This window comes from Sus scrofa, chromosome 4, assembly GCF_054392235.1.
Source record: "Sus scrofa isolate SSC_HxYL_T2T_F1_AM1 chromosome 4, Sscrofa_HxYL_maternal_Yorkshire_Landrace_v2.0, whole genome shotgun sequence".
NCBI classification, from domain to species: domain Eukaryota; kingdom Metazoa; phylum Chordata; class Mammalia; order Artiodactyla; family Suidae; genus Sus; species Sus scrofa.
Genome location: NC_139386.1, coordinates 100,008,705 through 100,059,854, shown reverse-complemented (window position 1 = coordinate 100,059,854; position 51,150 = coordinate 100,008,705). Strand labels below are relative to the sequence as shown.

General features: G+C 50.5%; 2 protein-coding genes and 1 pseudogene across 8 annotated transcripts; all 3 read left to right on the top strand.

The window, feature by feature from the left end:
• The first annotated feature begins 9,032 nt into the window (after nt 1-9,032).
• Nucleotides 9,033-12,366, top strand: AQP10 (aquaporin 10). 4 transcript variants are annotated; one of them, XM_013997036.3, is made up of 7 exons: nt 9,033-9,160; nt 9,272-9,452; nt 10,106-10,232; nt 10,780-10,917; nt 11,023-11,141; nt 11,388-11,605; nt 12,069-12,366. In XM_013997036.3, the coding sequence occupies exons 2-7, from the start codon at nt 9,348-9,350 to the stop codon at nt 12,265-12,267; spliced, it is 906 nt and encodes a 301-aa protein (XP_013852490.1). In that variant the 5' UTR covers nt 9,033-9,160; nt 9,272-9,347; the 3' UTR covers nt 12,268-12,366. The 4 variants fall into 4 exon arrangements, with proteins under 4 accessions (XP_013852490.1, XP_084876335.1, XP_084876336.1 ...); XM_085020210.1 differs by lacking the exon at nt 9,033-9,160 and having other exon boundaries at nt 10,494-10,917; NM_001128454.1 differs by lacking the exon at nt 9,033-9,160 and having other exon boundaries at nt 9,348-9,452; nt 12,069-12,267.
• A 962-nt stretch (nt 12,367-13,328) lies between these two features.
• ATP8B2 (ATPase phospholipid transporting 8B2) lies at nt 13,329-35,960 on the top strand. Of its 4 annotated transcripts, XM_085022868.1 has the most exons (29): nt 13,782-13,865; nt 14,380-14,472; nt 15,944-16,011; nt 18,197-18,255; nt 18,636-18,749; nt 18,881-18,979; nt 19,246-19,307; nt 19,411-19,483; nt 19,757-19,827; nt 20,077-20,156; nt 21,367-21,525; nt 21,753-21,841; nt 23,406-23,602; nt 27,090-27,298; nt 28,174-28,217; nt 28,454-28,619; nt 28,767-28,955; nt 29,105-29,220; nt 29,304-29,468; nt 29,552-29,663; nt 29,812-29,917; nt 30,040-30,184; nt 30,340-30,523; nt 30,669-30,892; nt 31,163-31,246; nt 31,591-31,836; nt 31,989-32,127; nt 33,259-33,389; nt 33,854-35,960. In XM_085022868.1, the coding sequence occupies exons 3-29, from the start codon at nt 15,981-15,983 to the stop codon at nt 34,130-34,132; spliced, it is 3,573 nt and encodes a 1,190-aa protein (XP_084878994.1). In that variant the 5' UTR covers nt 13,782-13,865; nt 14,380-14,472; nt 15,944-15,980; the 3' UTR covers nt 34,133-35,960. The 4 variants fall into 4 exon arrangements, with proteins under 4 accessions (XP_020945416.1, XP_084878994.1, XP_020945417.1 ...); XM_021089757.2 differs by lacking the exons at nt 13,782-13,865; nt 14,380-14,472 and adding an exon at nt 13,329-13,510; XM_021089758.2 differs by lacking the exon at nt 14,380-14,472.
• LOC100737036 (uncharacterized) lies at nt 34,771-50,770 on the top strand (annotated as a pseudogene).
• The last annotated feature ends 380 nt before the right edge of the window (nt 50,771-51,150 follow it).

Genomic DNA, 51,150 nt, shown 5'->3' with positions numbered 1-51,150 from the left:
AAAAATAAAATAAAATAAACAACGAGGACCTACAGTATAGAATAGGGCACTATATTCAATATCTTTCAATAACCTATAATAGAATATAATCTGAAAAAGAATATATATGTATATGTATAACTGAATCAATTTGCTGTACATTTGAAACTAACACAACATTGTAAATTAACTATACTTCAGTTAAAGAAAAGAATGCAATTTCTTTTTCTTTTTTTTTTAGGTCTGCACCTTTGGCATATGGAAGTTCTCAGGCTAGGGGTCAAATCAGAGGTGCAGCTGCAGGCCTTTGCCACAGCCACAGCCACATCAATGTCAGATCCAAGCCGTTTCTGTGAACTACACCACAGCTCATGGCAATGCCGGACACTTTAACCTTCTGAGTGAGGCCAGGGATCAAACCCTCATCCTCACGGATACTCCTACCATGATTCTTTTTTATTTTTGTCTTTTTAGGGTGCACCCTCTTGGCATATGGAAGTTCCCAGGCTAGGGGTCGAATCAGAGCTGTAGCTGCCAGCCTACACCACAGCCGCAGTCACATCAGATCTGAGCCTTGACTGTGGCCTACACCACAGCTCATGGCAATGCCAGATCCTTAACCCACTGAGCAAGGCCAGGGATTGAACCCGCATCCTCATGGATACTAGTCAGGTTTGTTACCACTGAGCCACAATGAGAACTCCCCTTACCATGACTTTTTATGTAGTATAAAAAAGTCCTAAGAAACCAACAACAAAAAATTACTAACAGTAATAAGTGAGTATAGCAGAGTTTCAGAATACAGCAAGATCATTATACTCTCCAAAATGTATTTCTATATATTGGCAGCAATCTGAAAATAAAATTAAATCATTTTATTCATAAAAGTATAATTAATAGTAACATTTTGGGGGGCCAGAGGCATGTGGAAATTCCCAGGCTGGATCAAACCTATGCCACGGCAGCAACCCGAGCCAGATCCTTAGCCACTGAGCCACTAGGGAACTCCTAATAGTAACATATTTAAGAATTATTTCAGGGAGTTCCCGTCGTGGCGCAGTGGTTAACGAATCCGACTAGGAACAATGAGGTTGTGGGTTGGATCCCTGCCCTTGCTCAGTGGGTTAACGATCCGGCATTGCCGTGAGCTGTGGTGTAGGTTGCAGACGCGGCTTGGATCCCGCATTGCTGTGGCTCTGGCGTAGGCTGGCAGCTACAGCTCCGATTCAACCCCTAGCCTGGGAACCTCCATATGCCGTGGGAGCGGCCCAAGAAATAGCAACAACAACAAAAAAAAAGACAAAAGACAAAAAAAAAAAAAAGAATTACTTCAGGAAAGAAGTTTAAGAACTACCACTGGACCCTACAAAAATTGCTGAGATAAAAAAATCTAAATAAAAGGAAAGATATACTATGTTCATAGATTGGAACACAATATTGTTAACAGAGTGATTCTGCCCATATTTATCTATAGATTATTCAATTCCTATCAAATCTTAGTACTTGAGAATATATAAATCGATGAGTAGTTTCTCCTCAATATGGGGCCCTGTTTTGGAATGGAGACCAGGTGAAGCAGTTTTAGAAAGTCATAGGGACCTGACTGTTTTACTCCCCAATGTTGGTGGAGTGAAATCCATGTTTTCAAAGAAGTTTCAGCTTCTTTGAAATTGACCTATAGAACATTCCAGGCAATACCTGTGGGGCATTTTGGGATTCTCAGATACCTTATTGCTTTTCTCTGCTTCTTGCACAAACCCTGGTACTATACAGGTCTGATGACTGTTGTGGTTGCCCCCATCCACTTATACCGCAGGGTTGTGTAGTTTGTCACATGGGTTTTTTTTTGTTGTTGTTTGTTTGTTTGTTTGTTTGTTTTTAGAGCCATGCCTGAGGGATACAGCAGTTCTCAGGCTAGGGATCAAATTGGGGCTGTAGCTGCCAGCTTACGCCATAGCCACAGCAATGCAGGATCCGAGCCAAGTCTACAACCTACACCACAGCTCATGGCAAAGCCAGACCCATCCTTAACCCACTGAGCACTCCAGGGATTGAACCCACGTCCTCTCGGATCCTAGTTAGGTTCGTTACCACGACTAGGGAACTCCATGAAAAAAATAATTTCTTTGTCCACACCTGTGGCATGTGGAAATTCCCAGGCCAGGGATAGGACCCGCACCACAGCAGCCACCCAAGCCACTGCAGTGATAACACTGGATCCTTAACCTGCTGCACCACAAGAGAACTCCCTAATGAAACTGTTTTTAATGAGACTTTGATTTTGCTATCTATTTGTCCTATCTTTTTTTTTTTTTTTTTTTTTTGTCTTTTTGCCATTTCTTGGGCCGCTCCCTCGGCATATGGAGGTTCCCAGGCTAGGGGTCCAATCGGAGCTGTAGCCACCGGCCTACGCCAGAGCCACAGCAACGCAGGATCTGAGCCCCGTCTGCAACCTACACCACAGCTCACGGCAATGCCGGATCGTTAACCCACTGAGTGAGGCCAGGGATCGAACCCACAACCTCATTGTTCCTAGTCGGATTCGTTAACCACTGTGCCACGACGGGAACTCCTGTCCTATCTTTTTATGTGGAGATTCAATATAGTCTTAAAAACTAGGCTTTTGGGAGTTCCCGTCGTGGCGCAGTGGTTAACGAATCCGACTAGGAACCATGAGGTTGCGGGTTCGATCCCTGCCCTTGCTCAGTGGGTTAACGATCCGGCATTGCCGTGAGCTGTGGTGTAGGTTGCAGACACGGCTCGGATCCCGCACTGCTGTGGCTCTGGCGTAGGCCGGTGGCTACAGCTCCGATTGGACCCCTAGCCTGGGAACCTCCATATGCCGCGGGAGCGGCCCAAGAAATAGCAACAATAACAACAACAACAACAAAAAAGACAAAAGACAAAAAAAAAAAAAAAAAAAAAAAAAAAAACTAGGCTTTTGGAGTTCCCACCATGGCTCAGTGGAAACGAATCTGACTAGCATCCCTGAGGACGCAGGTTCAATCCTTGGCCTTGCTCAGTGGGTTAAAGGATCTGGCGTTGCCGTGAGCTGTGGCGTAGGCTGGCAGCTACAGCTCCGATTCAACCCCTTGACTGGAACCTTAATACGCTGTGGGTGCGGCCCTAAAAAGACAAAAATATAAAAATAAAAAACTAGGCTTTCATTGCTGCTGCTATCTCCCCGGGATTCCCACCATCATTACCTTTTTTACACTCAAAAATTAACACTTTATTTAGAATCCTAAAATGAAATTTGTCGATAATATAATCTGTCTATACACATAATAATTACATATATAATATATAATCAAATTTTCTATAAAGGAGAAATAAAAGAGTAGTTTATAATAAAATTGTATATGTCATGGAGTGCCCGTTGTGGCTCAATGGGAACAAATCTGACTAGTATCCAGGAGGATGCAGGTTCGATCCCTAGACTTGCTCAGTGGGCTAAGGATCTGGCATTGCCGTGAGCCATGGTGTAGGTCACAGCTGTAGCTCTGATTTGACCCCTAGCCTGGGAACTTCCATATGCCAAGAATGCGGCCACAAAAAGGAAAAAAAAAAAAAAGAAGAAGCGATTCTTTCTCCTTTAAAATGATAAGAGAAAGAGTCAGAGGGAAGGGATGTGATGACTTTGATATTCTTCAACCTGAAAGGCTCAAGGAGGGTGGCCAGCAGGAGGCACTGTAGAGTTGGGAAAACTAAGTGTCTTAGTTTGGGTGTTCCCTGGAAACAGACGCTAATCTGGACAGTTTAATGCAGGTTTATTTAGGAGTGCTCTTAGGAAATCTACCTGTAGGGCAGTGAAGAAAGCAGGATTGCACAAAGGGAGTGCTGGCACAATCTGGTTGCAGCTGAATCCTCAAGTGATCCTAGGATTTTACAGGGAGTTCTGGCAGAGAGAGAATTCTTCTGAATTGTCCCAAGTTAAAACAAAGGGGCCAGGACTTTGTATCCCTGAACCTGCCAATTGTTGACTGCAGAAAACCTGCTGAGAAAGGACAAGACAGTTCAATGTGGCTTTCCAATCAGGAGGCAGCTGTGGGCCATTGGCAACTAATAGTCCTAGCAGCTGGGAAATGGGTTCATGACCTTAGAGAGGATCTGAGTGAAGCACTGTGGTGCTACTACAGTTTACCACTTGCACTGCTCGGATCCATACTTGTTTACCCAGTTGGGGGAATGTTTCTATAGGTTTCTGATTGGTTTTATTTCTTGGAGGAAATGTAAGAGGAGGTTTAGTGGAAAAATCTACAGCCTTAACTGCTGCAATTGGTTTTGAGGCTTCAGTGGATTCTTCTGATCCACCTCTGGTACTAATTCTAGATTTTCCTCACCTTTGGTAAGTACCTCTGTTGGTCTCGGTAGCTGGAGAGTGGGAGCACCCAGGCCATCACCCCGAGAGTGCCCTTGGTTACCACACCCTGCTTAGGCTGTGGCTGCTATGCTGCTATTCTTTTCTTTTCTTGTATTTTCTTTCTTTCTTTTTAGGGCTTCACCTTTGGCATATGGAAGTTCCTAGGCTAGGGGTCCATTCAGAGCTATAGCTGCCGGCTTACACCACAGCCACAGCAATGCAGGATCCGAGCCATGTCTGCAACCTATGCCACAGCTCACAGCAACACTGGATCCTTAATCCTCTCCCACTGAGAGAGGCCAGGGATCAAACCCGCATCCTCATGGATCCTAGTTGGGTTCCTTTACCACAGAGCCATGAAGGGAACTCCCTGCTTTTTTTTTTTTTTTTTTTTTTTTTGGTCTTTTGTCTTTTTTGTTGTTGTTGTTGTTGTTGTTATTGTTGCTATTTCTTGGGCCGCTCCCGCGGCATATGGAGGTTCCCAGGCTAGGGGTCCAATCGGAGCTGTAGCCACCGGCCTACGCCAGAGCCACAGCAGTGCGGGATCCGAGCCGCGTCTGCAACCTACACCACAGCTCACGGCAATGCCGGATCGTTAACCCACTGAGCAAGGGCAGGGATCGAACACGCAACCTCATGGTTCCTAGTCGGATTCGTTAACCACTGCGCCACGACGGGAACTCCCCTGCTTTTCTATTTACTGTTGAAACTGAGCATGAAAGCAGCAAGAGTAGATGACTTGAAAGCCAAACATCCCTGCTGTCTCTCTGGTGTAGCTGCAGTCCTCCTTTCTCCATCACAGACCATTACTCCTGCCAGTATAATGACTTCTTTTCTTGCCTGCGTGTCTCTTGCTACAAAGACCCAAAGTTCAAAAGGGATTCTCACTGTGACCCCTGGGGGAAGCACTCCATCTCTGGTTTCCAGGACCTCTAGACCTCAAAATCTAATTCCCCACATGTTTCATTGTGAGTGAAGGTAAGTGGAGGATACTTGATTCCTATCCTACATCCACATAATTAATGCCCAGATCCATGTAATCTTTCTGTTGAGGACACAGAGTCATACAGTTGTCATTGATTTAGGGTACATATTACATTCTGGAGGAGAGTGCCTCATCCTCTTGGGGGTTCATCTTGAAGCCATGTCTTTAAGAGGCCACTAAACTTCTCCATCAGACTCGTGGCATCTGGGTGGAGCAGTGTAAGACCAGTGAATCTTTTGGTCATGTGCCCACTGCCACACACCCCTTTCTATAATGTTGCTCCCTTAGTCTAAAATAATGCAGTGTGGATCCAATGTCAACAGATCAACTACTCTGTAAGTCCTTGGAGAGTAACCATACTAGGGGCTGAGTGTTGGTATTTGTTGATGGCAGACTGGACATTGACAGCAGCAATAGCTAACTGAGCGGTGGAGAGTAGGAGTGCATGCTCTTGGGTCCATGCATAGCCTCTATCCTACCACCAGTTACTCTATTTAGTCAATCCATTGTCTAGAACTGGGGTGGCTGATGACAGGCAGTGGCTAAGTCATTCTGCCTACTTGGTTTTTCAGTGCCTAATCTGTGATGGGTGCTTTCTGGTGGGTGTTAACATGTGATGCAAAGATCTTACACTTCAGACCACTCCCATAGGTCCATCCACACCGCATCCTCAGATTTCTTGTCTCTGATCTTCCACTTTGATTTTTCAAGCCAGACCAGTTATGACTGTGTATATTCTCACCTTCTCTTTCTACACAATGTGCATGACCAGATATACTGTCCAAATCTCTGTCCACTGGGAGGATTTCCCCTCACCACTGTCTTTCAGGGTCACTCCTGATGGGTTGCACTGCAGCAGCAGTCAAATTTTGTCTTTAATCCACGTAACGTTGCAACTCATTGCAGAACAAAGGTTATTCCTTCTCTGAGCCCTCGTCACAAGGGATTCATGTCGTAGCATGTCCATGCCCTCCCCTCAAATTCATGTATTGAAACCTAATCACCATGGTATTTGGAGGTAGGGTCTTTGGGAAGCGCTTAAATCTGAGAGCAGAGCTCTCGTGAATCAGATTAGTACCCTTATAGAAGACACACCAGAGAGCTCCCCTGAACCTTCTGCCACATGAGGACACAGTGAAAAAACAGCTGTCTATGAACAAGGAAGTAGGCCCTTATCAGAGATTGAATCTACTGGCACCTTGATCTTGGACTTAGCAGCCTATAGAGCTGTGGGAGATCAATTTCTGTTGTTTATAAGCCACTCAGTCTATGGTATTTATTTTATTTTATTTTCTGTCTTTTTTTTTACCTTTTCTAGGGCTGCACCTGCGGCATATGGTGGTTCCTAGGCTAGGGGTCCAATCGGAGCTGTAGCTGCCAAGTCTATGCCAGAGCCACAGCAACTCAGGATCCGAGCTGCATCTGCAACCTACACCACAGCTCATGGCAACGCTGGATCCTTAACCCGCTGAGCAAGGCCAGGGATCGAACCCACAACCTCATGGTTCTTAGTCGGATTCGTTAACCACTGAGCCACGACGGGAACTCCTATGGTATTTAATTATAGCAGCCTGAATGGACTAAGACAATCCCCAATGTGGTAATGTGAGCTGAGGAAAAGATAGCTGTGCAACACTGATAAATGATACGAGAGTCTGGGCCACTTACTTTTCAGCTGACTGGTGCCCTCTGCCCCTGCTTATGCCTGAAACCAAAGCTGTCATTTCCATTTAACAATGTGTTCCTGCTGGGTCCACCCTTCCTAACAACACGGAGGATCGGACAGAGTCCACCTTGTGATAGGCAGTTCTGGCTACTTGGTCACTTGACGAATTGTAATCAAATGTTTTGGAGCCCAGTAGCACTGTAAGAGCTGCTTTTCAAATGGTATGTATTTCTCTGCTGCAGATGGCATGGCTGGGGGTCAACATTATGAGGCTCCTGTTAGAGCTTGCCAAACCACACACAGCATCTTTGCCTGCTACATATACTCTAGTCTATTGGATCTCCTGGGTCATATGGGTGCAGAGGCCTTTTCTGCTTTGATCCCACTCAAAGTTGACAACCTTCGCTGTCAGTAAATTGGTCAGCGTTGTATTCTCAAGTGTGAAATACATTGCTCTTAAATACTATGTGCAAGGTGTTCTTTGGAATTCCTGTTGTGGTGTAGTGGAAACAAATCCTTCTAGTACCATGAGGTTGCAGGTTGGATCCCTGGCCTCGCTCAGTGGGTTAAGGATGGATCTGGCATTGCCGTGAGCTGTGGTGTAGGTCACAGACATGGCTTGGATCCTGCGTTGCTGTGGCTGTGGCACAGGCCAGCAGCAGTAGCTCCGATTCGACCCCTAGCCTGGGAACTTCCATATGTCGCGGGTATGGCCCTAAAAAGAAAAGAAAAAGAAAAAAGAAACAAAAAACAAAAACCACTACCAAATTCTGCTTGGTCTTTGTATCCCAGGGTCAACTAGTCATTGATGGGGGCCCTATAGGACACATGACCTTGGCTGAGGCAGTTTCCTGCCACAGAAGGCATGGCCATGAGGGCAACAGCTGTCTGCTACCAGCATCTGATATTCCCAGAAGCTGGGGAGTGGGTGGATTGTCCCTAAAGAGGGGACCTGGGTGGGGCACTATAATATTTGCTAAACCCAGTAAAGAAGTATTACTTCATAAGGATGTGCCCAGGACTGTGTTAGAGCTCACGTAATTATTATGGCTCAGCTCTCAAGAACCTCATAATCAATATACGGTACTTTAAGGGAGTTGCTGCTGTGGCTCATTGGGTTAAGAACTTGACCAGGGAGTTCCCGTCGTGGCGCAGTGGTTAACGAATCCGACTAGGAACCATGAGGTTGGGGGTTCGGTCCCTGCCCTTGCTCAGTGGGTTAACGATCCGGCGTTGCCGTGAGCTGTGGTGTAGGTTGCAGACGTGGCTCGGATCCCGCGTTGCTGTGGCTCTGGTGTAGGCCGGTGGCTACAGCTCCGATTCGACCCCTAGCCTGGGAACCTCCATATGCCGCAGGAGCGGCCCAAGAAATAAGCAAAAAAAGACAAAAAAAAAAAAAAAAAAGAACTTGACCAGTATTCATGAGGACGTGGGTTTGATCCCTGGCCTTGATCCAGTTAAGGATCCGGTGTTGCTGCAAGCTGTGGTGTAGGTCGCAGATGAGGCTTGGATCTGGCGTTGCTGTGGCTGTGGTGTAGGCTGGCAGCTGTAGCTCCGATTGAACCCCTAGCCTGGGAACCTCCATGTGCTGTGGGTGTGGCCCTAAACACCCCTCCCCCCCTACAAAAAAAGAAGTAGGAAGTGGCTGTGTGTTAAGCAGAGTAAGAGTGGCAAGCCTCCACAGAAATGGAGGTGGAGCTCCGCATGGGCACGAAGCCCTCAGATGGAGCCATGGCAAGAGAAAGAGCATTCTTTAGTCAAGGTGAGACCACATGAAAGTACAAACCCTTGTGTAGGTTTTATTCCTGCATTCTTTGGCCCGGTCTCTCTGGACGCATGTTGCATTTTCCAAACATCCGAATGGTTTGGGGAAACTCTTCACATTCCACTTGAGAGGCACTGTGGAATCAGACAGAGAGTCAGAAGACCTGGATTTGAGTTCAGACTTAGCTATTAACTAGCTGTGTGGCCTGGGGAATTTTCAGGCTTTCTCAGGATCCTTATCTGAAGAGTGGGCACAATAGCACTCCTTTCTACAGGTCTTGTATGAAGCATGGTACTCCCTCCAGTGTGTCAGCATAGGAGAAGGCTCCTCTTGGGAGGAATGAGGATGAAAGACAGATACTGGGCAAACTCCAGGCTCTGTTTTTGTAGAGTCTGCCCACAGGTAGTCTTCCGTTATCTCTATCCTCCCCAGCTTCCACTCCTGCACAGATGTTAGTTGCTGTTGCTGAGCTAATTGGGTTTAAAGTCTTTTCCTTATCTTTTCCTCTGACAGACAGGAGCTAGCTATGTGACAGCAGTGTGCCTATGCAGACAGAGGGAGCAGCGACCAGAGGTCGGGTGTCCTCACCATGGCCTACACTCTGTCCCTGGCCAAACTCAAGGAACGGCTCCGGATCCGCAACCTCCTGGTCCGGCAGTGCCTGGCAGAGTTTCTAGGTGTGTTTGTGCTCATGGTAAGCAGGGTAACTGGGAGAAGGAAAGAGGAGAGGTGGGCAAAAGTTTTGGGCTCCTCCTGGTGTCCTTAGCCTTTCCTGTCCTGCTACAACTCTCTATCATTTCTGTTCCCCAATCCCCCAAGCCTCCCTGCTCTTGTCCCTTCTATTCCTTTCCTGATCCCTCATTTTTATTCCTGTCCCTTTCCGTCTTTCCCTTTCCACTTCTCCCATTTTCCCCTTCCCCCTTTCTTTCCTTTTCTTCCTTCCTTCCTTTCTTTCTTCTTCCTTCCTTCCTTCCTTTCTTGCTTTCTTTTTGCTTTTCAGGGTCACACCTGCAGGATATGGATGTTCCCAGGCTAGGGGTCAATTTGGAGCCACAGCCACAGCAACTTGGGATCCGAGCCACATCTGCACCCTCCACCACAGCTCACAGCAATGCCAGATCCTTAACCCAATGAGCGAGGCTGAGGATCGAACCTGCGTCCTCATGGATAATAGTCGAGTTCATTTCCTCTGTGCCACACAGGAACTACCCACCCACCCCACCCTGTCCCTGTTTCTGCTTTTTCTTGCTGATCCGGTAAGTCCTTCCATCTCTCTTGGCCACTCCCCTGTTGGTCTGCCGGGCTCCCTATTCCTTTTTCCTTCTTTATCTTTCTTCTCCCCAACAGCTCTTCACCCAGGGGTCTGTGGCCCAGGCAGTAACCAGTGGAGAAACTAAAGGCAACTTCTTCACCATGTTTCTGGCTGGCGCTCTGGGCGTTATACTAGCCATCTACGTTGGTGGTAATGTCTCAGGTGAGGAGGGTGAAGTCTGGTCATTGGATGGGGGAGGACATGCAATTGAGAGTGCTAATAGTGAAAAGGCAGATCTCATGTGACTCACAGACATTATCCTTGAATGTCCTGGCCCGAGATATGCCTTTGGCCAGGTTCAGTCCCTTCCCTATCTGTATCTCGATATCTCCCTTCCTCACATTCATTCTCCGATCACATAGGCAGAAATCTGTGCCAAGGCATCAACTGTAAGTGCTCTCCTCTTGTGTCCCTCACCCGCAGGCCCCTGAGATTTGTGTTTGCTCAGGACCTCACCTGCTCATCCTCCAGACAGACACTGCATCAAGCACTGTAGTTGAAAGAGCAGACAGACCCAGCTTCAAACTTGGCTTCACTGTGTGACCTTGACAAGTTGCTTAACCTCTTTGAGCCTCAACTTCCTAATCTATCTGATGGGAAGAGTAACATTTGTCTCAAGAATCGTGGGGAGGAGTAGCAGTGTTACCTGGTGACAGTGCTTGGCACTGACACTTAATGGATACTGGTTTTCTTTTCTTTATCCTTGAAGGGGGCCACCTGAATCCAGCCTTCTCCCTGGCCATGTGTCTCTTGGGACGCTTCCCCTGGGCCAAGTTTCCCATTTACTCCTTGGTGCAGTTGGTGTCTGCTTTCTGTGCCTCTGCAGTCACCTATGCACTCTATTACGGTAACAGAGAGAATGGGTTGGGGGCACCTGTGTGTGGGCAAGGGTGCCTCAGAGCAGTTTTGAATGAGCCAAGATGGACATCTTGGGTGTCCCCCTACCCTGCAGATGCCCTACAGAACTATACAGGTGGGAACCTGACAGTGACTGGTCCCAAGGAGACAGCCTCCATCTTTGCCACCTATCCTGCCCCTTATCTATCCTTGAGCAATGGCATCCTGGATCAGGTAGGTGTAAAGGGGTGACTTGGGAAAGTCCGAGCCTCTGACCCTGTCCCCTGGGACCCCAGCCTATTTTTCCAGCTCTGGGTGGGATGGGGGGTTGGATTTATATTTGCACCCTACCTTCACCAGCCGCCTATGTTGGACAAAGATGGAGTAACAGGGGCTGGTGGCCTGGAGTATTTAGGTGAGATGGGGCAAACGGAGCCCCTGGCAGCTGAGGGGAGCCCCTCTGCCTCTGTCGCCTCAAAGGTTCTGGGCACCTGGTTGCTGATGGTGGGGATCTCAGCTATCCTGGACACACGGAACAAGGGAGTGCCTGCAGGTCTGGAGCCTGTGGTAGTGGGGTTGCTGATCCTGGCCATTGGGCTATCCATGGGTGTCAACTGTGGGTACCCGATGAACCCTGCCCGGGACCTGGGCCCACGGCTCTTCACCTATGTGGCCGGCTGGGGTCCTGAAGTCTTCAGGTAGGAGATGGCCTCCCCTGGTGCTGTTCTTCCACTCGCATCCCTCTGCCAAGACCTCTGACCCTGGGCCCCAGTTCCCTCCTCTTAAATAGTTCTTTTGGCCTCTTATGCCTCTTCTAAGCCCCAGTTCTCCTTTTCTCTTTTGTCCCCTCTCTCCCCTTCTACCTTTTCACTGAACCAGTAAGATTTAGAGGTTGTGTTCTTGGGCACATCACATTACCGATTTGGGCATTAGTGACCCCATCAAGAAAATGTTTACATTCATATAATTCTCTAAAGAAAGAGGCTAGACCGAGCTCTCCTGGGGTCTCCTCCTCTCTAAGTGCTATGCTTTGCTGCCAAAACACCCTCTTTCTGGTGTCTATCACCCCAGGAACTGCTTTAGGGAGTTGTCCTATTACCCCCAGTCCTTTGGGGGAAGGCTAAGGGACTCACCCCTGATACCTCCCTCCTGTTCTTGCAGCGCTGGTAATGGTTGGTGGTGGGTGCCTGTGGTGTGTCCTCTGGTGGGGGCCGCTCTTGGCACAGCCACATATCAGCTGCTGGTGGCTCTGCACCATACTGAGGACTCAGAGACAGCTCAGGAAGTAAACTGTGCCCAACCTGAAGTCTCAGCCAGAGAAAGTCCTGCTGCAACTCAGATGTGGACGAGTAAGCTGTGATTCTGACATGACAGTTCTCATGGACATTGAAGATGGCTGGAGACCTCTGCCTGATGACAAGACGTTCTTTCTCTTTATTAATACACCAGGCCCTGGGAAGCTTCTCTGTTTATTCATTTAGTCATCGCTTTCTCCTAAACTGAGGAGGATCAGGTAGAGCGGGATCCCGTTTAGGACCCAGGCTTTTCATCCCCTCCTTCCCCATGCAGGTTTTCAGACCCCAGGACTTCCAGGAACGTAGTTCCTCAAAGTAGCCGCAAGAGGGTGCGCACCCTGGAAACCGGATTGGGAAGGCTGAGGGAATCTGCAGGGTGGTGGAGGCCATCCATCCAGTTCGGAGCATAACGCAGGGGACCTCCTCCAAAGCTTAGTCCCCACTGCCTGACTTTCAGTTCTCTTAACCTCAGCGCCGTCCGCCTTGATGCTCACTGGGGCACCTCGCCTAGATTCAGCCACCCCCAGACAGTAGTTAGGAGTGGGCGAACAGCCTCCACCAAGGGGGCGTGGTGGTACGGGGAGAAGGAACACAGCCGCCAGTGGAACACAGCCATTCAAGCGCCTAGAGTCTGGGGGAGCTAGGCGGAGAAAGTGAGGCACGAGCCAATGCCTAGACTTTCCAGACGGTGTCATTCAATCAACGGGTGAACTACAATGACATGAGCCAGGGCGAGGAGAGAAGGTGAAGGGACAGAGGGCTCCGAGGGAAATCAGTGTAGGGGCAAGGGACAGCTGGCGCGGAGGAAAAATCTCGTCGCTCACCGCTTCCCAACTCTCACACACCTCCTTGAAGAAGACGCTCTTTTAGCAGAGAAGCAGCGTCCTTCTATTTCCACTCTTTAAAAAGCAAAACTCAGCCCTACCTTGCCTCCAGACTTTTTTTTTTTTTTTTAATGCGGGATAAATCTGGGAGTGGGTGGGCGGGCACCGCGGCCGCGTACCGCTGAGCATGCAGGGGTTAAGACCCTCCCCCTGCCCCGCACAAAGATGGCGGCGCCCGCCTTCCCTCGCCCTCATCCCTCCCCAAAACCCCCTCCCGCCCCCCGCCCTCTCCCGCCACCTCCGTCACTTCCGCCCCGCCGTGGCCGAAACTGACACAAAGTAGCGGGCCGAGGCCCCGGGGGGAGAGGGGCTGCTGCTGGGGGGGCGGGAGCCCGCGGGGAGCTGAGCCGAGCGCCCCCCGCCCCAGCCCCCGGCATGGGCAGGACGGGGCCGCCGGGGCGGGCGCCGAGCGCTGAGCGCTGAGGTGAGGCGAGGCGAGGCGGGGGCAGCAGCCCAGGAGCGCGGGGCCGGGAGGGCAGGGGCGATGCGGCTGCGGACGCGGACTCCAGGCTGGAGGAGCCGGGGCGGAGGGTGTGGGCAGGGGAGGCCAGGGGACAGGGAGTCGGAGCTGCGGTGAGACGGAGGAGGACCGGGAGTGGATGACTGGAGAGAAGACGGTGTTGGGTGCCTGAGGGTGGGGGGAGATTCTGGAGGCCGTCCTCAGGATGGGAGGGTGGGGTGCTGAAGGGGCGCCTGGAGACGAGGAAAGGGGCACAGGAGTGCGGAGGAGAAGTTTATGGAGCAGCGGAGAGAGGAGAAGCGCCCAGAGAGTTGTGGGGGTGAGAGGAGTACCCGGGTCCGAGGGTGTGGGTTCCTGGAGAAGGGAGTTAGGGGATGTCGGCTTTGTAAGGTGACGATCTCTGTGCGTGCGGAAAACCAAGGGTGCAAACCTCTCTGGGAGCTCAGAGCTGGGAGTGAGTCCTGGGTCTGTCCTTGGCGATGGAAGGTGGCCAGGTGTGGTGTTGGTGGCAAGTGAGCTGGGGGTCTTGGATTCCATTCGCTTCTGTTCCCTGACCTGCCGATAAATCCCTGCGGGTTTTCTCTGAAAAAAAGGAGTCAGTCTTCCTGGATTTGGGTTGGAAGGGAGCAGGGGCCAGGCCTAGAGGAGGAGCCGTTTTCCTTCGTGGAGCTTTGCCTTCTTCCCAGAGCTGGCTATTTTTATCCCAAATGTGGCTGCAGAGGGGGCTGGGGCAGGGTGACGGGGCAGAGCAACGTGGCTGATGGGCCTGGGTTCAGAAAAGCCAGGCTGTATGAGACTGGGAAGGAGAAGTGAGAGAAAGTTCCTGTTCCCAGGTCTCCCACCTCCCTTTTCCTTCCCTAATACGGCCCCCCAGAGGGATGAAGTCTTCAGCCAAGCCAGCTTTCAGCCTCCCCAGGGTCTTAGAGGTAAAACAACTTTCCTGGTTGGTGTCCAGGCTCCTGACTCCTAAGAACCCATGTGTCTCCTTCATTAACTCTTTCTTTCTTAGGACTCAAACCCAGATCTTCAGGCTTAAAGCCTGATTCTTGATTGCCTCCCTTACCAGGGCGGGGCTGGCTTTGGAACTTGTGATGCCCACCCTTGCATCCTCTCTTTTAACCTCTCTCTCCTTGCCCCACCCTCCTATGACTCAGACTCTAGCCTGGGTGGAGACCCTGGCTGGGGGCCCTGGAGGAGGGCTTGGCATCTTGAAACGTGGTTGAGGTTTTTCTTCCTAAGCCAGGCACCCTTGGTTGCCAGGGTTGGGAAGGGTCAGAAAGGAAAAGGACTTCTGGCTCTGTATTGCCTGATCGGGGTTCAGGAAGGGAGTCTGGGTTAGTGCACGAAGAGATGGCGTGGGTGACAGGGCCTTGGCCAGAGTGTGTAATTATAGAGGTTGGGCAGACAGGCAATTAGTATCTCTTGGGGCTGACAGGCTGGCGGGGTGTTCCCAGGAGGCAGGAAACAGGGGCCAAGGGGGAGAAAGGCTTTCCATCCAAAGAAAGAGGAGGTGACAAGAGGAACCAGGACCTGGCTGGGAGTTTCTGGGATGAGGCTCTGTGACCCTGTCTTGTAGTCCAGGCCTTTTACCTTTTTAGGTGAAAGGAAGGACATGGGGAGATGGAAAGAAGCAGAGGCCCATCTGACTGATGCTCCCTGAACTTGCACCCAGTGCCCTACTGACTGGACTGGGCTTGGGGTGGGAGAAAGCTAGAGGGGTGGCTCCCCACTGGGGTTGAGAAGACCCCTCTGCTGGCCCAGAAGGGCAGCTGACCCAGACTGAGAGGAAGTGGTTTAGGGACTGTGTGCAGGAAGTAAAGGCCCTGCCTTTAATGTGAGCTCCCCTGGAGGAGGTGATAATGGAAGCCCCCAGTACTGGGGGGATGGGACAACTATAAGCTTTTTGAGAAGGGTGCAGCCTGCCCACCCTGTTTCCTGATGCTCTGCCAGGTGTTTCCTGGCTCATGTTCCCTCAACCCCACCCTTTGGTGGAAATTCTGCTTTTCAGTAAACACAGGAACCCACTCATTGCACCAGGAGGGCACATGGGGGCATCCATTGTCCCTGGGATGGGTACCTTGAGAGCTGTGCCCCTCCTGTCAATATCTGGCCTTTTCTCTCTGCCCACTTCCTTGCCGTGCAGATCTTGGTTTTTGCAAATCGTCAGTCCATGTTATCCAAGGTAGAGGCAGTGGGGAAGGTGGTGGGGAAGTCTCCTCTTCTTTCTCAGGGACCCATTAGGTCAGTAAGAGCAAAATGTTGATGTGGAGTTTGTGGGAAGGCTGGGGGCGGGGCAAGGTCAGAACTGGGGAAGAAAACCTTCAGGAGGAGTCTGAAAAGGGGAGTGAAGAGTTACCCTCAGCTTCCTGACCTCATGCATGTGTTACCTTCCTGCAGGGTCTCCCATGGGATTGCTGGGACCTTGCTGGGTGAGATGGCACTGTGTGCAAAAAAGCGCCCCCCAGGTAAGACAGGCAGGAGGGGGGTGGTGGAGGGGGAACCCTTGGGACCTTCAAGAGTGGGTGTTATGGCTGGAGAAGCAGAGGGAAGAGGGACAACCGGTAATGAGCTGAAGGAAGGTAGATTGCAACCCTTATCCATCCTGGGAGGAGCCTTAGGAAACCGAATTCTTCCTCTTGATCCCTAAACGGGGTTCTCCCCCAGGAGGGTGCTTAGTACCTGCCCCTCACCCCTTAACACCCAGACTCTTATCTTGGGGCACCTGGAGCTTCAGCTCTCTGGTCTGGGAGCCCGGGGTCCTGTGTTCCCATCTTCTCCCCTCTGTCCTCACACTACATCTCCCCTCATTTTTCCCTATACGCAGGTCCTCCTTGTTTTCCTGCGGGTGGGGGCAGGGGGTGGGAGGCAGCGGGATGAGAGCAGTTGCCCGGGACAACACTGGCCGGCCCCTCACCCGCATTGGCCGGGCTGAGGGAGGCGGGGCTCCGCGCTGGCTTTCGCCTACGCGGCGCTGGCAGGAGGCTGCCCCTGCAGTCGGGGGGAGCGGGTGGGGGCGGAGCCCGGGGCGTGCGCGCTGCGTCCGCGGAGGGGGGTGGCGGGGGTATCGGTGCTGCTGAGAGCCGTGTTGCCGGGTGCGGGCGGCCACGAGGATGGCCGGGGCTGCAGGTGGGGCGCGCGCCCGACGGCCGGGGCTCCCCTCTGAGCGGCCGCAGCTCTTGTGCCTTCCTGGGGGGCCGCCCCATCGGAGCCTCTGAGGCAAAAAACAGACCGACAGGCAGTCCGTCCTTCCCCGCTCAAACTGGGATCATGACGGTCCCCAAGGAGATGCCCGAGAAGTGGGCCCGGGCCGGGGCGCCCCCCACCTGGAGCCGAAAGAAGCCCTCTTGGGGGACAGGTAACGGGAGGCAGCGACTGGTAGCTCTCCGAGCCCGAAATTTTCCCCCTCCCACCCTGACATTCTCTTGTCCTGGGCCTCCCCCAGCCTTCTCCGATCCTCTCCTCTCCAGACCCAGAGATCTGGGCTCGGGAGGGTCCCGTTCCTACCTCTCCCTTTGCATGGTCTTTGGTGACTGCGCAGGCGACTCAGCCTGAGGGGGTCTCCTCTGGGGAAGTTTTGGGAGCAAAGTGACCGTGCAGGTTAGGAGCACTCTGGGTAGGCAGAGGATGCCGTGGTCTGAGGTTTTGTTAATGCGGTGTGCTCTGCAGGGGGCTTGGGAGGGAGTGTGGGAAGGCGCCTGGAATGCTGCCTTTGGCACCAGGACAGGTTTGTCATTATGTTTACTGCCTAACCAGAGCACCCCCCTTTTTGGCCTCTGGTCCTGACCACAGGAGATGGCTGGAGAAGCTTTCCTAGGACACCCCCATGTTCTGGGACCTGAACTTGTGCCTGCAGTCCCAGACGTGCCAGTGTTCAGAATAGGTGTAGCTCATTTGTTACTCAGCGACTGATGTGTCGTTGAGGGGAAATGTGTGCAGATGGCACAAGAAAGGATACAGTTTGGAGCAACTGCTTCCAGTACATCCCATTCCTCCCTCTTTCATCCCTGTCTCAGTCTGCGTGACCCATATCCACGACCCCCCCCACACACACACTTGAAGATGAGCTTTGAAATAAGATGATGTCATTGTGGGCCAGTCAGAAGCTGCTGCTGGTGACATGTGACAAGCAGAGGTTTCTGTAGAGAGGACTGCACGTGGGGCTGGGATGCTGCCGCAGAGCAGTTTCAGGGCACGGTGACCCTCTGTCTTGCCACCCAGCCCGCCCCTTAGGTTAGGAGGAGGGCAGTACCGTGGCTGGAACTGCAGGGCTTCCCAGGGGAAGGAGGCTTAGTGTCTTCAGCCGTTGTTCCACTGGAGCTTCCCAAGATGGTTAATTCCTACAGCATTAATCAAAGGGATGGGGGAGAGGAACGGAGTGCCCCCAGTGGAAGACCTTGACAGTTGTTGGGGAGGAAAGGAGAAGGCATTTTGTCCTGTCCTGTGAATGTAATGCCCGCAGAACCAAGTGGTCAGGCTGGTGGGGACTAGAGGGAAGCATTTAGTGACACCTCAGGTGTGGTGCTAACTCCTTAGGACTACTATGGAAAGAACCAAGGGCCCTCAGGAGAAACCCCACAAAGTAGGGTGGGTCTGACCAGGTGTTGGGCCAGGCCTCAGTTTGCTCCTGACTGTAGCATCATTCTGTTGCAGAAGAAGAAAGGAGGGCGCGGGCCAATGACCGAGAATACAATGAGAAATTCCAGTATGCGGTGAGTGGCTGGTGACTGCCTCTGCCCTCCTTCTGAGTCAGAAAGGGGAGAGGTGCAGGAGCATCCTAGGTTGGGATGGAGGGCCGACTGGGAGAATGCTTGCGGGGGGAGCCTCTGGGGGGGGTGTTGGGGATGGGGGGCAGCTTCCTTCCCACTCTCCATCTGCTACTAGCTGAATTTTTCATGCCTTCACCTGTCAGTGAAGCAGGATACATTGACCCCCATGAGACTCCTTTCTCTCCTCCTTCCCCCTCCCACACCTGTGGTAGGTAGTTGGCTTTTGGGGACAGAGGTTTGGAAAGGGTAGATAGGTTTGGAACCAATCTGGTTCTGGGCTGAGGCTGGAGGCTGCCTCATTATCTTCTCTCCCACTGCCACAGAGTAACTGCATCAAGACCTCCAAGTATAATATTCTCACCTTCCTGCCTGTCAACCTCTTTGAGCAGTTCCAGGAAGTTGCCAATACCTACTTCCTGTTCCTTCTCATTCTGCAGGTAAGTGACTGGTGGTAGACCCTTTGCAAGTAACTCACAAGACCAAATAAAGTCAAGGAAGAGAAAGGTGTAGAGGGAAAGAGGGCGTAGGATGGGGCCTCAGAGGTATGCATTCTCTTTCCTTTTCTCAGTTGATCCCACAGATCTCCTCCCTGTCCTGGTTCACCACCATTGTGCCTTTGGTCCTTGTCCTCACCATCACAGCTGTTAAAGATGCCACTGATGACTATGTGAGTTGTTTTCCTTCTTAATTTATACCTTTCCACCCCCCACCCTACACCCTCCAACTCACCCTCCTGCACCCAGCACAATTCCTTGGTGACCTTTCCATCCCTTACCTAGTCCAGTTAGATCCATGATATCTTGGCTGAGAGTAGGGTGGGGGCGTCAGGGAGAGCATAGACCTGTGGACAGGTGGTACCAGCATGGGCTGCAGTCCACGGATCATCTAAGTTCCTTGGAAAAGGTGTCCTACCTTTCTTTCCTCTCTTTTCAGTTCCGCCATAAGAGTGATAACCAGGTGAATAACCGTCAGTCTCAGGTGCTGATCAATGGAATGTGAGTGCCTGTTGGGGACCGAGGGCCTTGGGGAGGAAGGGGGTCCTCTGGGAGCTTCTCTAGTTACTGACAGCCTCTTCTCCGTATTTTCTCATTGCCTCAGCCTCCAGCAGGAGCAGTGGATGAATGTCTGTGTTGGTGATATTATCAAGCTAGAAAATAACCAGTTTGTGGCGGTAAGGGACAAGGTGCCCCTCTAGGCCCCTCTCCCTTTTCTTTGGCAGAGAAGGCTGGGTCTTTCGTGATTGACTGTTGCCTCTTAAACACCCATGGAAGGAAACCTTCTTGAGAGGGAAGTTTCTGTGTCATGTTAATATGCCTCCTTTCTAGCCGTTCACGTGCCTTGAACTAAGCAAACCAAGAGTGCTTAGTGGAGGGAGGGATCATCACAGTGTCCACTGGGGGTGAAGGATTGGGTCTTTGGCCTTCTCATTAGGTTTTCTTTCTAGGCGGATCTCCTCCTCCTCTCCAGCAGTGAGCCCCATGGGCTGTGTTACATAGAGACAGCAGAACTCGATGGGTAGGTCCCATGTTCAGTGTCACCCTCTCCTTCTGCCTCCTGAGGGGTAACAGGCTTGTTTTTGAAAGAGGTTCTGAGGTCTGGGATCTGTGCCTTTTGGAACATTTAGGGGCACAGAAGGCTGTGGGAGTGTGGAAGTATGACCTCCCCTACAATGCGTGGGGATGGTGATGCTCCACCATCGGGTGCCCCCAGAGAGAATCTAGAGGAGAGGGAGGGAACCAGGACTCAGGAACACTGTCCTTCCAGAGAGACCAACATGAAAGTACGGCAGGCGATTCCAATCACCTCGGAATTGGGAGACATCAGTAAGCTTGCCAAGTTTGATGGTGAGTAGTTTTGGAGAAGCAGCTTTCAGGTAGAGGAGGCGGGTTTGGGTTTGGGGGTTTTAATACCTTCTGTTTTTGGCTTTTTATTGCTGTGATTATGCAGCTTCCTGAGGTTTTTTTTTTTTGGTGGGTGGGAGAGGGGGTTCAAGGAGGTCAGAAATGCCAGGCGGCTGGCTGTCACTTTCGAATTGGTGATCATTTCAAGAGATCTTCATGGCTGAAAGCGCCTTCCTTGCTGTACATGTTGAGAAATTCAGCTCATTCTTATTTCTTTTTTTTTTTTTTTTTTGTCTTTTGTCTTTTCGTCTTGTTGTTGTTGTTGCTATTTCTTGGGCCGCTCCCCCGGCATATGGAGGTTCCCAGGCTAGGGGTTGAATCGGAGCTGTAGCCACCGGCCTACGCCAGAGGAACAGCAACGCAGGATCCGAGCCGAGTCTGCAACCTACACCACAGTTCACGGCAACGCTGGATCGTTAACCCACTGAGCAAGGGCAGGGACCGAACCCGCAACCTCATGGTTCCTAGTCGGATTCGTTAACCACTGCGCCACGACGGGAACTCCTCATTCTTATTTCTTATTCATATACACTCCTCTGAAAGACAAACTATGTAGCGTGTATGAGAAAAAGCCCTCCTGCCCTCCAATTCTGGCCACCTTAGGTAGCCAGGGTAACTGGCAGTTTCATGTGTCTTCATCCACACTTTTCTCTGTGTTTATACAGACATGTGAGCGTAGGTCAGTGGGGTCCTACTGTACGAAAACCTCTGCAGCCTGCCTTTACTTATTCAATTCATCATAGGTATCTTTTCACATTGTCAGGTAGAGAAACTTACGTCGTTCTTTTTAATGATGTGTTTCATAGAATTGATACATCAATTTACTCGGCTCTTCTCTGACTATGCAGCTGTTTCCATTCTTTTGTTCTTCAAAACATGCTTCAATAAAATTGTCATGAGCTATGCTGCCATTTCTGTAGAATGAGTCCCCAAAGTGGGATTATTGGGTCCAAGGTATGGGAACTTTTAATGGGAGTTGATGCTGCCTCATTCCTATCCCAGAAAGTTGCGTCAGTTCACACTCCCACCAGCAGTGTGTGGATGGGCCCAGATCCTGACACTTTCCATCCTCAGCTGCTTTTTCTGTGTTGTTGTCTTTTGGTCAAGACACAGATGGCACCTCGAGGGGGGGGCACTCTTGTCGTCCGTGCAGGTGAAGTGATCTGCGAACCTCCCAACAACAAACTGGACAAGTTCAGTGGAACCCTCTACTGGAAGGAGAACAAGTTCCCCCTGAGCAACCAGAACATGCTGCTGCGGGGCTGTGTGCTGCGAAACACCGAGTGGTGCTTCGGGCTCGTCATCTTTGCAGGTGAGCCTCCAGGGGTCCAGGGAAAGAGGAGTAAGCGTTGGTACCTGTACCCTCCATCAGGAACGGTGGTATGGCGTGTAAGGTGAAAACCCTCCAGACCCGAATCGAAGCCTCTTGTCCAGCCAGTGTTCTCTTCCACCCTGATGTCCCATAGCCTGGGGACCCTGGCAGAAGCCCAGAGGCAGATTTTTTATTTGGCTTGCCCAGCCCTCGCCATTCCTTTCCAGGTCCTGACACTAAGCTGATGCAGAACAGCGGCAGGACAAAATTTAAGAGAACAAGCATTGATCGCCTAATGAATACACTGGTGCTCTGGGTAAGGCTTCCCACATATGGTTCCTGCCCCCGCCCTGGGCAGGTCCCTTTCCAGCCACCTCTCCTCCCTGGTCAGTAGTCAGGCTTCAGGTTTTGGCCTTAAAGCCACTGGCAGGTCAACCACTCAAAGACAGTATTTATTTCAGGCTCCTTTTGGACTTGGAAGATGTTATTTTTAAAACCTTAGGAACGTGCATGAATCAACAACTTAAATTTAAGACAAATCTTTCCTTCTCTGGATTCCAGTTATGATGATGACTTAGTATAGCATGTGACCTTCTGTTTGCTTTTGCTGGGGACAAGGAGGCCTTCATGGGGATGGAGTGGGAATTAAAAGAAAAATCGCCATTTGGAGGACAGATAACGGGGTCTTTTCCTCTGACTTCCAAGAGCAGAGGATCCCAAAGGAAAAGTTTCTGTTTTAGTTTTTGGCAATTCCTGAATCTTTCTCTTGTTGGGCTAGAAATCTGAGCTCCTTGTCAGGCTCTCCTCCCCTTTTTGCACCCTTACTGCCTGCCCCCCACATGCCAGCTTGGGAAGGCTGGGCCAGCTTCTAGTGAGACTGTTTCCTTCCTAGCCTTAAAGGGTTTGCAGAAACCCAGCCGGAGAAGCTCTCAGGCAAAGGCTCTCATCGCCCCCTGGTGGTCCTTTGGCATCAGGATGGTTCCTGCTTTGTTTTAAAGCATCCAGAGTGGAGGCAGCTATGGAGATAGATGTCTGAAATCACATAGTGGTTTTGTTTTTTTGTCTTTTGGTTTTTTTTTTTTTTTATTTTAACCACCAAAACTTTCTTATGATCCTTCTTCAGGGACTGTAAGCTTTATAAGTTTTTTGACTATCAAGAAATCTACATTTATGATCCTGATTAAAAACTTTTTTTTAGCAATCTGTATGGGATAATGAACATGACAGAAACTTGGCTTTTTTGTTGACTTGTGGAGCTTAGCTCAGGTAAACGGATTCCTTCCAATAAGCTTCTTTGGTGTGTTGAAAGTAGTTCACCCCCACACTTACCATCTTTGAGGACTCCTGAGGGTTCTAGGATGTCAGAGTGGGAGCTATACAGCTGTTTCAGCCTCCCCAACATACAGCTGAGAAAAGCATCAGTGAGAAAGCCATTCGATGGTCGGTGGCACACTAGGACCTGTCACCAGTTCTGGGAGCTTCCCATTAGAGCATGCCACCATTTTTTTTTTTTTTTTTTTGTCTTTTATCTTTTGAAGTCTGCGTCTGCAGCATATGGAAATTCCTAGGCTAAGGGTCGAATTGGAGCTGTAGCTCTTGCCTCCACCACAACCACAGCAGTTCAGGATCTGAGCCATGTCTGCGACCTACACCACAGCTCACAGCAACACCAGATCCTTAACCCACTGAGCGAGGCCAGGGATCGAACCCACAACCTCATGGATACTAGTTGGGTTTGTCATCACTGAGCCACAACAGGAACTCTAGTGCATGCCACCGTTTTAAAGATACCTGAGCACGAGTGGTGGCCTTCAGGGATGCACTTGGTTTGGAGGGCTTCCTAAGCAGCAGCTTAGCCTCGGCTTCTCATTCCTCCATAGATTTTTGGATTCCTGGTCTGCATGGGGGTGATCCTGGCCATTGGCAATGCCATCTGGGAGCATGAGGTTGGGACACGCTTCCAGGTCTACCTGCCCTGGGATGAAGCGGTGGACAGTGCCTTCTTCTCCGGCTTCCTCTCCTTCTGGTCCTACATCATCATCCTCAACACCGTCGTGCCCATATCACTCTACGTCAGGTATGTGCTTTCTCTGCCCTAAGATCTCTCCAGGGAGCTCAGGTCATCCCTCGGCAAACTTCTCTTTTCTGTAAAGATGAAATCCTTTGGGTCCTCTTCTTCCTGTGCTGTGAGCATTTTATGTTCTCCATTTATCTTCGTGTGCAAAGCAAACTTCCTCATGGTTTCCTGGCACTTTGGATTGTATTAGAAAAAAAAATCATTGATTTATTTAGCACATATTTATCGCATGCTAGGTGCCATGGCACATACAAAGATATATTAGGAATGGAATTCCCTGGTGGCTCTGTGGGTTAAGGACCCAGCGTTGTCACTGCTGTGGCACAGGTTCGATCCCTGGCCTGGGAACTTCTGCATGCTTTGGGAGTGGCCAAAGAAAACAAACAAAAAGATATATTAGGAATGGATCGCCTTCTCTCCAGGAGCTTTAGCCTAGCCAGGGGAGGTAAATCTAAACATACTATAAAACAGCCCAGGGGACTATATCCAGTCTCTTGGGATAGGATATGATGGAAGATAATATGAGAAAAAAAATGTATGCATATGTATGACTGGGTCACTTTGCTGTACAGCAGACACTGGCACAACAATAAATCAACTGTACTCTAATAAAAAATAAAACATTAAACATATTCTAAAACAAAATGGGGTGTTCCCTTGTGGCTCAGTGGATTACGGATCTGCATTGTCACAGCCATGGCACAGATTTGACCTCTGGCCTGGGAACTTTTTTTGTTTGTGTCTTTTTAGGGCCGCACCCACGGCATATGGAAGTTCCCAGGCTAGGGGTCTAATTGGAGCTACTGCTGCCGGCCTACACCACAGCCACAGCAACGTGGCATCCAAGCCGCAAGTCTGTGACCTACACCACAGCTCACAGCAACACCAGATCCTTAACCCACTGAGCCAGATCAGGGATCGAACCCTCATCCTCATGGTTACTAGTCGCGTTCGTTTCCACTTAGCAACAGTGGGAACTCCTGGCCTGGGAATTTTTGTATGCTGTGGGTACAGCCAAAGTAAAAAACACAGCAGGACAAAACAGAACAAAACGAAATGGACACAAGTGCTGTGAAAGTCATTCTGCCTGTAGTCTTATGCTTTCAGGTGAAGCAAGGGGACAGACGTTTAACATAGCCTTTGGCTTCAGAAGCAGCAGACAGGTTGGGGAGGAGAGATGCAAACAGTTAAGAAACCGAAATACCATCAGTTCCGCCGAGATACCACAGAGGCACAAAGTGCCATGAGGGTTGGAAGAGCATTACTCCCCATGCAGTTAATCAAGGAGAGCATCTCTGAAGAGGTGGCTGTTGATCTGGGCTTTGCGTGGTGGCTGGGATGGGTGAAGGTAGAGCCTGGAAGAGAGGGCTGGAAACAAAGGCACAGAGTTAGGGTCCTTGGAATGGTTCTGGGACATTTTGGCAGGAGCAGGGACCATGAGTGGGGGGCTGTGAGACAGAGATGTAGAAACATAAGCTTGCTCCCAATTGTGGAGGGTCTTGAATCTTTGCCATTGGCCTTTCACTTAGTAAACCGTTAAAAGATTCTTAAAAAAAAAAAAAAAAATCTAGGACTCAGCGTGTTAAGAACCTGAGGTGTCTGTGAGGATTCGGGTTTGATCCAAGGCCTGGCTCAGTGGGTTAAGGATTCAGTGTTGCTGCAAGCTGTGGCATAGGTCGCAGATTCAGCTCGGATCCGGTGTTGCCATGGCTTCAGCTACAGCTGCTATTCAGCCCCTAATCCGGGAACTTCCATAAGCTGCAGGAAGGTACAGCCGTAAAAAGAAAAATAATAGTAATAAAATACAATCTAAAGAATGCTCTAGGAAGTGTTGGCTGGCAGTGGCATATGGCATGAGTAGGAGTAAGAGCACGTCCAGGATGGTTGCAGGAAAGAGAGTGTTAACAGGGAGAATGAGCAGGAAGGGGAGGCCTGCAGAGGAAGGAAGAATGGTGAGAAGCGAGATCTCTTTTGTACTTAGTGCCTTGCATTTGAGACAAGGGAAACTGTGACGTTGTTAAGGAAATACTTTACAGAGATGCTCAGAACTCTTCCCATGTGTTGATTTTTGTTCACCCAGATTCCCCAGGTAGTCCTCAGATCTCCCCACTAAGCCCTTGAGTCCTAGTGACAGTGAGTAGGAGTTTCTGTGCTGTGGGTGGACAGTGGGGCTTTTATTGAGCATTGGGAGGAGACTCAGAAGACTCAAGGTTTAGTCCTGCCTACTCAGTAGCCATGAGACCCTGGGCAGACAGTCACTTGGGGCCTTAGTTTTCTCATGTAAAATAGGAATAATAACACACCCCCCATCCTCTTCCTAAGGACATCTTGATATAAGGTACTAGCTTGGGAAATACATTTTAAAAATTAATTTACAAATTTCAGGTGGTAGCATGTTCATCCATATCAGCACAACTCTGGTTCTTCATTACTATTGAAATGTTTTCTTGTTTGCAATCTGATTTTTTTTTTTCCCATCTTTGGAGTGTGTTGTCCAAGTTTTGTATCCAAGTTCACTGGAAGCCCATGGTAGCTGCCTAAGAAAGTTTCTAAAATCTCATCAGGTTACAGTGTGTATGTTTGGGAGGAGGGCGGAGGGGAAGCTTGACCAGCTGAGAGGGGAAAAGGCCAGGAGGGCTTTTCCAGCCAGCTCATTTTTGCGTGGTAACTGGATCCTGACGGCAGCCTCAGTCAGGTTGGAAGCAGGATTCCAGATGTGGCCCCTTTGCTTGGCTGTGCTGGACCTAAACACGAGGCCCTTTCTGAGATGCTGACACCCATATCCCAAAGGTAATGCCTAGTACAGAAGACGATGTGAACAGCCCTTGGGATGTCGAGAACGTGTGCCATTGTAAATTGGCATCATTTCCAAGACGCTCGAGGCCCTGCTCTCTTCTGGAGTCAGCATCTCAGTCTGCCCCGTCTTCCTTCTGCACACCCTGGGTCGGGGCGTGGAGCTCTGAGCCGGGTGGAAGGAGCGTGCTCAGCCTGTGTGCGGGCAGCGAGGGGCGGGCTTCAGGGCCTCCCCGGGCTCCTCTCCCTGCAGGGGCATCTGTGTTGCTGTGGCACGTGCAACACCCTCATTTCTCTTTCTCTTTTTTTTTTTTCTCTTCCTTCCCTCTTGCACTTTCTCTTGTTTTCTCTGCATGGTTTCTGTATTATTAGTCCTGAGGTAAGAACTGGTTGAGCGCCTTGTCTGCAGTCCCTTCTCCTCTGCCTGTGCCATCTGTCCCGCCTGCCTAGGCCCTTTGCACCTTTTTTGTCCAGAGAGCATTGGAGGGTCGGGGTCGGGGAGCCCCTGCGCCGGCTGTGCGCGGCCACCTCCACCTTCAGGCTCTCCTTGCCCTCCCCCGCCCAGGTGTCCGTGCCCAGGTGTCCGCTCCGTTCTCGTTTCTCCCCAGGCGGAGGGCCTGCAGCCAAGGCCCGAGGGGTGGGGGGCACCTCCTCCCCTGCCCACCCCAAGCCTCATCTCCTGTCCCCTGTGCAGCGTGGAGGTCATCCGCCTGGGCCACAGCTACTTCATCAACTGGGACAAGAAGATGTTCTGCACAAAGAAGCGGACACCGGCGGAGGCCCGCACCACCACCCTCAACGAGGAGCTGGGCCAGGTGGAGTACATCTTCTCCGACAAGACGGGCACCCTCACCCAGAACATCATGGTCTTCAACAAGTGCTCCATCAACGGCCGCAGCTACGGTACGGCTGCCCTACGGGGGCCGAGGGCTTGCATCTCACCCGGAAAGATCATGCTGCTGCCACACCCACAGTTGTCTCGCCGTTTGGGTTTTACCCCTTCCCTCCTTGGGTCTGTGGGCCTTGAAAGGGTCTGCGGGGTGCCCCGGGTCAGGAAGCAGACGCTGACGGTGCCTCTCGTCTCCTCTGCCGGTGCCCCCACCCCGATCCCCCATCTCAGCTCCAGGTGGTAGGGGAGCTCCTTGGCTGTTTGAAGTGAAGCCCAAGACACTGGCCCCTGGGCACCCCAGCCAGGTTGGACCTTGTCAGCCCGGGCAGAGGGCTAGACTCTCCCCATGTTGCTGTCCAGGGTCCTTGTGAGTCTCTGGAATGTGACCGTGGGCTTTCTGGTGTGGCCCCGCTGCAGTGACCTTGTGGCTGAGCTGCTGGGATGGCTTGGGGCAGGGTGTGTGGGGTCGACTTTTATGCAGTGAGCCCCTCTCCTAACTGCTTTCTGTACTAACTCAGGCCTCATGGCTAGTGTGTAAGGCTTTGTTTGTTGTGGGTCTGAAGAGCGAAAGGCACCCAAGGGGGCCTAGGACTCCTAGGACTCCTGGGGGCATGGCTGTGGACTTGGAGCTACCCCAGGGGGGGAGAGCTGAAGTGGGGATGGTATCAGGGGCAGTGGGTGTTGGGCCCTTCAGTCCAGGGGTTCTGAGGATCCAGGGTGCCTGTGCCTCCTGTCCCTCAAGTCAACTGTGTGAATCGTGTGACAATGACGCAGCGGTTAAGGTTGTGGGTTCCAGGTGCCTGCAGGGGTTCTGTACTGGAGGCTTCTCCCCCTGCTCTGAGAGCTCCAGCTCTGACGTTGCTTCTCCTTCTGTCCTGGCTGCGTGTAGGTGACGTGTTCGATGTCCCAGGACACAAAGCTGAATTAGGAGAGGTAAGGTCCAGCCTCCATAGTGACTCTATATGACAATAAACCCAGGGCCCCTAGCCATTGTGTGTCGTCTGGTCAAAAAATGGAAGCTGCTTGGAGGAGATGGGTGTTTTAAGGAACACTTGGTAGCAGAAGTGGGAATCTTGAGGTCCACAGTGGACAGGATCCTGGGGACAGCCCCTCCCTGGGAGGCAGTCTGGTGACCCCCCCTTTTCTGATTGCCCTGTTACCTGCTCCAGAGGCCTGAACCTGTGGACTTCTCCTTCAATCCGTTGGCCGACAAAAAGTTTTTATTTTGGGACCCTACCCTCTTGGAGGCTGTCAAGATGGGGGATCCCCATACGCACGAGTTCTTCCGCCTCCTTTCCCTGTGTCACACCGTCATGTCGGAGGAAAAGAACGAAGGTGAGCCAAGTGGCTGGCGTGCGCTCTCCCCACCCAACCTGCGCCTTTGTGCTTGGGCCACGTTCTGCAGTGCGGCTGCTGGGGCTTCCTGGGCAGGACCTGCCGCCAAGGGCTTGGCCACTGACACCATGTGTTCCTCCCCACTAGGGGAGCTGTACTATAAAGCCCAGTCTCCGGACGAGGGGGCCTTGGTCACTGCAGCCAGGAACTTTGGTTTCGTGTTCCGCTCTCGTACCCCCAAAACCATCACTGTCCACGAGATGGGCGAGGCCATCACCTATCAGCTGCTGGCCATCCTGGACTTCAACAACATCCGAAAACGGATGTCGGTCATAGGTGAGGCTGGGACCAGGGTCCCGGGGATTCGGGAGCAGCGTGCAGGCCCAGGATGGGTGCAATGTGCCGGGTGACCCTTGGTGTGCTGAGGTCAAGGGGCTCCAGCTGCCTGAGTTTTTCTGGGACTCTCTCCCCTGCCCCGCTCACAGTGCGGAATCCAGAGGGGAAGATTCGACTGTACTGCAAAGGGGCTGACACCATCTTGCTGGACAGACTCCACCACTCCACCCAAGAGCTGCTCAACACCACCACTGACCACCTGAATGTAGGTGTGAGGAGTCGGGGGCGCTGTGGTTCTGCTCTCCGTGCGGTGGGAGGGTGGGGGGCTGACCTGGACTCCTTCCCTAGGAGTATGCAGGCGAAGGGCTGAGGACCCTGGTCCTGGCCTACAAGGATCTGGATGAAGAGTACTATGAGGAGTGGGCCGAGAGACGACTCCAAGCCAGCCTGGCCCAGGACAGCCGGGAGGACCGGCTGGCCAGCGTCTATGAGGAGGTTGAGAGCGACATGATGGTATGGGCTGCCGGACGGGCCGAGGCGGGGCACGAGGGCTCGTGCCTGGGACTCTCATGCCAGGGACCCTGTGGTATTTTCAGCTGCTGGGAGCCACGGCCATTGAGGACAAGCTTCAGCAAGGGGTTCCGGAGACCATTGCCCTCCTGACGCTGGCCAACATCAAGATCTGGGTGCTGACGGGAGACAAGCAAGGTGAGAGGAAGGAGATTGCAGGAGGGCAGAGGAGATGGCGTCTGGACAACCCCCCTTTGGCTCCTCACGTGAGCCTCGGACGTCGGGCCAGAGAGTGCGCTGACCTTGTCGGAGGCCCGTCCATAGCTCCTGCGATCTCTCTTGGTAGAGACGGCCGTGAACATTGGCTATTCCTGCAAGATGCTGACGGACGACATGACAGAGGTGTTCATCGTCACTGGCCACACAGTCCTGGAGGTGCGAGAGGAGCTCAGGTAAACAGGCCTGAGGCAGGTGGATGCCCGCACTGCACGCAGGGGTTGGGCAGAGGCTCCACCACTGGGCTTGAATCCCCGCTCCTACCCTGGCAGACAGAGGTTTCATTTCCCCCTCACAGGAAAGCCCGGGAGAAGATGATGGACTCGTCCCGCAGCGTAGGCAATGGCTTCACCTACCAGGAGAAACTTTCTTCTTCCAAGCTCAGCTCTGTCCTAGAAGCTGTGGCTGGGGAGTATGCCCTGGTCATCAATGGGCACAGCCTGGTAAGTGTCACCATCCTATGCGTGGCAGTATCTTTTCAGAGAGCAGCTCTTAGATCTTACCTTGTGTCCATTTGCCTGGACTTCAGAGAAGCTGTGGTCTTAAAGAGTCCCTCCTGAAGAAACCTGGGGCTCTCTCAGTGCTCTCTGTGTTCCAGGCCCATGCATTAGAGGCAGACATGGAGCTGGAGTTTCTGGAGACGGCCTGTGCCTGCAAAGCTGTCATCTGCTGCCGGGTGACCCCCTTGCAGAAGGCACAAGTGGTGGAACTGGTTAAGAAGTACAAGAAGGCTGTGACCCTTGCCATCGGGGATGGAGCCAACGATGTCAGCATGATCAAAAGTAAGTGTGGTCACGTAGGTGTGTTGCCTGGGCACTGGGGCAGGGAGAGGGGCCCGGGGAGGAATGATGGGGATGGAACCATAATGTGGTGAGGTTCGGAAGTGTGTGGCCATCTCCTTCCTCTTGTCATCTCTTGTCTCTGCAGCGGCTCACATTGGTGTGGGCATCAGTGGGCAGGAAGGGATCCAGGCAGTCCTGGCCTCCGATTACTCCTTCTCCCAGTTCAAGTTCCTGCAGCGCCTCCTGCTGGTGCATGGGCGCTGGTCCTACTTGCGCATGTGCAAGTTCCTCTGCTATTTCTTCTACAAGAACTTTGCTTTCACCATGGTCCACTTCTGGTTTGGCTTCTTCTGCGGCTTCTCGGCCCAGGTAGTGAGCTCCCCGGTTCCCTGGCTTGCCTGTCCGTAGGCTCCCTGAGGACGGAGATTGTGTCTGTCCTATTCATCACTTGGTTCCCTTAGGGCCTAGCTGTTGTCTGATGCGTGCATTTTAAAAAATGCTTATTGAAGGATTGGAGAGGGAGTCCCATAAAATTCCTTAAGCCTCCACATATGCCAAATTGACTGTCTGCCTCCGCCTGAGGTGCCCTGTAGAAAGGCTGTGAGTTCACTCCTCTCTTGCTCCCTGTTCTCTTTCTAGACTGTCTATGACCAGTATTTCATCACCCTTTATAACATCGTGTACACCTCCCTCCCAGTCCTGGCTATGGGGGTCTTCGATCAGGTACGGGGGAGCTCGATGAGCGTACAGGTTGGGGAGAAGGACATTGCTTTGAGAGTCACCTGGTAGTGGTGGGTGTATGGCACTTGTGCCCAAGCCTGTGGTCCCTGAGAAGGCAGTTCTTTGGGCTGGGCAGGGTGTGGCTGGTTCTCCCTCTCAGCCGCACCTGCCCTGTAACTCCCCTGGGCCGCCGAGCAAAGATTGATGAGGGGTAGCTGGCTTGAGATTGGGCTTAGCTGTTGAAGAATTTAGAGAAAAGGAGGCAGGGATGGAGTCTGCCCTTGGCCATCCTGAATTAAGACTACAGCGTCTGAGGCCTCCCGTGCCATCCGGCCCTCTGCCCACAGGATGTCCCAGAGCAGCGGAGCATGGAGTACCCCAAGCTGTATGAGCCAGGCCAGCTGAACCTCCTCTTCAACAAGCGGGAATTCTTCATCTGCATCGCCCAGGGCATCTATACATCCGTGCTCATGTTCTTCATCCCCTATGGGGTGTTTGCTGAGGCCACTCGAGATGATGGTACCCAGCTGGCTGACTACCAGTCCTTTGCAGTCACGGTGGCCACGTCCCTGGTCATCGTGGTCAGTGTGCAGGTATGAGGTGATCCAGGAAGACCCCGCACCTCTGGAAGGAGTGAGCCTCCTGTCCCTGGGGCTGCCCTGAGCACTACAGTTCTGTGTCTGGGAGGGGGGGACGGAGTTTTGGGGAGATGCTCCTTCTGCCTGTGACAACTGTTTTTTTGCAGATTGGGCTGGATACTGGCTACTGGACAGCCATCAACCACTTCTTCATCTGGGGTAGCCTGGCCGTTTACTTTGCCATCCTCTTTGCCATGCACAGCAATGGGCTCTTTGACATGTTTCCGAACCAGTTCCGGTTTGTGGGTGAGTCCCCGTGGCTTCCTCTTGAATCAGTGAGGAATCCCAGCTGTTCTGGAACTAACAGGGTAGGTAGGTGTTTATTCAACACTTATGTGCCAGGTATTCCGCAAGGTGCTGTGGGAATCAGGTGTATCTAACCCAGACGCTGCCCCCTGGAGACCTCCATATTCATGAAAAGGAAGAATAGCCCTGCCAGGCGTGGGAGGCCAATGGTCAGCAGGCTTCACGGTCCCCGAAATGACTATGGGATGGTCCCACAGAGGGGGCTGCTGAGAGTGCAGCCAGAACTGGGGAGCCAGATCCCATGTCAGAGAGCTGGAAGTGTAAGAAGGCCGGTGGTTTCTAGGGAATAGAGAGTGCTCCAGCTAGGGTGAGGCAGGAGTACCCACTGAGGAGCAGTGGAAGAGAGGCCAGGAAGGCAGGCCGCTTGAGGTGCCAGAATGCCAGGCTGTCAGGTTTGCATTTGACGTCCAGGAGTGTCTCTCGCTCTTTTTTAAAAGACAGAGTGGAGAATGGCATCAAAGGATTACTTTAGAAAGATGAATGTTTCAGTGACCGCCAGTGAGGAAGCTACTGTAGCGATCGAGTGCAAGACTCTTCAGAACTGGTGCAGGGGCTGCGTGGGTGGCCAAGAGGGGCTGGTTGGGAGGTATGAGGTGAAAGGCTGATTTTCCAATCTTGGCATCTGTACTAGATCTCTTCATTCACTCATCCAGGGGGCATTCAGTCACCACCCTCCTGGATGCTGGGGCTGCAGCAGTTAACAAAACAGGCAAAATCCTTGCCCTCTTGGATCGTATATTTCAGTAAGAGAGACAAATAGGAGTTCCCACTGTGACTCAACAGGATCAACGGCGTCCCTGGCCTGGGACTCCACGTGCTGCAGGGTGACCAAAAAAAGAGAGAGAGACAAACTATTTACAAGTTAACAGATATGAATGCCAGAAACTTTTAAGTCCTATAGGGAACATCAAGCAGGGGTATTCCCTGGTGGCTCAGCATGTTAATGATCCGGGGATGACATAGATTTTGAGACTGAGGAAGTGGGGCTGCCAGAAAAAGAAATGGGAAACCCAGGGGGCTGCCCTCCGCCTGCTTTGTGACTCGTGAGACCGCTGACTCCTCTGTTCACAGGTAATGCCCAGAACACCCTGGCCCAGCCCACTGTGTGGCTGACCATCGTGCTCACCACAGTCGTCTGCATCATGCCTGTGGTCGCCTTTCGATTCCTCAGGCTGAACCTGAAGCCCGATCTCTCGGACACGGTGAGAAGCTGGGCCGTCTGGAGACGGACGGGGTGTCTGAAAGCATCTGGGCTTAAACATGCCTGAGGCTGCAGTGTCTTTTTTTTTTTTTTTTTGGTCTTTTTAGGGCCGCACTCGATGCATGTGGAGGTTCCCAGGCTAGGGGTTGAATCGGAGCTGCAGCCGCCAGCCTGCGCCAGAGCCACAGCAACTTGGGATCTGAGCCGTGTCTGTGACCTACACCACAGCTCACAGCAACGCCGGATCCTTCACCCACTGAGTGAGGTCAGGAATCAAACCCGCGTCCTCCTGGATGCTAGTTGGGTTTGTTAACCACTGAGCTATGCTGGGAACTCCAAGGCTGCAGTTTCTGCTAAGTGTGTGGGTGTGGTCCTCAGCCCTCCCCTTGGGCAGGGGCTCTGGATCCCTTCTCCGTGGAGATACTGCCCCACTAACAGGCTGCTTCCCTCCCGCTGCCCCGCCAGGTCCGCTATACCCAGCTGGTGAGGAAGAAGCAGAAGGCCCAGCACCGCTGCATGCGGCGGGTGGGCCGCACGGGTTCCCGGCGCTCCGGCTACGCCTTCTCCCACCAGGAGGGCTTCGGGGAGCTCATCATGTCTGGCAAAAACATGCGGCTTAGCTCCCTGGCGCTCTCCAGCTTCACCACCCGCTCCAGCTCCAGCTGGATTGAGAGCCTGCGCAGGAAGAAGAGTGACAGCGCCAGCAGCCCCAGTGCAGGGGCTGACAAGCCCCTCAAGGGGTAAAGGCTGGGACAGGGACGCCCCGTGCTGGTGATCAGCGCACGTGGGGCTGGCCGGCCACCGAGGGGACAGCGTCTCGGAACTGCGGGTCCTCTTTCCTTGCCTAGGTCCTCATCCCGTCTCCCCTGTAGACTCTGTCCTGCTGGTCCCTCTAGGAGCCACGGGTGCGTCCCCAGCTGAGGGTCCTCCCAGCAGCTGGGAGGGTGGAGGGGGCAGGCCCCAAAGGCAGAGTCGGAGCTGGGCATTGGGAACCGGCCCCAGTGGGGGATCAGATGTGGAACCAAAAACAGAAGAAAAAACTGTGAGAGATTTTGTCTGCCTCTGCCCTGCCTGGGAGTCCACAGGGAGACGATAATCTCTGTATTTTTTTACTCCCGCTCCCCAGAGGGGCCCCAGAGCCCCCGTTCCTGAATTACACAAGAATGTATCATGCCGGGAAGCCAGAGACCTGCTGGGGCCCTGGGCCCCTCACAGTGTGTGTGTGTGTGTCTCTCCTTGATTTGTGTTTGTGTCCAGTTTGGTTTTGTCTTTTTTATTTGGCAAGTGGAGGAGGCCTTTGTGTGACTTTTATGTCGTGGTTGGTGTCTTAACTCTCCTGGGGGAGAGGAGGCTGGCACATACGGGTGCCCCAGCCTGGCTGGATGTGGAATGGTTGGGGAGGAGCCCTCCAGCGGCTGATGCCCGTGAGGGACAAAGAGGCCGACCAAGGAGGGAGGTGCCTGTCAGCCAGAGTCTACAGGAGGGTCTGGTCCTGTCCTTCCTCACCCTGAGAGTGAAGTGCCACCCCCTCCCCAACACGTGTATCTCAACTCCTGGATTCCGTAAGTCCTGCTGGTATTGGGCTGGAGCCTGGGAAAGTGGCCCCATCCGTCTCAGTGACCTAAAGCGGGGTATGAAATGTAGGCCGAAAAACATGTTCTTTAATTTTAAATTTAGACCCAGGTTCATTAGCAGAGTCCGTCCCGACTTCCCTTCTCCCTCCTCATTGGTGTTTTCCTGCACCTGCCCCCCAGGACCTGAAGTGGCCCGAAAGGGGAAGCTGAGCACTGTGAGGTGAGGCTGAAGGGAAGCTGACCTCTGCTTCTCCCTTCCGGTAAACAAGGGGTCCCACCCGCTCCAGGCCTGTCATTGGGCAGGAGCTGGGGGGTCTGGTGGGGGCGGAGCAGGGGAGACGGCCGCTCCGCTCCGTGCCCGGCTTAGTCTGCACAGCAGAGCCTGGGCTCGCCTGTCCTTCGTCTCCATCTGCACCTAGGAAGCTCTTCCCCAAGTTCGGTGTCTCCCAAGTTGGCTGCCAAATCTGTCTTGGGAAGAACTGCTTCCTTGTCTTTGGTAGGGGAGGGAGTTACTCAGGAATGGTGTGGAGCTGGGAGTGTGGGGTATGGAGATCTCAAACGGTCGACGTGGGGGTCCCAAGGGAATTGGAGGTGGGTCGTGGTGAGGCGGGTGGGTGGGCAGGGAGTGGGGGCGGGGAAAGCGTGACAGGGAAATTCCTTTAGGCCACACGGTTTACAAACCCAACATCATGTCTGTTTGTGTGTCTCTCAAGGTGAGAGTCTGATTTTTATACCAAAGAGGAAAAGATTTTTTTTCATATTTGGTTTGTCTATATTATATAAATATAAATATATATATATATATATACAGTTATATATATATTATTTTTTTGGTTCTCTCTCATTTTTTAGGGAGGGAGGAAAGTACCAAGTTGCATTGAACTGTAATTAAGGAACATTCTGTATAATTTATGACACATTTCTATACTTGCAAAAATTATATCATTTTATGGATATAAGAGAAAAATGCCTTTTTATAAAATTCCGATTTCTGAGAAGTGTGCAGTTTGTCTCTTTTCTGAGGTTTAACCAAGACTGGTGGTAAAAGTAAAGACAGAAACTTTCTTAAATGAAGGTGAGTGGGTAGATATGGGCAGAAGTGGAGACAACGGGGTCTGACTGGTGGGTAGGGCCGCCCCTCTGTCAGCACACCTCCCGCGATCTGAGCTTCAGCTGGGAGATGGGGCAGGGGGTGGGACTGCGGCAGGTCACGGGACTCTGTGTTCAGCTGGGTGCTTAGGACCTTGACCGTTTGCTTTTCCAGGCACAAGCCAAACTCTCGTTCCTAATACGCACTAGACAGTTGGGTATGTGTAGGGAAGAAGCACCAGGTAAATATTTGATTTTTCCTTTTACCCCCACCCCTTGCCTTTCCCCTTGGCACAGGTCTCAGCCTCCCATCTTCCTGGCTTTTCACAGAACTAAACATTAAGGAGCTTAAGTGTTAGAGAGCAAGACTGCAGGAATTGAAGTTTAGCAGCTAAGGTGAGCTTTGCTCCCGGGGTCGGGGAACCCAGGAGAGCCCAGGGCTAGCACAGGACTCTGATGTCCATCTAACCCCCCCACCCCCACCTGTCCTCTTCTGACCTCACCAGTCCTTTCTGTCACCATCACAATCCTTCCTCTTCCTCCCCTTCTTCCTTCTCAAAAATAGACTTCCAGGTAGATGCTTAAGCTTGGAGCAAAGATGTAGACATCAGGTCACTCTTCCTCTTAATGAGGAATAGTCCCGGGCAAGGAAAACATACAGACCCCAGGACACCACCTAGTACCTACCTCCATACAGGAGGAGCCTGTCCAGGTGCAAATCAGCATTTCTCCAGGGTCTTTCTGGACCCCTAAGTCTCAGGCAGCAAGTGGTCTCAATCCCCCCACGTCTAGAGCATAGAAACAGGCTTTAGTCCCTTGAGGCTGGTTAGGCTCCCAGCTTTCTTGTTCTTGTCTCCTTTACCCAACCAAGGGCTGATGCCCCCTGACCCTGTGACAGCTACTTTGCATCCTCAGCCCTGCTCCTCATCCCCAATGCTGACTGCAGGAGAGGTTTCAGGGGGTGGAGGCAATGCCCTTTAACTAGGGAGAGCATGTTCTCCCTACTCCTCCTCAAATGATCGGGTGAGGTCTCCCCTCTCCCAGGATCCCACTTTATGCATCTGAGGGGCAAGGCCCACGTGATTTTTTTTTTTTTTTTCCTTTTTTTCTTCTTTGTCTTTTTGCCTTTTCTAGGGCCGCTCCCACAGCATATGGAGGTTCCCAGGCTAGGGATGTAATCAGAGCTGTAGCTGCCGGCCTACGCCACAGCCACAGCAATGCAGGATCTGAGCCGCGTCTGCGGCCTACACCACAGCTCACGGCAATGCCAGATCCTTAACCCACTGAGCAAGGCCAGGGATCGAACCCGCAACCTCATGGTTCCTAGTCGGATTCTTTAACCACTGAGCCGTGATGGGAACTCCAAGGACCGCATGACCTTTCCTCTCCTGCCGCCTCCAGACGTGTTTTCTTCCATCTCTCTGTAAGCCTGAGTCTGAGTCTCCTGCCGCTCAGATAACCTTCTTGTTCTCCTTGATTTCCTTCTTCCTTCCCTGTGCTCATGAGGACTTGGGCTCCTGGCTGACTGTCTTCTGGTTGCTTGTCAAGACTGTGTGGGTAAAAGAGCTGTCTGATGTCCTGGCTTTGTTCTTCCTTGGCCTCCTTATTTCTTTTTCTTTTTCTTTTTCTTTTTTTTTTTTTTTTGCTTTTTTTAAGGGCTGCGCTTGCGGCGTATGGACGTTCCCAGGCTAGAGGTCTAACCAGAGCTGTATCTGCGACCTACACCAGAGCTCACGGCACCTCCCGATCCTTAACCCCATGAGTGAGGCCAGAGATCAAAACCGCAACCTCATGGTTCCTAGTTGGATTCGTTTCCGCTGCGCCACGACGGGAACTCTGTGGCCTTGTTTCTGAGGGCATTCGCCTCTTCTCCACGAAAGAGCATGCTCCCTTGGGCACCCACTGTCATGGGTGTCACCTCCAAAAGCTCCCCGGCCCTTCACCTCACCTCTCAATACGCATTACAAACTCTTCCCTTTCTTCTGGTCACACAGCTCTGGGTGGGCTCTCGCTTGCTTCCCATCCCAGCTCAGAGTCTGATAGTAACCACTTGGCCCAGCAACACTGTGAGGCTGGATCCTCTGCCATCGCTGTGCTGAGCGTCCACGTGGAAGGAAGAAGCCGCGTGGCCGAGTTGCGAAGAGGAGCTGGGCGTTCACATCTGCCCCTCGGCAGGCCCATCCGAGCAAGACAAGGCGAGGCTGTGCATCTCTGCTCACTTTCCTTCTCTGCCTCGCTAACGAGGCCTTCCACCTCTCTGCTCGCCTCCTTCCCCCACCTCCCACCCTCCCCTCAGCAGATGGCTCTACCTCCTACTTCACAGAGGAAAAGAACTCCTTCCGCTCCTCAGAGGCGGGGTTGAATGCACCGCAGCCTGTGCTCTGGCTCCTGGCTTCTCTCACCTTCCCAGATTGTCCTCTTTACCTTCCCTGTCCCCTCCCCCACGGTTCCGACCTTTACCAAATAATGCTCAGCTTTCTTCTCCACCTGCCCCCACCCCCCAAACCACTTAGGATCTGTGTCTGTGTCCTTGACCCCTTCCTGCACTCCCTGCGGTCTGGCTCCTCCTTGACCCACCCCTGAAATGCTCTCACCAAAACTGCCTTTGACCTTCCTGTGGCCAAGTCCAGTCGACATTTCCAAGTCTGATCTAATTTGCAATCTCTTAGTCATTTGATTTGGTTGACTTTTTTCCTTGAAACTCTGCCCTCCGTGGGGTTTAAAAACAAAAAACAAAAACCTTCTCTGGGTTTCACTTCTGTTTCTCTGGCTGCTCCCTTTTGGTCTCCTTTCCTGGAGCCCCTTCCTCTGCTCTTTTCCCTCAGGGCGCCATTTATGGCTCTGAGCCCTTCTGCTCTGTGCAGGGTCCTCAAAGGGCCCCATCTAAACCCTTTGGTTAAATGAGATTTGGGAGGAGTTCCCATCGTGGCTCAGTGGTTAACGAATCCGACTAGGAACCATGAGGTTGTAGGTTTGATCCCGGGCCTCACTCAGTGAGTTAAGGATCCAGCGTTGCTGTGAGCTGTGGTGTAGGTCGCAGACGTGGTTCGGATCTGGCGTTACTGTGGCTGTGGCATAGGCCGGCGGCTACAGCTCCGATTAGACCGTAGCCTGGGAACCTCCATATACTGCGGGTGCGGCCCTAGAAAAAGACAAAAAGACAAAAAAAAAAAAAAAAAGGGGGGGGGGGAGAGTCACCATCATTCACCTCCAGATTGGACTTCTCCCTGCTCCCCCTCGTGCTCTAGCCCCTGTGTTCAACCAGCCATTGGACTTTTCCACTTGGATGACCCAGCAGCCCCTCACATTCAACACGCCCCCCAGTGAACATGACTTCCCCCAGCACCCACCTGCTCCTCCTCCGACATCCTCTATCTCAGTGAGTGATGCTCTACCTCCCAGTCACCAAAGCCAGACACACAAGTCCTGGAGAAGACACCACACATCTGCTCTGGCACCACCACGTTCCATGTTGTCTATCTCGTCTTGATGTTTAGCACGAAATGAGTTAAACTGCAATGTCCTGAGCCAGTATTTCCTAAGTGATTGTGAACAAATTTCTGCTCCCAAGGAGGGGCCATTTAGGTTGGGATTCAAAACACAAAGACATTTTTTGGCCAGAAAGCCTGGGTGATAGCACATTTCTCGGTGCTGCAGGAGGCGATGGGGAGAGACCAGGGTGCTCAGGTCAGACAGCCTGGTGGCTGCAGCATCCCCCTGGCACCACCCCCTCAAGCACAGGGGAGGGAGTCACTATAAAGGCCCAGGACTCTGGACTGTGATGGCCACTCAGGAGGGATCAGTTATTAGGAGATTCCCTGCACTTGCAGCCCGAGCTCTGGAGCTAAAGGGAGGAACTGATTCCTCCCTCTTATCTCATTTCTTGGAACTCAGGAAGGCTGCACCCAAGCTTTTACATCGTGTAGGGGAGTTACATCCTAAGGTCAGCGATGAGAGTGGTGGGGGTGGCTCTGACCGTGTCCAGTGAAAGAAAAGGTGGCTTGTTCCAGGCTCCAGGACAGACTCTCCTCTGGAGCTTCATCTTATCTTGAAGGACTATGTCCCAACCCCAGTGAGAGTCCTGTCTGACTCTCCCAACACCTCCTGGAAGCTTTCCAGTTTCCTGGGAGATGCCTCGCAGAGGCAGCTGCTGGGCCAGCTCTGGAAGGTGTAGCCTTCATCTTGCTGGGTTGAGGCAGGGGAAGTCTTCCCTAAACATTTCCTGGGGCCTGGAATCTGTCTCTCCACAAAAACATTATGGAGTGTTTCCCCTTAAGAAATGAATGTTTCCCGAGTTCCCGTTGTGGCTCAGCAGAAACAAATCTGACTAGTATCCTTGAAGACACAGGTTCGATTCCTGGCCTCCCTCAGCGGGTTAAGGATCTGGCGTTGCTGCCAGCGGTGGTGTAGGTCGCAGCTGTGGCTCAGATCCCATGTTGCTGTGGCTGTGGTGTACGTAGGCGGGCGGCTACAGCTCCAATTCAACCCCTAGCCTGGGAGCTTCTATATGCCACAGGTGCTGCCGTAAAAAGACACACATACACAAAGAAATGAGTGTTTCTGGAGTTCCCTCGTGGTGCAGTAGACTAAGGATCTGGTGGTGTCACTGCTGTGACTTGGCTTGTTGTTGTGACCAGATAGATCCCTGGCCTGGGAACTTCTGCATGCTACAGGTGTGGGGGTGGGGGTGGGGGAAGCTAAAAAAGTAAGTGTTTCTGGATGGAGAATGAGATTCCCCCTTAGCTAAGTCAGCTTGCACTCTGCCTGGGCTGGAGACTGCAGAAATCTATTCTGCCGCAACTGCAGGAATCAGAGGCCCCAGCCATCCTGGGAAAGATTGGCTTTCTGTCTCCTAGGACCCAGCAGGGACTCGTATGGGAAAAGTACTGGGAAGAGATGGAAAAGAGGCCCAGGTTTACGCAGGGACTGATGGATGTGAGGAGGGGGTGCAGGTGGAAGGAAAAGACCGTCTCGCTCCTTCTGTGTGCAACCATCTTGTCTCTGCTCAGCTTCCTTGTGCGAGCCCTGTGCCTCTCTTCGCAGTCACCCTCCGCCTTGTGTGCAGCAGGAAATGCCTCAGTATAGAGCTGCTGTGCCAGGGCTGCAGGTCTAAACACCTGCTCCCGGCTCAGGAAGAGATGCTAGAAGCCATGTATGCCTCTGTTTCTCACATTGCCCAGGCTCACCCACCTGCATGGCAGAAGGCCAGCGGCTGCTGTGGAGCTTGGACCTGAGGGTTAAGTCTTTTTGCTGGAGGGGAAAGATGACTCCTAGAAATGCAGCAAGTCTGATCTGTGGGAGTGTTAACCCAAATTTTAGAAACAGAAACCTGGTTGAAATTAAAAAGTATTTATTTGGGGCTTGTTAGAACTGCAGCCTAGGAGACAGAGATTCAAGAAGCATTTGAATTATGTTCTGTGGGACTGAAAAATGTGGAAGCTTCTAAAGGGCAAAAACTGTAAGACTGCAGTTAGTTACCTGAATTAATCAAGAATTATAGGAGTTCCCGTCGTGGCGCAGTGGTTAACGAATCCGACTAGGAACCATGAGGTTGCGGGTTCGGTCCCTGCCCTTGCTCAGTGGGTTAACGATCCGGCGTTGCCGTGAGCTGTGGTGTAGGCTGCAGACGCGGCTCGGATCCCGCGTTGCTGTGGCTCTGGTGTAGGCCGGTGGCTACAGCTCCAATTAGACCCCTAGCCTGGGAACCTCCATATGCCGCGGGAGCGGCCCAAGAAATAGCAACAACAACAACAACAACAACAAAAAAGACAAAATACAAAAAAAAAAAAAAAAATGAAAAAAAAAAAAAATTATAGTTGGAGGGAATTCCCATTGTGGCTCAGTGAGTTAAGGATCCAACACTGCCACAACTCAGCTGCAGCTGCAGCTCTGATTCGACCCCTGGCCCAGGAACGTCCATATGCTGCAGATATGGCTGTAAAAAAAAAAAAAAATTATAGTTGGAGCTGTCAAGAAGTAAGGAAACTGGTTATGTAAGGATTGAATGGAGTCTGAAAGGGCTGCATAATTACAGGAGAAGACCTTGAGACCATAAGATTGCAGCTGGCAGGTGTTGTTTTGAATACCCTGGCAATGGTCCTTGGGTTTAGAACGGTTCAAAGAAAAGTTGAAGTTCTCAGTCAAGCAAAGATCTGTCTCCATGGCTAGATCCTCAATGGCCTCCTGACACCATTTTTGGGTGTTTCTTTGTTTGTTTGTTTTTGGTCTGCAGCATGCAGCAGCTTAATTTGGGATCTCAGTTCCTAGACCAGGGATTGAACCTGGACTGCAGCAGTGAATGTGCTGAGTCCTAACCACTAGGCCACCAGGGAATTCCAAGACTCCATTTTTGAATGCCTGAACTGTGATTATTCTTGTTGATAAAAAAATGTTGCCTGCCATTTCAGTAAACAATGAATATTGCCACCATCAAGTCATCAGCCACTGCAGCCTGTGCAGTGTTGCACCCTCATGGGATTCGGGATGGAGAAAAACACACCGTAGGTAGTTAAGATGCATATCAAAGGAATAATTTCAGTGTGCCCAATTGCTTGCATCTTCCCATACACACAAAAGCACTAAAGCCATTAACTTGAGATGTTTGTGTTTTTGTGATTAGCAGTAATCTTTGGATGTTTGACTACTGTTTTTGTTTGGTTTTTTTTTTCAGCAAAAACTATATGTCCTGGCTCCTCCCTTACCTCTGAGCTATATGAGAGGCTGTGTCCTGATCTATTGTCCTCAGTGAGATCTGTGAATAAAACACACCTTGACACTTTTAAGCTGTGCATTTGGGGGGATTTTTTTTTTTTTTCAGTCGACACTCCTTTGTAATTTCAATTTGTCATTGGGAGGTGGAAATACGAAGGATCTAGGAAGAATGCTGGCTACTGATGAAGGCTGTTCTCTATCTAGTTCTGCCCCACGGCAAGAAGAGGGAGAGACAGCCCTTGACTCTGCCTTTGGAATTAGCATAGTAGAACAGGCCAATTTGTCCAGCAAATTTCCTGCAATATCTCAGCCAGTGGTTCTTAATCATATTGTCTCAGGATCCCTTTGAAAGCTATGCAAGAAACTATTCATGTGTCCTTACAGAGGACATGCAGTTTAACGGGCTTCTCAGCTGTCTATCCAGGGATGCCCAAGGCAGGACTCCTGGTACATTTATGCGCCCCAGTACAAGTAACAGATGGAAGCCCACGTACCACTTATCGGAGTCCTGAGGCCTTAAGAAAGCAGGCTGACAGTCTCTTCAAGTATGTTCTCTCCTTCCATCTTGACAGATACATCTTTGTAACAACTTGGAAGGGCAGATTTGGATTTAGAACTCAGGGCTCCCCAAGCCTCAGCCTGCCCCCTTTTCCTTTGCATTCCTCTCCCCACCCTCCATTCTGCACTGTGAGGTGCTTCACGCTCACAAGTTCAAGCTCCATCTGCATCCCTATGAACAGTGGTTCCTGGCCATCTATTGGGGCCAGGTGTTCAAACCTGTAGAGGGGTCTATCCACCGGAGGACATCCCAGGCAGAGGCCTGCAGAGACCCTGATGTGGGTTTAGGGCTATTTGGGCAGAAAACACCAGTGTCTAAAACAGTGCTTCTGGTGAATGGCCAGCTTTCGCAAAACGCAATGTATTTTACAAGCATTGGAACTAACAATACAATGTATTATACTGGAGTTCCCGTAATGGCGCAGCAGAAACAAATCCGACTAGGAACCATGAGGTTGTAGGTTCCATCCCTGGCCTTGCTCAGCGGGTTAAGGATCCGGCGTTGCCGTGAGCTGTGGTATAGGTCACAGATGAGGCTTGGATCCTGCATTGCTGTGGCTGTGGTGTAGGCCGGTGGCTGTAGCTCTCATTAGACCCCTAGCCTGGGAACCTCCATGTGCTGTGGGTGCGGCCCTTAAAAGCAGAAAAACAAAAAACAAAAAACCAACAATACAATGGAAGATGATCGGGAGCTTGGAAGTTGCTGCAAGGTCAAATTATGATAAAAGTTTCTAAATGCTTGCTTCAGTTTCTATATTTAGCATGTTGTGAACCAGTAACACATAGTTTTCTGGTTGGCAATGATTAGAAAACCACTTTAGTAGCCCAGGTCTAGGAGTCAATGTGGGCTCCAGATAAGCAAGTCCCTGGGGTGGGAAGGTGAGGAGGGGTACTTTATTTATTTATTTATTTATTTATTTATTTATTTATTTTTAGGAGGAGTACTTTAGATCTGCTCAGGACAGTTGCCTTTCTTGCTTGAGTCAAAGAGTGGTATATCCTGCATCATGGTACAAGGCTTCTACTGGGCCAGTGGCCAAGGATAGACAAGAGAATCAAAGACAAATGACGTATGCGTGAATAAGAAAATCTGTTCTATAACAGAAAAGCTTTACTGGTAAACAGCAATCAACATAATAAAATTTGAGCTCTCTAGAAACTCTAGAATGTAAGATATTCAGGTACCATAATGGGGTTGCTGACTGTTTTTTGTTTGTTTGTTTTGTTTTTGCCCTGTCCTGGCTGGAGTTGCTATGGTGTCAGCTGCCAGTCACAGCTGATTGCTCATTCTGTGTCATTGCTTGACTCTGGTTATGCCAATATGGGCTCTAATCACCACGTGCTGGTTTTCTTCATTCTTTCCTTCTAGCATTACTTACTGTCTTTTTTTGTTGTTGTTCTATTTTGGTTTTTGGCTGTGCCTGTGGCAGGTGGAAATTCCTGGGCCAGGGATAGAACCCATGCTGTAGCAGCGACCCAAGCCATAGCAGTGACAATGCCAGATCCTTAACCTGCTGAGCCACCAGAGGACTCCAGCATTGCTATCTTCTGTAATAAATTTTTTTACTTAATCTACTGAAATCATAGCACAGTGACTTATGGAAAAGCCAGAAGGAAGAAGGGAAGGCAGCAAAGGCTGGTGGGCTGAGATGTGAGGTAGAATGGCCACCATCATGAACGATTGGAACTTTCCCATTGATGGGCCAGAGCAATGACTTAGGCTCTGCAGGGCTTCCAGAGGCAGTGAGGGGAATGCTGAAAAGAGGGTTCCGGCAGCTGCAGCTTGGCCCTTGCCCACAGAGTCTGCCTTGTCACCAACTGGGCCATGGAGGGAGGGAGAGGAGCTGTTGCATGCATCACAGAGTGAAAGAGGTAAAAATACCCTCATCCTGGGCAGATGAAGATTCTTCATTGGGAGTTCCCATTGTGGCTCAGCAGGTTAAGAACCTGACTAGTATCCATCAGGATGCAAGTTTGATTCCTGGCCTCACTCAGTGGATTAAGGATCTGGCATTGCCGTGAGCTGCAGTGTAGGTAGGTCACAAACACAGCTTTGATCCTGCATTGCTGTGGCTGTGGTATAGGCTGGCAGATTCAGCTCGGATTTGACAGCTAGCCTGGGAACTTTCATATGCCTCAGGTGAAGCCCTAAAAAAAAAAAAAAATTCTTCACTGATAGGTGTGCCTACTGGGAAGAAAGGGAATGGAGATGGTTCTGCAGACACAAGGGTTATTTTCCTTCGGAGCAAAGAGCCACTCCTGGAGTTTTGGTACCTGAGGAAAGTAGAAGTTTCTCAAATTTAAAGAAGCTTCTATTTTGACTACCTTATAGAAACTAGTAAGTACTTCTATAAATCTAAAAATAATGGAGCTCAAGATTTCCTAGAGAAGAAATAAATTATACTTTAAATGTGTTTCTTTTTAAGAAAATTTTAGACATTCAGTGAAGGTAAAATTGAGGGGGGAAATGCTTAGCTATGAATTAAATGAATGGCTGTTTGCAAGATTACAAGATAAATAAAGAATTCAAACTGATGTCAGGTTAGTATATAAAAAAAAGAAAGTGAGAAAGAGAGAGATAGGACTGAAATAAAATTATAAATGAAAGAAAATGGGGAGTTCCCATCATGGCTCAGTGGTTAATGAATCCGACTAGGAACCATGAGGTTGTGGGTTCAATCCCTAGCCTCGCTCAGTGGGTTAAGGATCCAGTGTTGCCATGAGCTGTGGTGTAGGTCGCAGACACAGCTCGGATCTGGCGTTGCTGTGGCTGTAGCTCTGTCGTAGGCCGGCAGCTACAGCTCTGATTCGACCTCTAGCCTGGGAACTTCCATATGCTGCAGGTATGGCCTGGAAAAGACAAAAAGACAGAAAAAAAAAAAGACAAAAAAAAAAAAAAAGAAGAAAAAAGAAAAGAAAACGGAAGTTCCCGATGTGGCGCAGTGGGTTAATGATCCGGCCTTTCTCTTTGGAGGTGCTGGTTTGATCTCTAGCCTGGTGCAGTGGGTTAAGGATCTGGCATTGTTGCCAATTGTGACATGGGGCACCCCTCCAGCTTGGATTCGATCCCTGGCCTGAGAACTTCCATATGCTAAGGGTGTGACTGAACAAGGAAAAAAGAAAGAAAAAAGAAGAGGCAGTTATAACTGATACCACAGCACTACAGAGGATCAGAAAAGACTGCTATGAACAAATATACACCAACAAATTGGACAACCTAGAAGCAATGGATAAATTCATAGAAATATATAAGCTATCAAGCCTGAATCATGAAGAAATAGAAAATCTAAAAGGCTTAATCACAAATAAGAAGATTGAATCAGTAATCAAAAACTTCCCAGCAAGAAAAGCCCAGATGGTTTATCTGATGAATTCTACCAAACCTTTTTTTTTTTTTTGGTCTTTTGTCTTTTTTTTTAGGGCCGCACCCGAGAGCCATTTACCAAACATTTAAAGATGTCATGCCAGGGAATTTCCATGGCTTAGCAGTAACACAGTAATGCACCTGACTAGTATCCATGAGAATGCAGGTTCAATCCCTGGCTTTACTTGGTGGGTTAAGGATCAGGCATTGCTTTGAGCTGTGGCATAGGTCACAGATGGTTCAGATCCCGCAGTTCTGTGACATAGGCTGGCAGCTGCAGCTGCAGTTCTGGTCTGACCCCTAGCCAGGCTAGGGAAACTTCGATATGCCGCACGTGTGGCCCTAAAAAGCAAAAAAATAATTAATAAATAATGCCAATCCTTCTCAAACTTAAAAAAACTGAGGAGGGGACACTCCCAAACTCATTTGATGAGGTCAGCATTACCCTGATATCAAGGCCAGATAAGGACATCACAAGCAAAGAAAACTATAGGCCAATATCCCTGTGAATATAGATGCAAAAATTCTCAACGAAATGCTAGCCAAACAAATTCAATAGCACACTAAAAGGATCATACACTGGAGTTTCCATTGTGGCTCAGGGGGCTAAGGACGTGACTAGTATCCATGAGGTTGTGGGTTTAATCCCTGGCCTTGCTCAGTGGGTTAAGGATATGGCCTGGCTTCAAAGCTGTGGTATAGGTCATAGATGTGGCTCAGATCCAGCATTGCTGTGGCTATGGTTCAACCCCTAGCCCGGGAACTTCCATATGCCCCAAGTGCAGCTGTAAAAAGACAGTAATAATAATAAATTGCATATGACCCAGAATAGCCAAAGATATCCTGAAAGAGAAAAACAGAGCTGGAGGAATCAGGCTCCTGTACTTCAGACTATACTACAAAGCAACAGTCGTCAAAACTCCATGGTACTGGCACAAAGACAGTGGAACAGGATAGAAAGCCCAGAATTAAACCCACCCACCTACAGCCAACTAATCTATGACAAAGGAGGCAAGACTATACAATGGAGAAAGGACAGCTTGTTCAATAAGTGGTGCTGGGAAAACTGGACAGCCACATGGAAAAGAATGAAATTAGAACACTCCCTAACACCATACACAAAAATAAACTCCAAATGGATTAAAGGCCTAGATATAAGACCAGACACTATAAAACTCCTAGAGGAAAACATAGGCCAAACACTCTCCAACATAAATGACAGCAACGTCTTCTCAGATCCACCTCTCAGATTATTGACAACAAAAACAAAAATAAACAAATGGGACCTAATCAAACTTCAAAGTTTATGCACAGCAAAGGAAACCCTAAACAACACAAAAAGACAACCCACAGAATGGGAGAAAATCTTTGCAAGTGAATCGATGGATAAGGGATTAATCTCCAAAATTTATAAATAACTTCTGCAGCTCCATACCAAAAAACAAACAAGCCTATCAAAGAATGGGCAGAAGATCTAAACAGACAGTTCTCCAAAGAAGGCATACAGATGGCTGAGAAACACATGAAAAGATGTTCAACATTGCTCACTATTAGAGAGATGCAAATCAAAACCACTCTGAGGTACCACCTTGCACCAGCCAGAATGGCCATCATCCAAAAGTCTACAAACAATAAGTGCTGGAGAGGGGATGGGGAAAAGGAACCCTAGTGCACTGTTGGTGGGATTGTAAATTGGTGCAACCACTGTGGAAAACAGGATGGAGATTCCTCAGAAAACTAAAAATAGAACTACCATTTGATCCAGCAATCCCACTCCTGGGCATCTATCCAGAGAAAACCACGACTCACAAAGACTCATGTACTCCGATGTTCATTGCAGCACTATTTACAATAGCCAAAACATGGAAACAACCTAAATGTCCATAGGCAGAGGATTGGATCAAGAAGATGTGGTACATGTACATGATGGAATATTACTCAGCCATTAAAAAGAATGAAATACTGGCATTTTTAGCAACATGGATGGACCTAGAAACTATCATGCTAAGTGAAGTCAGCCATACAATGAGACACCAACATCAAATTCTTTCACTGACATGTGGAATCTGAAAAAAGGACAGAATGAACTTCTTTGCAGAATAGATGCTGACTCACAGACATTGAAAAACTTATGGTCTCCGGAGGAGACAGTTTGGGGGGTGGGGGGAATGTGCTTGGGCTGTGAGATGGAAATCCTGTGAAATTAGATTGTTATGATCATTATACAACTACAGATGTGATAAATGCATTAGAGTAATTAAAAAATTTTTCTCTAATAAACAATAAAAAAAAATAAATTGCATGTTTGAAAAAGCCCATTTCAGAGTTCTCAGAGCTTCTTCAATGGGCTTCTTCCCCTTAGCGGATTCTCGCTTCTTCTCATAGCAAGGCCCCCAAACAGGATGTGCACTTCTGCCTCAAACAAAGAAACCAAAGAGGAGTTTCCATCGTGGAGCAGTGGAAACGAATCTGACTAGGAACCATGAAGTTCTGAGTTCAATCCCTGGCCTTGCTCAGCAGGTTAAGGATCTGGCTCTGGCATTGCCATGAGCTGTGGTGTAGGTCACAGATGCTGATTGGATCTGATGTTGCTGTGGCTGTGGTATAGGCTGGCAGATTCAGCTCCGATTAGACCCCTAGCCTGAGAACTTCCATATGCCATGGGTGTGGCCCTAAAAACCTAAAAAAAAAAAAAAAAAAAAAAAAGAGAGAGAGAGAGAAAAGAAAAAAGAAAGAAACTGATTCCTGTACCCAGGCCAGAGGAAACTTCCTACTTGCCAAAGAAAGAAAAAGAACAGCAAGAAACAATTGAACATATTGATGGATTGCAAAATGAAATAGACATTTAATGAATAAGCCAAAGAGATTTTGAAAGCAGAACAGAAATACAACAAACTGCACTGATCATTTTTTCAGAAGAGGTCAAAATTAATCGCTAAACCCCCAGATTTTGGAGTAACAATATTTGTCAACCACCCACAAGTGTCTGCACTGCTTGGGGAGGAGGATGAAGAGGTGCTGCATTATCTGACAAGAGTTTAAGTGACAGAATTTGAAGATATTAAGTCAGGCTACAGAATAGATTTTTATTTTGATGAAAACCCTTACTTCAAAAATAAAGATCTTGCCAAAGAATTTCATCTGAATGAGAGTGGTGAGCCATCTTCAAAGTCCACTGAAACCCAGTTTGGAAAGGATTTGACAAAACGTTCAAATCAAATGCAGACTAAAGCCAGCAGCAGGAAAGAGTTCATGTCATGGCTCAGTGGAAATGAATCTGACTAGGATCCATGAGGCCACAGGTTCGATCCCTGGCCTCGCTCAGTGGGTTAGGGATCCAGGCGTTGAACTGTGGTGTAGGTTGGAGACACAGATCGAATCTGCTGCGGCTGTGGTGTAGGCCAGTGGCTATAGCTCGGATTCAACCCCTAGCCTGGGAACCTCCATATGCTGCAGGTGTGGACCTAAAAAAGAAAAAGAAAAGAAAAAAGAAAGAAAGAAAAAAAAAAAAAAAGCCAGCTGCAGGAAGAGACAGCATGAGGCACCAGACAGCTTCTTCACCTAGTTTACTGATCATTCTTTTTTTTTTTTTTTTTTTTTTTTTTTTGCTATTTCTTGGGCCTCTCCCGTGGCATATGGAGGTTCCCAGGCTAGGGGTCCAATTGGAGCTGTAGCCACCAGCCTACGCCAGAGCCACAGCAACGCGGGATCCGAGCCGCGTCTGCAACCTACACCAAAGCTCACGGCAATGCCGGATCGTTAACCCACTGAGCAAGGCGAGGGATCAAACCCGCAACCTCATGGTTCCTAGTCGGATTCATTAACCATGACGGGAACTCCCCATTCTGATGCAGGTGCAGATGAGTTAGGAGAGGTCATCAAAGATGATGTTTGGCCAAACCATGACAGTACTGCTTGATTCCCGACATGAATGATGAGGAAAGGGGAGGAGAGAAAGGTGATGATGATGATGAAGAGAAAGAAGGATTGGAAGACATTGATGAAGCAGGGGATGAGGATGAAAGTAAAGAGGATGAATATGATAATGAGGGGGAGGAAGAAGAGGAAGATGAAGGAGATGACTAATGGAACACTGATGGAGTCCAACATCCCTTTTTAAAATTTTCTCCAGTCCCTGGGAGCAAGTTGCAGCCTTCCCCCCACCCCCGCCTCTTGTGCTCAGTCGCCCTGTTTTTTACTTTTGTTATTGTTGTTGTTGTTTTTCTGCTGCTTTTTAGGGCCAAACCTGCGGCATATAGAAGTTCCTAGGCTAGGGGTCAAATCAGAACTGCAGCTGCCAGCCTACACCACAGCCACAGCAACACAGATCCGAGTCACGTCTTCGACCTACACTGCAACTCACGGCAATGCTGGATACTTAACCCACTAAGCAAGGCCAGGGATTGAACCCTCGTCCTCATGGATACTAATCAGGTTCGTTACCCACTGAGCCACAATGGGAAATC

Bases quoted from the DNA above. Each gene is read 5' to 3' on its own strand.
- AQP10 (XM_085020209.1), top strand. From the start codon at position 9,348: ATGGCCTACACTCTGTCCCTGGCCAAACTCAAGGAACGGCTCCGGATC. The intron at 11,142-11,387 runs GTAGGTGTAAAG...GTCGCCTCAAAG, and splicing joins GCAATGGCATCCTGGATCAG to GTTCTGGGCACCTGGTTGCT. The intron at 11,606-12,068 runs GTAGGAGATGGC...CTGTTCTTGCAG, and splicing joins TGGGGTCCTGAAGTCTTCAG to CGCTGGTAATGGTTGGTGGT.
- ATP8B2 (XM_005663380.4), top strand. From the start codon at position 16,814: ATGACGGTCCCCAAGGAGATGCCCGAGAAGTGGGCCCGGGCCGGGGCG. The intron at 32,128-33,258 runs GTGAGTCCCCGT...CTCTGTTCACAG, and splicing joins GAACCAGTTCCGGTTTGTGG to GTAATGCCCAGAACACCCTG. The intron at 33,390-33,853 runs GTGAGAAGCTGG...CTGCCCCGCCAG, and splicing joins AGCCCGATCTCTCGGACACG to GTCCGCTATACCCAGCTGGT.